Raw genomic sequence first — 72,089 nt, forward strand, 5'->3', positions numbered from 1 at the left:
GTGACACTGTAGGGATGCCTATCAGTCATGGGAGCACCGTGATGCTGAAGTCTTATTTTCTCATTCTTCTCAGCTGGACATCCTTCATACCCCTTAACACAGTGTTAGCTATGTATGAATATACAAGCAGTGCGCTTAGTGTGCAAACTAGAAACCAGATAAAACTCCAGTAGATGGCGCTCAAAAATATCCCAAAGTTGTGTCCCTGCGTGGCTCCAAGAGCACCTTAGTGCCGTGCAGGAGGCTGGGTGCAGGTCGCTCTGCCAGAGGCCTGGGGGGGATTTGGCACACGGGCTGGGCTGGCCCAGCGATGTCAGCGGGACTCTGCTGAGCCCGTCCTGGAGACCATCAGAACTGCAGGCCCCATACACAAGGGTTGGTTCAGCAGGGGCAGGCAGCTGTTGCTCATCTGCAATGGGAAAGGGGGCCATGCATGTCCCAGTTCCCTCCAGTTCCCGCTTAGCACCCTGCTCTGTCATGCACAGCCATCGGCTGTACCTACTGGTCGCTCTCTAGCTCAGTGTGAAGCTAACAGAAAATACACACAAAGTTAATGGATTAAGAGACCAGAGTCCTGTAAAAACGCAGTGAAGTTTTGGAAAAGTGCTGAGATCCAGGGCAGTTGTAGAACAGGATTTGCTGGGTGGGGGAATGACTGTGTGCCAACTGATGTGCAGTTGTGTTGTTTAGTAACAGCCAGTTCTGGTGCCACTTTTAAATTTTGTAGCCGTGACTGGAAAGAGCTTGTTGTATTGCAAACACGACTGAGTAGTAATTCTTCAACAGAAGCACAAATGGTTTTACCACCACCAGGGGGAATGGCTTTTATTGACCATTTTGACCAGAGTGAAAGTTGATACCATCTGATCGAGTGCCTGGTTGGTGGCCCATGGGAAATGATCTAACAGCCAGTTGCCCTGAAGTCCCACAAAGGCACTGCCAGAAGTGCATTAGCAGCAATACACTGTGATTCGTCAGATGCTCCAGGGTGCCCAGCAACACTGTGTGGAGCCCAGATCTCCTGTCATCTGCTTTACACAAAGCAAAACAAAGCCCTTTATCTAGCCAGTGAACAGATCCATCATGAGCAGCAATGGTGAAAGCCTTTCTGAGCTGGTTGCCAATGTGCTTCAGTCCTTCTCTGGAGTACTTACCTCTGCTTTAACATTAGTATGAGCAAAACACACATGTGCACATGGATTTTTCCTGATTTTTTTTTTTTTTTGTCCTGTCCTGAGCTTCAGGCTTGATGCTTTCACTTCTGCCACTTTACAGTACAACTTCACTTTTCTGTGTCTGGAGATAAGTCCTTTAGTCCTGTCTGGCATGATCAAGCAGCCCAGGCTACAGCGAGGAAGAGATGGCTGCTCAGAAAAGCCATCTCAGCCCCACTGATGTCAGCACACAGCAGGGCAGAACTTGAGCAAGTCAGTGAATGTGATGTGAATGCTGTGCCCAATGCTGATGGTTTACATCTTTCATAATACTTGGAGCTGGTGGCAATTTGGGCTATGATGCCTTTATGTCCCAGCTGCTGTGATGGAGGAACTGAATATTTTGTCAAGGGAAGAAAAGCTTATTTTCTTGGTTGTTTGGGTTTTCTTAATTTCAAAAGGCAAATGAAGGTGTTGGTCCTCTTACACTTAATCACTCACCTTGCAAGAGTTGAAACGTTAGCAGTAACTTGACTGTCTTTTTGATCTTTGCACAGGAATGACATTATTCACTTCAGCAGTTTTGCCTTTGGGCAAAAAGGGTAAGGGGTGACAGGATGGTTTGCTTCAAGCCTGGATTTCATTAAACCTAATCTGTACCAGTTTGTTCCAGATCAGTCAACAATTGATCCAGTCATTGGACTTTTTTATGAAAACTATTTATAGGGAAATGACTAAGAGATCAGGATGTTTCTTTACAAATTTATTTTACAAGCTAGAGTGATGGCTGGAAAGCCCTTTGTGTGATAGCAGAGGTCATTCTTTGAAGCACCATCAGTTGGTAGGCAAAGAATGAAATTTTCTTTGTCCCTATGTAGCTAAAACAAAACAGAAGTGGCAACACAGATGGTGATACATAACATACCCTATCAATTCCAGGGGACTAAGCCTAACCACACAGACGGTGTATCTGACCCCAGCACTCTTAACTGAGGAGCTCTTGAGTTACATGATGTGAAGTACAGAGGGATTTCAGCTCTTCCATTACATGGAAGATGAGGAAAAATGATCATGTAGGAGCAGACATCTCACCACAAGAAGCCAGAGCTAGCTTGTGGGATCAGACATTTCTTAACCATCAGACTGCAAAGGGAGTGGGGAGGTTGTGAGCCCTTGGCTTACAAACAAAGTTTCATTTCAGCTGCAGCCCCAACATGCCCGGCCCTTCCAGCAATTATTCTGGCTCTTGGCCATCAGTCTTGGGAATAAGCTTCCTTTGGGGGAGTGCATTTTTATGCTGCAAGCAGTAGAAGTATACATAACACAAGCTATTTGCCCCTACATGTAGTGAAAAAGCATATGTGTGTGTATATATGATCTTCTATCTTTTTTTTTTTTTTTACCAATACAGAACAACTCAAGATATTACAAACTGGACTAGTGACTTTGGGTTTAAAAATAAGATGTCCTTCAGGACAGCACAGCTATCTCCTACAGCTCTGAGATGAGGAGCAAGAGGACTAATAGTCCAGATTAATACTCTGAGTACCTCAGAGAAGAATTGCCATTTGAGAACCTAACCAGATTTTGTCACACATGGTCTGGCAGAGGGGAAAGTGGGAATAAGAAGTCTTCCTATCCTCCTCTCTGCACTCTGCCCAATGTCTGTGAAGGATATGGGGATGCCAACTACCCAGATCGACAAGGGGCTGCTGGGGTAGTCTTGGAGAACACACACACACATGGTTGTGCACCATGTCACAAACTGAACCCAAGTCTCATTAAGGGATGATTTGGGCTTCCCTAATTCACCATTCAATCTCCCAAGAGTTTGTCCTGCTAAATATTGAATTAAACTACCTTTCACAGGGACAATGGTGCAGTATCAGAAGAAAGCTAGCTGCAAACCATTTCAAGCTGATAGCTTAGGTTCCCTCACCCGTGCATTTCCCTTGAGAAGTGGTGAAAGTTGTTCATTGAAACTTTTGTGTTCTTTTGGGGAATCAAAATTCTCAGCTAATTCACATACAGGCATACTTTGTACTTTCTTCTCTTTGTTAAGCAGCCATTGTACTATCCAAAACACAGCAAGAGCACAGGCGAAAGAACAAAGAGCAGCAGGCCACGAGAATGTGACACCATGTCTTCCCATGCAGCTCTGTTGCTGCGGCTCGGCTGGCTGGATGTTATTTTAGTGGCTGTGCATCCCACCCATGCGTTTCTGTGGGCCCAGAAGCCGCGCTCCTGTGACGCCTTGTGAGCTTGAAGCTTATTCATGTTCAGGAATGGGAGGGTCAGGGCCATCGACACACACCAGCATCCTGCTGCCTATTATTTCCTGCCAGTGCTGGCGTCGCACCAAGCCCTAACATGACAGGTGGATGGAGTTCACAAGGAAATAATGTCATGGGCCAGTTTTCCAGGAAAGCTGTTAACTCTATTCACAAACTCGGGCCTTCAGATTGAAAGGGAACGTGGCTGAGAAGAGGTAGTGAAGGGCTGCTCTGGTGTTATTTACTTTTTTTTTTAAACAGATTATTCACTGACATCTCTTGCTGCAGTACAGAAATCTTTACCTCTATATAACACCTACCTCTTCAAGAGCAGACTGTGGCTGAACACCTTATAACTTACAAAACCACGGGGGCACTGCCTCTGCAGATCCCAAATGGCCATTTTAATTTCAGATTGCAAAAGATGGTGAGAAATAAAACTGCCTTTTGCTGAGCTAACTGGTTCCTGGGAAACAGAAAAGAAATATGAGGTGAGATCTAAGACTGATGTTAACCTGGGGATTTCAGACATTTTATAAGAATGAAACTCAGGATACATCCAAGGATGTATCAGAAACAAGACTTACATATTTTTAAAAGTCTCTGTCTTTCAACAAGACACTTGTCTAAAGCTCTACTGTCCCTCCATGACTTTATGTAGTGTCCAACATTTGCTGTTGTGTGTTGTTCTCTTTCTTTCATCTTTTCCTCTCTGTTTTTAAAGTTTAATACTTTCTTTCTCTTACTCTAGAAAGCAAAAAAAAAAAAAGTGGTTTTCCAAAATGCCATGTTTGCCACAAATGCAAATTTTTGGATGCATGAGTTAGGACAATAGGACTCCAACTGGCTGCTCACAAGAGGAAGGATTAGGTCCTTTGTCATGTTAATAGTGACATCAACAACCTGAATAAAAGCCAAAAATTCAAGTTGATTCTGCAGTTTAAGACCATTGTTCTCCCATATGGTTTAGCCTGTAAGATTTAGTCTACACAGAGTTTTGCCAGGATTTATATAATTTTTCACATCACACAGTGCAATCCTTGATATATTAATGTACTTTTATGTATAAAAGCCCTTTACAATTGACAAAGATTTATACTGATATAGTTAAATGTTCTACAAACTAAAGGCATCAGAGGTATTGGAAATACATATGCAAAATGATGTCTGCCAATATTGTTCTGCTCTTCTTATTTTGGAGCGCATTGTAAAAACAAACCTGCTAATAATATGCTAATAATAATATTAAAGGAGCAGTAGCCCTGGACTTTGACTCTGGATAAGCCAAGCTGGGGCAAGAATACAGGATATTCCACAGGACTTGTTCCTGCCCTGGCCCTTCCAGATCCTGATGAGATTCTCACGCCTTTCTTCATTCCATACTCTGAGCCTGGTTCCCATTTTGTAGAGCTGCAGTAATATTGTACATTCATTGTTTGGTAACAGGAGCTCTTCCAAGTGTCCAAGGCAGAGAAACTTAATTCTTGACGCAAGTCCATGAAACTAACCTTTCTCTCTCTTTCTTTTTATTTTTTTTAAACCTGGCAATTTATGGTATTAGAACCTCAGTCACGTACAAAACATGACAGTTAAGTGACTGGGGAATCATAAATTGGGCGTTTTGACTTGAACAAATACTAAGCATTGTCATACCAAACTGATTATTATTTTAAAATACTGTCCCAGGCTATAACTGGCTTTGTGTACAATAGCAATACAGGGTGTAGTTACAGACACAATTTCCTGTGCTTAGGTTTTGAAATTATTATTTAAGATCCCTGTAACATTTGCCCGGTGCACCAGCGCAATTCCCCTATTAGATAATTTTCTATCCTTGTGAGGGCAATTTTGCTTGCGCAATGCTGCCAGAGCTTTCAGGAAGGGAGAGACAAGCAGTTGTGACAATAAATTTGCATCAGCTCCCACCCAACCTCTCCCAGAACCGAAATACCATTTGTCACATTCAAAGCCTTTTCACACCAGAAGGGAAGGTGTTTCTGAACTGGAAAGTCATTGTGATCTCCACAGGGTTGCATCCTCCAGGCTGACTTTTGCCTCTCAGGTTCCCATGAGAAACACCACACAGCAACTGTGGAGTTCCAAATGGCTTTGTCTCAAAGACTTGGTGGATTGCATGACCCAGCATCCAGGCGTGAAACCCCAAATCAATCCAGATTAGGTCACAGCGTTCAAAAGCTGAAGCAGAAATCTTGCTGTTTGTAGCTGACCAGTTGGGGGGTGTTGACCCTTGTAAAAGCACTGTAAATGTACCCTTGTAAAAAACATTTCAGATCTAACAATATCACCAGTTTCTGGAAAAATGAAGGTGCTGAGCCTGCCACACTGTGCTCACATAGCACCTCTCCCAGAATGATTGTTTTTAAGGGCTAAAAAGAATGCTTTGTCCCTGTGTTGGAACCAGGACAATGGGTGCAGGGAGGAGAGCATAGTAATGAAAAGGTAATGTGTAGATTTGTAGGAAATAAAAACATAGACTGTGAGACTTGTGTTGGATGTCATCATCGGTCATTCAGAAAAGATGCTACTACTACTTCAGTTTGTCCCAAAATCAATGCACACAAATCATGGTGGAGAAGTCTGCACCAGTTTCTAAGGCCCTGTGGCAATTTAGTGATGAAACATGAAAACATCCTCAACAGCATGAGGTCTCTGACTAAACTGCTCACAGCCTTTGCCTTGCTCCTGCAGGACACCAGGACCAGGTGCTGGGATCCTTCCCCATAAAGTTACTATTTTGCTTCTCTGAATAAAGGACAAATAAGAGTGAATTCCTGTGCAGGCTTTCACTCACTGCTTGTGCATGTACCTCGTCTCACTAGGATACAGCCGATGTTACTGAGCTCAGCAGTGTGTGCTATGGCAGCCCCATATTACCTAGAGGCCTCTCAACCTGCCAGCTAGGTGGTATTACGGGACACCGTGTTGTATGTGAAGCTTTGCTATGCTTGGGAACCATGCCTAGGGTCACTGCAATGCTGTTTGTCACTGCTTACACGCTGCTTCATGCCTAGATGCCCCACAATGAGCAAGGCAGAGGGTGGTGTGGGCACTCTGCTGTGTCCTTCTACACACAGTGTAAATATAAAAGAAAGCAGAGATAAGTGAAAGGAAATCTCCTCTAGTAGTAGCAGAGAGTCTCTTACTCGCTCTTATTTACCCATCCTGAAAAAACTGCTCCCAAAGCCCCACTGCCTCTGTCCCACTGAGTTTGGCCTTTTCTTTTGACTTGGAGCAGAGCCTCACCTTGTGCCTCTATTTTCCTTCCCCACGCAAGCTTGCCGGTACCACAGCAATGGCGAAGGGAGGACTCATGTACGGGAAAGACTTCTGAAGAGGGCAACGGGCTGCTTCTGCTCTGGGCTCGGCCTGGGAATCAGGGGGCTGAGCTGCTACACGTGTGTAGTGGAAATCACTGCATCTCTACAGCCCCTGCAATTCTCTCCTTGGCAGCCCGCAAAATTCCACTGAGGAAAAAGAAATGGGGAGGGGGAAGAAGAAGTCACAAAAACTATTGTGTTCCCAGGGGAAAAAAAATAAACAGCCCTATTTAGCTTATCCAGCTTTGCTAATGTCAATCACTTTTCTCATTTTAAACAGGAAAGACACCACTTTAGTCCACCTGTTCCATTATTTATCATGCTATGCATTTCCCATGAATTGTCACTCATGCAAAACCTGTACATCGTAAGGGGACACCCTAATATTTTTAATGACCTTAAGCAAAGTGATTGACATTAGACACCAGTGTCAGATGTTCTGGTGACGCAACATGTTCTCCTAGCAGCAGGAAAGCTTCCTGCCATGATTAAGTTAGGGCTATGGAAGTGCTAAAATGTGTTGTCAGCTTTCCTCTGATGCAAGTGATTTTATTATAGGGTCTGGTAACCACGGAGTGTGGCAACGCAAATACTGATTCCAAACATCCCCTCCCATACATATAGCTGGCTCTATTTAAAACACGAAGTGCATTTTGCAAATCCGGGGATAAGTTATGGATGTAACAAGCTTAAACCATGGAGGGCAGAGGAAAAGGAAGCACCTAAGCCAGAGCGCCTGCGTGCTTTCAGCAGGAGAAGCGTAGGGCTCCGGGATGGCCTGCAGAAGGCTCTCCCCTGCAGCACCCGTTGGGCAGGCGTGCTCTGCAGCAGCATCGCCACAGACATGGTGGGTGCCAGAGGCTCCCGAGGGCAAAGAGGAGGCACGCTAGTACAGGCCTCGCTCACTGCAGCAGTGGAAAGCAAAAATCACATCCAGCCCGTTTGAGTCTGGAGAAAGTAAGAGAGAAAAAAAAAGAAAGAGGACTCCATGCAGAGCCTCTGCCTTCTGCCACCCACATACATGCTGGGGTGCAAGTCTGTGACTTGGCTCAGCACCACTTGTCCTTCAAGATATAGATGAAGAAATAATGTTCTGGTTTGCTGGTCTCAATTTGGGACCAGCCCCTCAGTTATTCATTACCTGAGAAAAGCTGGAAGACCTCTAGAACACAAGAGTTACAGAATCAAACATTTCAGACACATATGGGGGACACTTGGCACCTGCTTTTCATAAAGTTTTGAAATCCCAAAGCTCGTTCAGCAAACACTTACTACACAGATGACTTTGCTTCCACAAGCAATTATTAATAGTTGTGTCTAAAACTGACTATGCTAGTAAGTGTCTGCAGAACTGACCATTATGATTTTTCATTAACTGAGTTGTTAATCAAGCTGCAAGAGGGATGGGCTATCAAACCAAAATCCACAGTCTACAGAGATTTTTGGAAGAGATCAGCAGTACATATGTTCATAGTTATTGTCACAGCTGATGTTTTACAAGAACAGAATCACAAAGCAGTCAAAGTTGAAGATATAAGCTATCTTGATAGCAATAAAAAAAAAGATTTTCTAAAGGTCTAGCAGCACTGAATATTATTTTAATGAAATTTACTTTTTAATTTTATAGCAAAATAATCAAAAGTGCTAAACCTGACCACTTTCATTTACAAAAAAAGTCTCATGTTTTAAGCTATAATCATACCTCGTTATTTAGGTTAGACGATATAATTACACATTTCTACCTATTTCTATTCAATAGTAAAACAAAATTAATATTAGTTGGTTTAAAAAAGGGGGAAAGTACCACAGATATTGGGAGGGGAAAGTTACATAAAATATAAGAATCAGCTTATTGAGCAATCTGCAGTGTGTTTGGTTGTTATTGCTTTTTGTTTTTGAGCTACAAATTAAGTCACAGACAATCTGGCCATAAGCTTGTAGTCACTTCAAATGCTGTGACTTCTCCCTTGGTCAAATGTCACAGTGTGTATATTAAGGAGATCTCTGGCATTTCAAGTCAGTTCGAATTATTTTCTTAGTTCTCACAAGTTCCCTTTCCAACATACTCAGCATGTTGAAGAATGCAGTTATGATGATTGCAGTTATGACGACACTGTTTTCTGTGAAGGAAAAGTGTTTTTTCCTCCGTCTTGGAAAGAATCACTACGAAGTCTGCAGTAAGAAAAATATTATGAGCAGTTGCAGAGTTTTTAAGAGTATTTCTTAATCCATTCCATTTTCATTTCAGTTCATTTCCAAAGTTAAATTAAAACCTGCAATCCCTCCTATTGATAAATAGTCAAGTTGACTTACAAAGGTCCTGTCTTCTGTCCAGCCTTCTCTTGGTTGTCTTTAACCAAACAAGGTTCGCTGATTTGCCACAAGCGCGGTCTGGCTCTCCCGCCTCTTTGCTTTCTTGTTTTGCTGCCTGATTTTCCAGCACACTGCACTAGAAGCCAGCAAAAGGAGTCCTGATGACAAGAGGACTAATCCAAACACTGAGATGATCGATCCATGGGAATTGAAGCTGTATGCCACAGCAGTAACCACAATGCCGGCTATGAGGATAACCACACCGAAGGGAATGGTACAGCGGTAACAGGAGAGTTCTGCTCCCCCTGTTGCTGCAGTCAGCTGGCATTCACTGACGAGAGGGATGGTGGTTATCACACAGTCATTGTTATTACTCTTCTCCGTGGTTACAGAATCAGGATGCTTTGGAGCGCCCAGAATCTCTTTAATAGGTTCGTTTGTCATCTTGATTGTCTTGACTTCGTCAGTTCTTAGGCTAGAGCAGGCTCTGCTGAACACACATTGCGCTGTGGAGAGAAGAGCGTGAGTTCAATACGAAACGTTACCGTTATGTGACAAATGGGTGACACAGAAGTGTCCACTCAGGATGGCAAACGAGCAGACACTCTGACCCCACAAGGATTTATGCACAAGCTTAATTGTAACACTACTGATTGTGGAGGATCTGAATCAATTCTTACAGTAGTCATCAGCATGTGCATAAGTGCTAGACAGAACAGAGTCACAGAATCATCTAGGTTGGAAAAGACCTTGAAGATCATCTAGGCCAAAGACAGAGTCACAAAGACAGACACCAATGGTCATGACTAGGTGTGGATGTGGGGGAAATGGGGATGAAGAGAGTTCCCTGCACTCAGCAAACACCAGCTGAAAGCTGGCGAGCCTACTGTTACAGCAACATCAAGGCCAGACTGTCAGCTTGCCATTTAAATTGACTTAATGCAAAAGTAAGAGGTCCCCTATAAGTCTGTGAACTACATCCATGTTGCTATGTAGAAGGGAGATTTACAGTCATATTCACTCATCTTAGTTACAGTAGGTTGTGTTCCTCCTGTCTCCATATTGTCCACACACTCTCAGTCCTACAGGCAGCATGCACAGCTTGATTGCATCTGCATTGTGCGGCAAAATAGCTTTTGGCTCCATGGAGCCCAGTGCTTAACTGGAGTCCACCTGATCAGAGTAGGACGAGCCTGTGGCTCTCCACCGCTACAGGCTGCCCTGACAGACCTCGGCCACCTCACTGGGACTGTGGTGGCATGGGGGCTGCCCTGGGGGCCGCACTGAGCCTCTGACCGTGCTGAGGTTACCACGGCTGTGCTGCCTTGGACCAGGCTGTGCGCTCAGTGCACCCCACCACATACAACAGAGACTGGGACACTGGGGAACCGCCGGGTTTTCCTCCTGTGAGTAGCTCACAGGACTCCTCCACCACAGACTGTGTAGCTTTTGCTCTTATGAGCAGCATGATATGCAGCTCAGAGAACAAGGAAGAGCGTTGGCAATGCAGTAATGCTTTTATCACTTTTATCACCTTTACATCTGTGACTAGGAAGTTAATTGCCAGATACTTGTATTCTCCTTTTCCTTTCCCACCACTCCCACCCTTGTTGCTAAGATATATTCGTCCGTTGTAGAGAGCCCTTGGGTTTGTATCTCAGTGCCTCATATAACTGACTGTGTGTTTTGCAAGAAAGAGGATTTCACTATTTTTAAACACACATGCACAAACAGGCTATACTCTGTATGTAGTCAGAGAGTTTGTATCGGAGTTTCCTTGAACCCTAATGAGAGAAGGAAAGTTCAGATCTGGTTTGACAAAGCTTTGTTCCACTGCTCTAAGGAAGAGTGCTCAGCTCAGTATTATATCTTGCTGTACACAGCTATCTTCAGGCTCAATCCTGCAAGGGGCTAGGCAGCTACCAGACACAGCAGCCTTTCCCTCCCTAGTGACAATGCTGAGCACAACACAACCGAGCGCCCACTGAGGGCACACACTGACAACAAGAGAGGCAACGGGCATGAACTGAAACACAGGAGGTTCTGTCTGAACATCAGGAAACAGTTTTTTACTGTGAGGGTGACTGAGCACTGGAACATGTTGCCCGGGGAGGTTTTGGAGTCTCCATCCTTGGAGATATTCAAAAGCCATCTGGATGCAGCCCTGGGCAGGCTTCTTCAGGTGACCCTGTGAGAGGGACAGGGGCTGGGCCAGATGACCTCCGGAGGCCCCTTCCAGCCACAACCGTCCCACAATTCTGTGTGTTTCTGTGAAGGTACTTGGTATCTCCAAGGACAGGACGGGGATCTGATCAGTGCATATCAGACAAAGCAAATAGATCCATGCTGACACCTCAGACATCCTAGATTCTTTTGCTTTGTCCTTTGAATCATAACACATGATTAAGCACCTTTTATATCAGTTGAAAGAGCCCAGGAAAGCCACGGGGTTGCTCTAGAGCACCATCGATCTGTCCCCACATGGATTGAGCCCAAGTTCTGCATTTTCAATAATGACTGCCTTGGCAGTGAGACTCACACTGGTGCCATTATTTTGCTGTATTACTTATCCATAAAATGCTACATAAGTTCAGCACAACAGGAAAATATGGTCCCCAAATATCACCTTTTTTTGATCTTACTCTTATTCAATTTGTTCAACATTTTATATTATTAAATTTGAGGGAGGAAAAAAAATATTTTTCCATATAAAAGATCTCTTAGTTCCAAATATGTTGTAATAACTATTCAAAAGTCCAAATACTCTAACAGTCACAGAAACAGGGAAACTTCCCAATAACTTGAAAAGACTTGGATTTGGCTCATCATAAACATGATTATTCTGAAAAACTTTAACATTCAATCAAAGTATATTTAATCCTGTCTCTAGAGTCCTTGTGCCTCTGCTTCAGATACATCCCCAACGAGCAATAAATCTCTTAGACGTCTTGTACAGAGATTTATGAAGAAAAGAAGATATATTTATACAGCCAAAACTAACATGAATTTTTTAAAAAAATCTCCTAAACTACCAAAATTAAGTCAATGGCAAAATACCTGGTGACTTCTGAGGAGCATGGTTCTTGCCTGTAATAGGATGTAAGCAGACAGGCATTCATATAAAACAAATAGACAAACCTCTATTGAAATACTGTAAGTTAAATAAACAACAAAACCTATTTGATGTGTGAGTAAAGGTATTCAGCAGTAGAAAATAGGGCAGTAGATCCTCATTGCCAGCAAAGTCACTTCTGACTTATGCCAACAGGTGACTTGGTTCAAGTTTCAGGGTAAGAAATTTAGGCAAAGATACCCGGCAATACCAGCATCCTCTCACTAATCATACTAGAAGTACTGTCTTAAGGAGCTACTTTGACTTGGAGGAAGAATGTGTTTCTGTGGCAATCTGTGGCTAACACTGGATAAAGGGGAGAGGAATATTTTACCCACTAATAAGCTTAAGTTGAGATTTAGTGAAAAAACAAGAAATCCATCGGCACGCACACCTACCAGGTCCATGAGAAATCCATCGTAACAAACCCCTTGGCTCAGTAAGCAGAGGAATACTGCTTCAGATGTCTCATATGTCAATTCAAGGCAGAGTCATGCAGCAGTAAGAGCCGCTCCAGGCTTTGAAGTGTCAGATGTTGCTGAACGATGAACTGGAGGTGACAATATTCTAGCATGGAAGTTTCCTACAAGAAAAGTTGTTGGATATTTATCAGCTTCTTAAGAACAAAACTCCTGCATGGAAAAGCTCCCGCTGTACGCTGACTCCTGCTCCTAACCTAACTGAAGCAGGGGATGTTCTTCCTCTGACTCTCCTAGTGGTTTCTGCCTCTTTTCTTGGCAGCAGCCACCCATTTCTGGCCCTATGTAACATTTTCCTTTGATGATGTGACGTCTTGATGACAAGGGTCACAACCCAGGCAAGTCCTCCAGAAAGAGCTAGGCAGGAAAAGGTAATGCACATGAATTTCTATAGTTAAAAATCTAATTTAAATTCATTTCTATTGCTCACTATGTGAATCACAACTCAGAATACTTGGGTATTTGTCTCTTCTATGTCTCCAGTTTCTTTGAGCAAATCACTTTATCTCCCTGTGCCTTGGTTTTCCTAGCTGTAAACTGACAGTGACAACACACTTCCCACTAAAACCCCCTTTTAAATCTACTCTACTGTAACAAAACCTAAGTAATATAATCCCAAAAACTCCTCTCAGGAAAAAAGCAAAAAAAAGAAAAGGCAAACAAACCAAGTCCAAGAACTCACTGAAATAAACATAAATCCATTATATTTACTATTGTTCATTTCTGTTACTGGATTTTTTAAAACAAGATTCATAACTCAAATAGGGACAGGGCAGAATCTGCAGCAGAGCAGTGTGACAACTCTGCAGAAAGCAGAGCGATGGAAATTGTTATCAACTACAGAAGCAGCTGTGAAATCACCAAGCAGCTGGGTAAAACTTACAAAGCAGCAGAGATCTATGTTGCTAATCTTATTCAACATTCCCTTTCTGTACGTGCATGATTATGGAAGACCACTTCAACACTGAAACAGGAGTCCTAAGTAGGGATGAGAATAAATTCATAAATTTATATAATGATAAACTTTAAGGGCTTTTTCTCTCTTTAAGTTATTTAGACCATGCTAACATTTCACAAACAAATATTTACAGGCACAAACTGCTGCTGTTCTTCTCTAGATGATCCTTGGAATAAGCCTGTGGCATAGCTAAAGTACATTTAGCTAATTATTGAAGTTAGCTAATAATAAGAAAGTCTCCTTACTTATCTCCTTGACTGTATTCTTGTGCACACTACCTAGCAATTAGTTTAACTTTTTGAAAAGCTTGGTGAGAAATGCAGAAAAACCCCCCACACTTTAGATAAATAATCTAGATTATTATATTAAAAGAAAAGCAGACCTCTGAAATTATCTTGCAGTCAACTTCCACTCATATTAAAAGAATGGTTACATTTGTTTGAAAAGCTCTTCCTAGTGCAATTGTGCCCCCTAAGCCACTCTGCTAGCATCATTCTTTGAAACGATTAATTACCCTATCAGTAATTTATTTGTATTTGTCCTTGACTACCTACAGTTTAGGTAATATTTTTTTAAATGAATGCCTTTATCAAAAAAACTGACAGAGCAACTTCTTATAGACAGGATTTCTTCCCTCCTCCTCCTCTCTCACCACAAAGCTGAGAAGCAGAAACACATGAAATCTATGCATTAAGTTTCCAATATTTTAACTCTCAGTCATTTCAAAGTGGTGCTCTCTCAGGAGATTTCCCACATACTGAATTTCTCTGTGCCAGTGCAAAGAGCTGGTATTTCTCAGCCACTACAATCGCTTCCCCTTATTTGCATTTCATTCAGAACCAGTGGGACGCATTTAAGTTTTTTGCCTTCAGGCTCTGGACTCGATTCTCCGTATCTCGCACAGTATTTCAGACACCTTTTTTTGCTTATGCAAAATTCAATAACTCATAATGCTCTTGCTTCACGCTCGGTTTTTCATTAAAGTGACTACGGAAAACAGCATAAGGAGTCCTTCTGTACCGAGAGGAGAGCCAGAGTTCATTTGAAATTCAACAGACTCCAGTAATCCTGAACACAATCCCACAGCTCTTCCCCCTGTGAACACTCCTGGAAGTACAGAACTAGAATTTGTACTTACAAGACTCCAGGATCAGGCCCTGAACTCAGGGGTAGGAGAAGACATTGCAGACATTACACCCATGGTAACTGGCTGAGCCTCGGGATGCCGCTAAGTTTCCACCACCAAGTTTTTAGGTAATACAATGACCAGATTCAAGCCCTCACACCTTTTTCGTATTGCAGATGTAGCGGGAGCGTAGGATGGGAGCCAGCCAAACACCTCCCCAGACAAACTTTGTTATCTGCAAATCGCCAAACTTCCAAACGCGTCTATAAAACGCCACAGGCACCTCGGGTGAAGCACCGCGTGTCACGCCTATCCCCGAACACCTCTGCGGGAGAGACGCGAAGAAGCACGGCCAGCTTTAGGCACGGCCAGCTTTAGGCACGGCCAGCTTTAGGCACGCTCGCTACGGTGCAGCCCCCAGTAACGAGGGGTACAACGCCGCGGGGGCACCGCCGACCTGCGAGGGCGGGAGCAGCTCCGGCTGCGGAGCCCGCGAGCCGTTAAGTGTAATACTTCATCCCCTGGGAGAAACCCCCCGGGGGAGCGGTGCGAGGAGCCGCCTCAGACCCCGCCGGCCGGAGCGGAGAGGCTCCCCGGAGTGCCCGAGCAGCCCCAGCCCGCCCCGCCGGCGCGGGGAGCCGGGCCCCGGGCGCTGCCGCGGCACCAGCGGGACCGGAGCCCCGCGGGCACCGGGAGCCGGCGGGGGCGCGGCCGCCGGGCGGGTCCAGCGGCGCCGAGCCGAGCCGAGCTGAGCTGAGCTGAGCCGTGCCAGACCGTGCTATAGCGCAGCGTGCCGTGCCGTGCCGTGCCTTACCTCCCGACTGCCGGACGGGACTGCGGCGGACACTAGCCCGGAGCAAGCCTAAGAGGGGGATGCAGCTCGCTGCACAAGGGACTGTAAACAAAGTTCTTGGTGAGAGCGAAACAATTAAGGCACCGGAGGAAATTCAGCGGCGGGAGCTGCCGCGGGCGGGGCGGCACTCACCGGGGAAGGTCCCGCTCCGGTTTGGGAGGGCGGCCGGGAGGAAGGCTGTCCTTCAGGGGCCCGGCTGGGCAGGGCGAGCAAGGAGCCTGCCCTGCCCTCCACCGGTTTGCGGCTCCGGGCCGGCGGCGCTGGCGCGGCACGGTTCACATGCCCATTTCAGAGATGCGCACGGTGGGGACTGGCGTGTCCTGCTTCGCCAGGTCGTGGCAAGGCTCTGCATCGCACCCTGCCCGTGTCAGGTCAACCACGGGGCCCGGGAGGGTGTCCCCCAGCCCCCTCTGCGCTCCCGCCCGACGCCGTCCAGGGTGTCCGGCCCCACTGAACCCAGCACGGGGACTCGCTGCCCGGCCCCAGCCCCTCGGGGGTGTCCGAAGTGGCAGTGCTGGGGGCACCGCGAAAGCACAGTCCGTGCTGAAATCCAGATAAACTTCTAGCTGGTGTTTAACTGCTCAGGAATTAAATGAGAAGGAACATAGTTTTGGATGATACCCTTAGAGGATAAAGTTTTATGTATCATCTAGAGATATTTTAACTGGCTTTTCTATGCTTTAATCACTCATTTCAGCGGAACATCAAATACTACAGGGGTTTGGAGCGGATGGGTACGGGTATGTGTTATTTTTTACCGTGATTTCTGTTCTTATCAGACAAAAAGCAGACAAATTTTGCTTTTAAGGCTTGTAAAAGGACATGTTTGAATTTTGTGGTTAAGCTTACCCTAAGTTTATATTTAAAAGGCACTATTTTATCAATGATTGATAAAAGAGCAGTGCACCAGCTGTATTTAATCAGCCACTCTGTCTCTGAAGGCATGCATGTACTTTTGACTCCCTTTCCAGGGTGAAATCCTGGCCTCACAGAAATTAATAGCTAAACTTCCATCAACTTCACAGGGGCCAGGATTTCCCCCGTGCACCATTAAGAACTCCCAGGTGATGGAGATCCTGCCAAGGGTTCATCTCCTCCAGCTGAATCAGCCAGGGGGCTCTGGAAGAGCTCCACAGCTTTATACAAGAAACTGGCATTTTTCCCCCATTTGCTAGAGTTCCCTCCAACTACATCAGCATTTCAGCAGAAATGACAAACAAACAGGATCTGAGGGGAACTGTCATTACAGAGGATCTCTTGGGCCAATAAGTCCAGTCCTTCCTAACACAGTCCACCATGCCATGTAATACCTTTATTAAACTTGACAAGTTCTACCTCAAACCAACTGGGTTTCCTCCTCCTCCTCCGGTTGGATGGCCATGAGCCTTATTCTGCTGCTATCTAAGGACCTCAATCTTGTTTCTAGCTGCACGTATTCATAGGCAATTAGACATGGATAAACAAGTCTTTGGCTGAAACAGATCTTCTTTCTTTCTACCTCTAATGTCGTAAGAGGTAGAAATCAGACTTTTTCAGTCTTTTTTGCAATCATATTTTTTTCAGGTGTGGCCTTACCAGTATTTCTGCATGGAAGTGCAAGTATTTTTCTGTCTTTACCAGAAATACTAGCATTTCGTAATCGTCCCCTGATTGTTCAGTAAATCTGGATTTTTCTCTAGTATTAGTTCCATTTATCACTTCATATCAGAAATTCTTGCTGTTAGCACATATGTGCATGACCTAAACTTCACCCTATTCCTATTACATCAATTCCTCTCTAGTCTTTCCAGTGTAATATTTGGTCCTCCTACGGTGATAGAGAACCTCCCCCCCGTGCTTACACCATCAACAGTTCCACTAGTACATTCTTACTTTTCCATGCCAAGTTTATTACTGAAAGCATTACATAAAATTCTGAAAATATTACATAAAATAACTTCCAATACTGATTTTTGTGGAACTAATCTGAAGTACACATAAACAAGCATTGAAGCTGGGTTTAGAATTCATGTGTTTCTGTACAAATAAATGCCCTAACAATAGGCTGGAAAGTCATTGCTCTTCTAGATCCAGTGCAATTGTAACTCCTTTTTGTGAAGCAGAAAAGCTGTGATGAAAAGCGATGGGAATGACACCTCCCTTGACTGCTGAGATTAGCGGGCTCTCCCCTAGAAGGGTTTGTAGCTCTCAGGCACATAAGGGTCAAATACAACTTGGGCACCAGCCCTCTGGCCTTTTAAAAAAGGGATGCCTGACTACCTCTGCCTTTTAAGGTCCTGCTGTATTCTGAGCATGACTCTCCAAGGATATAAGAAAAGAAGTACCAAACATACCCGAAGCAGCACGTTTGGCACCTGTAGAAATTCAGTGCAAACAGCTGAGGAAACTTCAGGACGGAGCAACAGCTGCAGCGAGGGGTTACAGGTTCACAATTTTGGACTGCCATGCTTAAATACTACATAGTTCCCCTTTAGGACCTGCCCTAAATGACAAAATCTCCTCCCTGTGGCCTTAACACAGCTGCTTCTGAGGAGGTGCAGCCCCAGTGGCTGGGACAATCAGCAAGAAGCCTGTGTGAGTCTGGAACTCATGCAGCCGATTGAGAGAGCAGAGTTTTACTCCTATGTTGAGCAATGCTGTTGCTCTGCTACTAAGACACACTTGCAATACTTCATGGCTTCCTTTGAGTTTCTAACAGTCTCCTGGGCCTTAACAGCGCAGCAAACAGTGACTCATTAATCTGGCAAAGCACAACTATTGTGGATTCCCTATTCAATTAGTTTTTGTTGCCTTTTCCCTAACCCTCCACTGAATTTTCTTTTATTTCATCCCTAAGCCCACACACGGACACAACATGCCAGTTGATTGCATTTGCTGAAACTTTCAGAAAGCACTCTTTCAAGATGGCTAATATGTTGCAAATTGTCCTTATCATGTCATGCAGTGGATGTATTTTGGGATAGGGAATGGAGTCCTTAACAAAGCCAGTTAAACCAGAGAACCAAATAATTTCACATAAAGTGCTGTAGCTCCCCTCTTATTAAAACAGTTTACAGCACAAGGGAGTTCAGCCCTCTTGGTTGATAGCTATGCAAACCACCCACTCTGTGTGTAATCTGGCTCATGAAATGGATGTGCTTGTAATGATAGTGAGAAACCTCTTCGGTGACTAGGAATATAAAAAGGAATTTTCTTTGAACTCCATTAGATCCTACCAGTACTTTGGTCAACATCAGTTATCCTGCTGTGCATTTGAACTTTGTTATTCCCCTACTCGACTTTCACTTAATCTTCCTGCAGTGCTGAAGAAGACAGGACATCTGGAACTGAAAACAATTATTCTTATCTCCTACTGCTTTCATAATTACATGAAGTTCACATTTGAAGAGCTGCATTCCTTATGTGTACATGTGCTTGTAATTAACAGAGGGATGCGCCACACCACCAGCAGCCAAATCCTGAATCTTGCACAAGTCGGTTACAGAACCTCTGAATCTTTAGCCAACATGGCAGCTTTCTGGCTGAGCTGGGAGGAGGCCTGGCAACAAGCACAAGACAATGTAATTTCACTATAATGGTGCTTTTTGTTAGAGACTATTGCAGAAGGATCCAGCAGATTCAGCTGAGATTTAAGTCAGGGTAGGAACGATCTCTTCCCATGGCTCTGCGGAGGGCTCTTTTTTCTACTCGCACTGGGTACCCCAAAGAATTTACAGGGCACAACGACATGAAGAAAAATGCAACGAGCTGAAAAAGTGACTTGTCCAAGCTCACCTAGTGGATGATGTCAAGAGACATTTTGTATGTTGCATCCCTGCTCTGCCACAGATAGGGCATAAAGAGCACACACTGTTCCCTCTTCAGCTGGCCAGCCTAATGAGTATGGAGCAGTTCAGTCAGTTGCAATTGACTTTCCAGCAGTAGAAAGAAAATGATGAGCTTTCAGCTGACCTACACAGGGCATCAGTTGAATTACTTCCTTTAAACCAAGCTTCTTTATAGGCTCTAGACAGCTTGGGAAAATTGGTGAGAAGGGAAAGAAAGTGTTACGGGGAAATCACCACTTGTCAATGGTGTTCAATGGCTGTTGATGCACAGATGGAGAGGTTTATTGCCAGAAGAAGCCTTCAGATTATTTTAGTTGACATCCCGCGTAATACAAAGTATTCAATTTTACATTCAGTCCAAGATCTATACTATGAAACCCAAATTCTCTGCTCATCTGAAGTGTTTTTTCTGAATTTTTCAGAAAATTATCCAATCAAGAGATGGAAAATTTGTCTTGACAATTCATTCAAATATTACTGTCTTCACTATTAAAAAACTATGGTTTATTTCTAATTTTTCTAATTTATGTTAATTTTAAATTTTTTGGCTTTTACCCTGTCTGTCAAGTCTTTCTTTGTCCTACTCCACTACAGTCCTTGGGCCTAAAATTATACACAAGATCTATCTAAAATACTGCAGATAGCTAAAATACCCAAATTTCCCCCTACATAATAAATGACTTTTGTGAAATTAACAGTAAGTCAAGTGTCTGACCTAAAAAAGGGTAGTTAAGAAAGAAAAGAAGGAATTATTGCAATAAGTCCAGTTCTCACTATTCCCACAAAAGAGAACTTTTCATATGTATCATCTGCTTTAGCATGACATGCTAAAAGAAATATTTAGAAATATTCCTACATCCATGTAAATAGGTTAGGAAAGTAGAGGGTGTGGTAGCAAGAACCTTTTGCCAAATAGCCTTGCTTATCTCTTAAATGAGTCATTTTAGGTCATGCAGATAACAGTGTAATCCTTTCTTTCCTACAGGGAAGTTTTAAAATTACCCCTCTTTCCTCAAGGCCAGGTAGGTAGGTTGCACCTCACAATCTCCAGTTTATCTGCACTGGGAGACCATTACTTTCCAGAAAAGCTGTGTCTAAAAGGTGTAAATCAAAAGTAAACATGGCCAAATGAAAGAGATGGGTATTGACAGCCAGAGTCCAGCATATTAAAACTCTTTACCAAAGACAAATAATATTTCATATCACAAGGCAGGAAATCAGCAGAAGTCCAGTTATTCTCTGAATCCTCTTCTATCTGGGGGGAGCTCTGTTGAAACTAGATACTCAGTACAGATATAGTCATCATTTGGGGTTCAATTCAACTCTATGAAGAAGGCCATTACAAGCCAGTGTTTAATGGCCACTTAAGACCTCTTCTAACAGCTCAAAGTGTGCACATCTTGTGCTAGTTCTTTGCAAAAGAGATGATTTACACTCTGGGTGCCCTTTCCTGCCTATATACTTAGGCAGGAATATAAAAAATATAAAATACCTAAAATATATAATGTCTCTGTGGCAGACAGGTTAGATTTTCTGCATATTCTAAAAGTGTTGAAAAAACAGATTTCCCTTTGACTCATATAGGAGAGGAGAATACAGACTGCTTTACACATACAAGTCTGGTGGGAGATGCTATTGTTACTTTTCAGCTTTCTGGATGAAGAATTTGCTTCTTGCAGGCTGCAAAAGTCATGAAACAATTTGTAAGAAAGGCTTTTACATAATGCAGTCAATAAAACAACAGTAGCAGATTATAATTGGCTTGGCTGTGTATACTAGAACTATGCATACTGTATAAATGGCGTGTCAGGACTATTCAGCACTTTTGCAAAGTTTTTGGAATGCACTGAGTAAAATGGAATGACAGTAGTATATAAAAGTCTGCACAGCAGTTGATGGATTTTGATGGATAAAATCCCACATCTTTAGTTCATCTTCAAGAATTTCTCAAAGTGCACCAGTGCCACACAGAGACAGATGTAGGAAAACACAATATAGCTGGTAGCACTCTCTTACATATGGACACCCATATCCAAAACAAACACTGAAAATCATCTGGGCCTGAAAACATCAACATAGCTCTTCATTGCTCTTTTCATTTCTGGCCACATATGATTTTCTGATGGAGGAGTGGTCCAATTTACTGGTTTGATTTCACACTGCTGAATTCAATGGATTACTCAGTGTTGATTTCAGTAGCAGAAAGGTTAGGTGCTAGGGTGGAATTCATGCAAATTATTTCCATTCTAAAAAACAGGTGGGTAATTTAGGTGCATTAATCCCATTGATAGCCCAGATCAGCAAGTTTCCTTGAGGTATCATTTCCCACTGAAAGCAGCAGCAGCTAAATATCTAAGAAATACTAAGTATGTGGGTCAAGTCATAGGCACTTTTGAAACTCCCCCTCATTGCCCTAGAATAGTAACCCTCTATTTTCATTCAGTTAGTATTTAGGTCCCTGATCCATCTGTGGGACTGGATCGTGCTGTATCTAGGCTGTCTTTGGTAGCTGTGCTCAAGCTTGGGTTCATGTTCCCAGAACCAGCTGCCCTGGAGCAGTTGCTCTCCCACTGTCTGTTGGGGCAGAGCTCTAGGAAGTTAGTTCCCGCTGTGTCTGAACTCACCCCAGACTAGAGCCACCCTATCTAATAGTGCAGATATCAGCGGGTTTGGGTTAAAAGTTTAGCTTCTATCCCTAAGCTAAGAGCAATACATGGATATGCAAAAGTGATAAATAATAACACTTACATAAACATACATGAAAATAGAAAATAAACTCTCCTTTCAGAACTGTTTGTGCTTTCTTAGTAATCACCACTCCTTATTTACCAAGAAAAAAGGTCACATAGTAATGCCTTTTTTGAAAGTTTTGGTCCCTAGAGTAGTCTTGTGAGAGAAATCTCTTTTTGCACGAGAGTGCTGGGGGGAGGAGGGAGTGGTCAGGCAGCTGTAGCCAACTTACAACTCTGATGCCATGTAGACAACCATATAATGCAAAACATTTACCGTAAAACAATAGGCAATGTTGAGCTATGATCACTTTAGTCCTTTTGCACAAACAAAGCTCCTCAAGAGATCATGTAAGCCCGCAGGCATGTGTCCTTGCTGCATGTTAACCAGCAACTTTTGACTCAGAACTCCTTTTTCATACTGGGTGAAAATCTACAAACAAGAGCCACAAGTTCTTTCAGTCTCACTTGAGTCCTACTTCAGAGCATGAATGGGATTTAAAAGTGAGATAGAAATCTGATGAAATAGCTGCAAAAGTAAAACTACCGTTTAAAGACATATTTCTGCAAGATAAACTAAATCTGTCTCACCTACAGACCATTGTCTCATATTCCATTTTAAAGACCAGGTCCTCAGCTGAGTGTGCTCCACTAAAGCCAACTTAGCTCAGCCAAGAATTTCCTTGTAAGGGTTCAGCTGTAAGAAATGTATTGTCGTGATGTTTTGGGCTGACTGAAAGCACACCATTGTAATTCACGAAGAACACAAGCAAGCCAGAATATTTTATATGTATTGTATAAATATTATTATTAAAAGGTCATAATACATGTAAGCATCCTACAGAAATAAAAGAACCGGAATGTTTGCCTAGCAGTTTCACTGGGGAGGTGAGAGCAGTTAATGTATGAGCAGAGACTTACCACCATTAGTGACATTATTTTTAAAAGATGCTACAGGTCAAATTTTGGCATTGAATTTAAATGCTCGGGAGAGAGTTGTGAGATACCATCTTGCCTTCTGCCAAAGCGCTCTCTCCAAAAGTTTTCTGGACTGTGCAAGGATAATGCTCAGCCTATATGTCCAACCAGAGTCAGCCAGAAATCCTTATGCTCTGCTTGCAAACCAATTGACTGGAACTGGAAGGGACAGCTGACATAAGTGAACTCTTTGACAAAGAACTCAGTCACTTGGCAGGGAAGCTAGAAAAAGCTGAATTTTGCCAGCCTTGCACAGAGGTTACCACCAAGTACATTGAGCTAGTGTTGTCAGACAGGCTTTTTGTCAGGCAGTAGGTTTGATGACGTCCCATAGCTCAGAGCTGCTCGCATTTTATTCTGAAGACACACTGTTCAGCAGGAAAATCTCAGAGGAATTAGAAGAATAAAGCTGTAATGAAAACAGATTTACAACTCCATGAAAAAAACCTTGCCTTAGCCCCTTACATTTTGATGACCTGAATGCCCTGGCTGTCTGTGCCAGCCTCATACAGCAGCGTGTTGTTATAGGTGGTGTCATTCAGCGCGAGCCTAAGGTGTGAGGTACGTCCCTGGCAGCAGATGCCTCCTGCCCAGCTCAGTCCAGTGACAGTTTTCTGTCCCCTTCCATCCTGTCCAGCCCACCATGGGCCAGCGCTGGCTCCCACCTCCCCTCCACTGACCCTCCGCCAGCCTGGCTGGGCCCCGACCCTGTGTGCCGCTGTCAAACGCACCCACCAACCCGTCGTACAGCGTTCACAGGTTCTTTATATATTCTCCTATGAACAGTCCGTAAGGAAATCTGCTTTTTAAAATGTGAAAACATAAAAATACATGTGCCCTGAGAGGCTGTTCAATCGCTGGCCTTGGGGAACACCCGAAAGGAAAGGCCCTGGCTAGCACACCGAGGGGACCTGGCCCTGCTCTGGCACTAGCCCGATGACACGCACCTTTAAAGGTCGCTCCCCCCCGCCCCGCGAGAGCCTGAGACCCTGTCACGGAACCGAAGAAAGCTCGGAGAAAGCGCGCTGGGCAGAGATGCGCCCACACACGTACCGGCGGGTGTACATCGACGTGCACCCCCGTGCCCCGCTCCCAGCGCCGCTCCGCGGGCGCCCCCACCCCGGGCCGGCGCCCGGGCTGCCCCCCCCCGCCCCGCGGCCCTGTCATGGCGGCGCGGCGGCTCCAGGGCGCGGCGGGGGCCGGGCGGCCGGCGGGGAGGGGCGGCGGCGGCCATTGGCTGGGCCCGGCGCGGCCGCCAATGCCCCGCGCCCGGCCGCCGCCTCCCGCCGCCGCGGAGAATGGAGGCGCCGGCGGTGCGGGGCTTCTCTGAGGAGCAGTTTCGGGCCGCCTGCCGGGAGCTGGACCAGCCGGTGCCGGCCGCGGGGGGGCCCTGGCAGCTCCTGGTGGAGAGCATGGGCGTGAGGATCTACCGGCTGCACAACGAGGTGGGGGGGGGGCTCCCCGAGCCGTGCCCCGGGCCCTCCCCGCCGGGGGGATGGGGGGGGGCAGAGCGGGGCGGGGCGGGGGGCGCCTGGCTGCCGGGGGCAGGGGAGTGCCGGCGGGTCCTCGCCCAGGTCAGGCCGAGATCTGTTGCCCGTCCTGGCGTTACCGGCCTCGGCTCAGTTTCTGCGGGCTCCCCGAAAGCAGCTTTCAGGGTAATGCTATTAACTGCTGATGGAGAAAGCGGCTCTGCCGCGGTGAGCGCCGCGCGTACAAACTGCCGGGGGAACCGGCACACGCGGAGGCTCTGAACGCTTGTTAGCAGCTGATGGCCGGAGAAATTCCGGGTGGAGGGTGCCCTCGGCGACAGGAGCAGTCGGGGATCTAACGGGGTGTCGGCTCCGCGTGTCCCGCATCCCCCCCGAGCCCCCTTGGAGGGGTGCGTGTGGCCAAGGAGAGACCCGTCCCCGCCTGCCGGCTCCCGAGCACTTCCCACGTTAGAGCATCCTCCTGATCTGCAGGGTCCTGCCTCCCTGCCTTCTCCCTCTCTCCAAAACTCCCTTCAAACTGATTTTCCACCTTTCTCCCTCTAAAATCAGGAGGTAGTTCAGAAAAGGTGTCTTGGTTTTGTCTGGGCTAGAGTTAGTTTTCTTTTAGAAGGTGGTATGGTGTATTTTGGATTTAGTGTGGGAATAATGCTGATAACACGCTGATGTTTTAGCTGTCGTTAAGTAGCTTTTATCCTAAGTTAAGGATTTTTTTCCAGTTTCTGTGCTCTGCCAGCAAGCAGGTGCACAAGAAGCTGGGAGAGAGCATGGCCAGAGAGCTGACCTGAACTAGCCAGAGGGCTATCCTGTACCATAGAACATCACGCTCAGTACAGAAACTGGGGGGGTTGGCCGGGAGGGGTGGATCGCTGCCCCGGGACTGACAGGTCAGCAGGTGCTGAGCAATTGTGTTGTGCATCTCTTGGGGTTTTTTTCTCCAGTTTTACTTCTTTCTCTTTTTGTTATATCCCTTTTCATTACAATTATTATTTATTATCATTATGGTTATTATATTTTATTTTGGTTATTAAACTAAACAGTAACCCATGAGTTTTACCTTTTTTCCCAATTCTCCTCCCCGTCCCACTGGGCAGGGAAGAGTGAGCAAGTGACTGCGTGGTGTTAAGTTGCCGTCTGGGCCTAAACCATGATGGGTTAGAATGAAATTCCCCCCTTTTGGGGGGGACTTACTTCTTAAAAGAAGTTCAAAACTTTATGCTTCCAGAACTGACTTGTGAGTGATTAATGTAGTGAGTGTTTATTAAATAATAAATCACAGTAATTTATTATTTAAATATTGACTTTTGAATCCATATAAATATCCTATTTCGTTAGCTCTGTGATCATAGTTACCTCTCCTCAACTCCTTATAAAGCTGGGCTTCGTGCTGTGCTTTGCATGAAAATTTTGGATTTGTATCCTGAAAAATTATTTCAGGCATGGTCATGTTAGGAAAAAATGACAAATAAAGCAAATGTATAGATCTGTGTGAAAGGCAAGACAGGGTAGGGAAAGTCTTTAAAAAAGTAAAAAGTCACTTCATACACCTCAGAATTTTTTGGTGGTAAATATTTACGTCACGGACATGGTAACTGGCAATAGCAAGACAAGCTTATCAATGAGTGTACAGGGCAAAGGCACGCCTGTGGTGTCTGCCAGCTATCTCTGCGGGAATTGGATATGCTGATGAAATGGAGGGTGCTAGGAGCATTGCTTCTGGAGTGGGTGAAATAGAAACTTCAGGTCTGGAGCTCATCACAGACCTGTAAATGCATCACACAGTGAACGAAGGCAAAGTAACTTTGGGAAGTTGAAGGCTGGATTTAGCCAAACTAGTGGGACCAGGTGTCCATGAGACTTGCTTGGATCAGGGCAGCCTGTGTTGCTGTGGCTCTGCTGCTATTGTATAAATTGAAGCTGGCTGGCCGGCAAGTAGCTCAGGCTTCTCCTTCTCATGCTTATATATAGGACTAGTGAGCTGACTAAAAACATTTAGAGGTGTCTTTTTGGGGGGTTTGGTTGGGGTTTTTTTTTGGCATATTGTACATTGACCCTAATTTTGGCTAGATGGATGGACTAGGTAGGATTCAAGGGACCTTTTTGAGTCCAGTCTTCAGATTCTGTTGGGAAATGAGTCTCTTGTTTGTTTTGTTTTTCAGTTGCTTCAAATTACCAAATGAGAAGAAGAACCAAGTCTGGGAGGAGGGTCTTTGCTTAAAGTTGTTACTGGAAAAATTGGCTTTTAACACTTATTGAACTGCAAGTTCACTATAGCAGTGGTAGTCCAGGAAACTGAAGGCAGCAATTATATTTCCTGTTGCCTTCTCTTTCCACCTTCTCTGCCGGCTACACAAATACATCTCCCATGCTTTCCAGCTCTGTGCTCTATTCCAACCCACTGATTGACTCTCCTGCTGATAGGCCTCTGAAAACCTGAAACATTTCACTCTCGTTTTAACTTTTTAATTGTAAATTCCTGTTTTTATTGAATATCTTTTTCTATCTTACCTCCTACAAGATACACTGTTCACTTTTCAGATCATGATTTGTTATATCATATGATTATCAAAATACTACCTTTTAAAGTAGAAGATATGATGTATGCCACAATTTGTCTAGCAGTGGAACAAATGGATTGGTAGAGAAGAACAGCATAATTTCTTGATTTGTCTTGAGCTACAGTATAAGAACTTGAAGGCTACAGATGTAAGAATGACTGAGCTGATGTTGCGAAGCAGTTGAGAGCCTACCTTTGAATGTAAGGTAGAATCCCATGTGTTAAATCAGGAGATTAGGTAGTGCAGCACTTGCACTCTCTATTTAGCGGCTTCTGAATTATGTGACAGTAAATGACATCACTACAGCTCTATTTTAACCTCTGATGGAGGTTCTATCTATAGCAAAAATGCTTTAAAGACCTATATTGTATGCATCTCTTCTGATAATCCTCAAGTGGAAAGTATTACAGGCACTTCCAGCTGCCTGTTAGGTGGAACATAAAAGCTGTAGAAAGAAGCAATACAATGTAGTAGTTTGTGGTCCTAAAGCTTTTACTCTGGAAGTGTGAAACTGTAGTCTGTCCTCACTAAGGTACAAAGCACACAATTCTATGCAGAGTTTTTGAGGCAAGCTCTGATAGCTTAAATGAGAAAATTCTGGATGGCTTCCTTCTATCAAACAGATTAAGAGGAAGCTAAAGGTTGCAAAGAAATGCTGAGTGTGCTGATGAACAGCTAGCTTTGCATGTTGACTGCAGAATTAAAGTTTTGGGTGAGCTTGGTTTGTTACCTCTCAAGATGCAGTTGTAATCAAAGTCCAGGAAAAGAATACAAAGACTTCTGTTCTTCAGTGGAAGAGCAGCCCCATGACGTGGCGAAGTAAGACTTTTTTTCTGAATGACTAGAAGAGTGAGGAGAACTGTGGTTTGCTGTTCTCCTGCCTTATGTGACACTTCATGTAAATATACATACATGCAAGAGAATCCACATAGCATATCTGACTGGTGACCTGGAACAAAATAGTGTTTGAGCTAAACCAACTATTTTTGAAGTACCAATGTTGTGCTTTGGCATATGCTGTTGGGTCTCACATTTCAGATGTGATATTTTCAAAATTAGCTTTTCTTGTGAAAATAAAAATGTTGATGCCTTTTACAAAGATGATATGAGTGCATGGAGCTGTACAGTTCAGGTTTGAAGCTAGTGATTGATGCTTCAGTGAAGCCACAGTGAAGATGGGTAGCTTAAGATTCTTGGTCCCATTATTTATTATCTTCTGGTACATCAAAACTTTGTCTTCTAGGGTTGATTTGTGAAGGGGAGGGGAAGAAGAAAAATCAACCATTTACTAACAGAATATTGTATAGTCTTTCCCTCTCTTTCCTTGGGAATGCTTAAGTTAACTCCTACACTGTATATTTAAAATACTCTCATTGTTTTAATTTAGTCCTGAACAGGTACTAACAATAGTACAAACATTGCTCGATAGGTACAGATGGAGTTTCCATATGTTGAGAGTGACATTAAAAGCATTAACACAGGAGATATCCTGCACCCCACCCCTTCAGTACAGACAGCTTTCAGTAAGAAAATACCTGATAAATATTCAAGGTAGATGTAATAGTGCACTGTATATAAGCATGAACATTGTAAAGCAATCTTGTATCACAGTCTGAAGTATAAGCGTACTTAACTTGCTGGAAAGCTTATTTAAGGTTGTGCACCTCTTGGAAATGGCTGAGATTCATAAGCATGTTATATAGGGTCTGGAGACCTTGTCACGAGAATTTAATGCTTTGGTAAGCTTCAGTGTGGGCAGGATTTAGTTCACACTGACCACTGGAGATGAAAAGGGGTATGTGTGTATGAAGAAACATGCTCCCTTTGGAACTACTTATGAAGTAAAAGAGTACGGGTGTAAGGGAAGGAACAACCATTGTGCAGGGCAGGTCAGCCTGTCTGGATTTAAACTTTCATGAATAGATCAAAAAGTCGAGAGGTTAAAGACTGAATCTTGCATTGTTTTTTGAACACTTGCTTTCGCAGCTCTTGAGCACATTTGTAGTATGTGCCCCACCTAACTTCCTTCAGCTGTTCTCCCTGCTGCTGAGTACTTCCCTTTCCTGTGTGACTTTTCCTCTTCCCATTCTGTTTCCACAGCAATCAGGACTTTATGAATATAAACTCTTCGGTGGTCTTGCTGACTGTCCCCCAAAATTATGTGTGGATGTCTATATGGACTTAAATTTCAGAAAACAATGGGATCAGTATGTTAAAGGTAAGCTCATCTAGGCAGTTCAAAAGCAAGCTTTATGTCCGCATCAACTCTTCCCACTAAAACTTTCTTCAAAGGTATTTTAAAGTTGCTGCATCCAAAGACTTTGGGCCAGACTTAAGTATCTTTTGGGATAAGGTTGCACTCTGCAAATATACAAATAAACACTGCCATGGAACAACTAATATCTCATCACCATATAGCCTTCTTCTGTAATTAATTCTTTCCATGTTGGTTAAAGCATATAATTGGCATCACTTGTTATGCTGGAGCACCTTGTAGCTTCTAGTTGTTGTAATTTCTCAGCTGAATTTTAGTAGATGTTCTGGGGAGAAGTGGAGATGGTACCTTTTGTGTATCTTCACATATTGCAGTCAAGCAGTGCAATCATAGAATACCAGGTTGGAAGGGACCTCAAGGATCATCTGGTCCAACCTTTCTTGGCAAAAGCACGGTCTAGACAAGATGGCCCAGCCCCTGTCCAGCCGAATCTTAAAAGTGCCCAATCTTGGGGAATCCACTACTTCCCTGCGGAGATTATTCCAGTGGCTGATTGTTCTCATCAAAAATTTTCCTCTGGCTTGTACCAGTTTGATGCGTGATGGAATGTCTCTTCCTGAAATCATTGGTTGTTCTTGGCACCTTTTACAATCAGAAATGGGTGTATTGAGAGAATAGTTGGTGACTTTGGGCTTTTACAGAGAAAGGAATAACTAATTAAGTTGTGTTTATTTAATGTTGTCTTTGAAAAAGGGAGTTGAACCTCGATACCCATATGATGTTAAAACATCTAAAGTCAGCAGTGACAAGGCAAGGATTCAGCTGATGTAGGTTTCCAGTAATCCATTTATTTTAAAGATGGGCAACCTTTCCCTTTTAAGCCTGTGCTTAAAATCAGTTCAGGTCAACAAAACTGAAACATGATCAAAGTGTTCTGCTGAACAAAGAACAGTATTAAAAACCAAAGAATTGTTAAATGTTCTTCTTGTTAAGTCTAGGACAGCTCTATGGTGAATGATTACTGGTAATGCCTTCGGCTGTAGCGATACAGAGAACCATATATTTGACTCTTGTCAGTACTTGGCCAAGCTTAAGAAGCTATGTCTTCATTAGTAAGTGTTATTTGTCAAAAGGGGCAATAGCTTTCTTGTAGCAATGGCCACTTTACAATTAATGAAACAAAAAGAGCTGGAATGGGACTCAACATTATTATATTGGATGTAAAAATACTATGTTATCTCGAGTTACTTCAGTGGTCTTTAAGTGCATTAGGGAGAACTGAATCCTTCTTAAACATTTTTTTTTTTTTTAATGCCTTCTTAGAGAAAAGAAAGGAAGTAGTTGGGGGAAGCTACACCCTTAAACTAAAAACTAGATAACGTTGCAGAGCTGGTGTTTATATCCTTGCTGACCATGATATGTTCATCTGTGAAATTATACTTGTGCTGGTACTTCAGGTCCAGCATTTCACTGAAGTTAACTCTTGAAAGGCATAAACATAATGTTAATGCTTTCCTTTTGGCTTAAAAATTGACACAAGTGCACTCATTCTTTAGAACTGTACATATGATGAAATAGGGCTAGCCAACATTTTCAGTGTAAACAATATAAGCTTGTTTTTTTTCTCCTTTCACACTTAGGCAGAAAAACCAGAAAATTTCCATTCACAGCCTTCTTGCTCTTTGTTTCACTGTTTGTATTCCTTGTTGCTCTTACAGCTATGCAATAACGGCAGTCCAAAGAAGAGTTCTCTGCTGAACTGCTGGCTGGCATTGAAATAAAAATGTGACCAGATTAGAAGTAGCTGCCTTTTTAGCTGAAAAGGTAGCGGCTCCTGCACTAAGCGTAAGAGGAGCTAATGTCTGTCCTCTAGTTCTGTTCAGCAAACCCCTTTATGAAGGCCTGAATGGAGGCAGATATGGACAGGATTCCTGGGAGTACTTCAGAGGGTTGTGCTTTGATCTGTTCTTGCCAAGCGTTGCCTGAGGCCTCAGAACTTTTGGTATCAGTCTGCTGCTGTCATTGCATTGGTGTTGGTACCCTGGCTATTTCCAGATCAGGCTCCTGGATAGCTACAAGATGGGCACATCCAGAGGCCTGGTCTGTGCTGAAGCTGCCAATTCAGCAGGGAAACTGTGGCTAAACTGTAGAGCAGTGACTGAGATACAATATGCTTCTGTGGCATGATACAAAACGGTTGGGCCTGAGCAATATTGGAACTTGCTGCTCCTGATTGCAACACCATCCTGACTGAGATCACACTTCCCAACAATGTAATGGTAATAATTGACTGCTAAAGCAGCTAATGCAGCTGTGCCTGTTGTGAATAAAATGGACTTGTGATCTGTTGTAATGCTAAGTGAAATCTGGTTACTGCTTAAAATGCACTGTATCCTGCTTTGATTAGAAGCTGTCCACTAGTATTGATGGACTAAAGTGAATACAGGTAGGACACGACTTACCTGTTGTGTGGGGTTTTTTCTGTGTTTGCAAAGATACAGAGGTAGATAGATGAGTTAGTAGCTAACAATTGCATTGAGATCTTTAATATAGTGTCTTAATCCATTTGAAAAGGGAAAGCTCTGCAGTTAGAAATGAAAGCTAAGCTAATAAACCAATCCTCCAGTGACCTCTGGTGGATAGCGTAATGCTTATTACAGCGCGGATTATTGTGCATCCAATACTGCTCCAACCTGGAGAAGAGGAGAAACTGTTTTCATGGGTGACAGCTGACTTGCAGGACATACTAACAGAAGCCTAGTTTGGAACATGTCACATAGGGAGAGAATCTCCCATCTGTGTCACTCTTCTTGCCTTAGCAATGAGATTATCAGTCAGTTCTAGCCTCATTTTCAAAACTGCTGAAAGGGATGTTGCAGACGGTGTGCATTAGCTCTGAAGGATATATAGCACCTCTAGGCAGAAGTCTGGTCTAAAGGAGAAAAAGACTAGTCTGACTGTTAATGTGAGCCACCTTTCTGGATCTCACCCTTTTTATCTGCACTCATGGAATGACCAGTCCCTGAGCAAACAGGAATTTACCCTGGCTCAGCCCCGTGGCTTGTCAGGTCTATTACCCTGATGATGGCAGTTACTGCCTCAAGGGAAGAAGCCGTACAGTATATAATTTTTCAAACTCAGTTATGTAGTTTAATTTGAGTTAGTGTTTCTCCTTTATGCCATGCTATTACCTGACTGAGTCACTACCATGTTTTAGGGACTATTCTTAGATATTTTTTTCCTATTCAGCTGCCTTCTGATTGAGTTTCCAGGCAGACTGAAGGTGGTGTAATGAAGGCTCATAAAATGCTCAAGGTTCTTGTTCACTGTTGCCTCTATATACTGCTGTGAAATTCCTAATAGCTTTTCCAAACTTCATTAATCCATCATGTAAGACCTCTTCAGGTATTAGAAACCAGTACCCACCCCAGTTCTGTGTTAGCTCGGAATCATTTACAAGGATAATGACATGCTTGTGAAAAAGCATACTGTACTTGTGTCCTAGAATTATACAGAATATGTATAGGTGAGGAAAAAGCTTAGAGATGGAAAGGGTTTGAATGAGCTAACTGTCTGAAAAGGAATTTGACGCTGTCTCCCCCCAGAATTGTTCTTTTGGGGAGGGTTTTGTGGATTGGGTTGTTTGGTTTTGGGGTTTTTTTTCCATCAATGAATTCAACAGCAGCAGAAAAACAGGCCTATTCTTGTGTATTTGGTTCCTCAACAACCCTGCTACGGAACTTTTTTTAATGTCTTCTACTGCTGCAATTTTACATATGTATCAATTTTGACATAAGGTTTGCATGTAAAATGTGTTCATGTCAGAAATCTGAGCAGTTCTTGATGCTGTGTATGGTTCTGTTGCAGTAGAAATTAAAAATATCTAACAATCTTCCTTTTTCAACTGTAGAACTGTATGAGAAAACATATGATGGTGAAAAAGTAATCTACTGGGAAGTGAAGTACCCTTTTCCTCTCTCAAACAGGGATGTATCCTTTCAAGCTTTTTGTTCCTCTTGCAGTTTTTGTCACCTGGTCATCCAAGGATGCCAATGACATGCTGATTCTACTGCTCTGCTGCACTTGGTTTAAAATCTTGCAGTCCTCATGTTACATGAATATGTATAGCATGAAGAAGAGTGTGGGTGCCTCTTCCCACACACAACTGAAGCTCACATAGCTGAATTATTACTCTGCAGGGTTGAATCCCGTAGAAGTGTAAGAACTAACTTGAAGGGGCTGGTATTTGTAATGGAATTCACTTGTCAATTCATCATAAGCCAAACTGACAGTGCTTTGACATGCCTCCTCAACTTGGAATACAGTATGTCTATATTCGTGAATGCCGAGAGATGGATGTTGATGGGCGGAAGATCTGGGTTGTGTTAGCTCAAAGTGTGTCAGTTCCTCAGTGCCCTGAAAAGCCTGGTATTATCAGAGTTAAAAGCTATAAACAAAGTCTGGCAATTGAAAGCGATGGCAAGACTGGATCTAAAGGTAAGAGGTCAAGAAGGTGCGATCACGAGTCATATAGCCAAAGAATGTATGTATTAGCAAAATGCACAAAGAGGGAGACTGGAAATTTTACTAAAAGCAGTTACTATAAGGTGAATGTACTGAGCAGTAGGAATACTTAAAAATGAATGGAACTTTTGGAAACATCCAGTGCAGGGTGCTACTGCTAGGAATTTTTTTATTGAACAGATGGGCTGTGTAATTAAGAATAGACTACTGACCACTTCATTCTGGCTGCTATCCCCCCCCCCCCCCCCCCAGCTCGCACATCTTTTCCTGCCAGCCAGTTCAGTTGGGTAGTCTGATACTAGCAGCAACCTGGTCAGCTCAGCAATGATGCAAGTATCACGTTTGACAGATTTATACATTAAAGGGTTTGCCGAGAGATTGGCTCCTGTCTGAGATTAGTCCTTTAAAGACAACCTTATTTTATAAGACAGGCTGCCTAAAATGGTTTGCAATAGCCTAAATTAATGTTATGGTGCACTCAGCTTCCCAGAGGTTAACTGGCAATGGCTATACTTACTTCACATTCCACTTAAGTACAAGTGGACTTTTTTGTGAAGAATGTAGAGCAGAACTGTTGTACTTGGTGCTTCAGTCATGCACGCTGACAGCTTTTGTCATATTTGTTAGAGCTAGTAGACTATGGCTGGATAACTTTCTGGTAACTTCTCTCTCATCTCTAGTCTATATGTACTATTTTGATAACCCTGGTGGCATGATTCCATCATGGCTGGTCAATTGGGCTGCCAAGGTAAGTAAAGGTTGACAGCGCAGTTGTCTTTGGCTAATCTGTTTCAAACAATGTATTCACTGCATCCATACCTGTCTCCTGCATGTTGTGTAGAATTATTTTTTTGTGAAATGGATGTATTGACCTTTCTAGCTCTTATGTAGACCCATTTTTAGAGTCTCACTGTTGTCTGCTCTCATGGCACTTGTCTTAATTTTAATTTTTTTTTTTTTATTCCTACCAAATTTCTTTGGTTAGTCAACCAGGCAGGTAAATTTGTGCAACAAAAACAACAAATCCATGTTCCAGAGCATATGTGAATAGCCTTAACACAAGCAAACTTCAATAATGCAGTCTGTTCATGGAGGATTAATGGAATGGTCTGCTGCTTTGTACAAGATCTTAGAATTGTCCTGTATTTCTTAGAAGGCTTTGATCTATATAGTGAGAATTTTCATCTTGCTTATAGTTTTTCTTGATTACAGTATGCAAGAATGACTTTTGCACTTTTCTCTTTACAGAGTGGTGTGCCTGCCTTCTTGAAGGATATGCAGAAAGCTTGCCGTAATTATTCTAAGAGCATATAGGTCAAAGATGATCTGAATTGTTTAATTCCTAGAGTTCTGCACTTACAGGGTTGGCTATTATATATTACACTGGATAAAATCTACCTCTAACATTGGAAAGAATTTTATTTTAGTTGGTTTATGCCTTGAATTTTATTAGGTCTTTGTTTCCATCTCCTACTGAAGAGCCAGCCACTGGCAAGTTAACACCAACATCAGCTGCATCCTTTTGAAAGTACTTAAGTTTAGCCTTGTCCCCCATGCTTTGCTTATGCTGATTATCATGTGTCAGCTGAGGAGTTCTGTTGATTGAAATATTACATCCTCGGACAAGAGACAACAACCTTGCTAAGAAAAATGTCTGAAAAATGGACTGAAAATTCTCTGCATGTGTTATGCCTAGATCTGCCTTTGTGGCCTTGCAGGGTGGCTTCCTACTGGAATTAAATAATGGAACTTGCATTGCTTAGGAGGAAACACTTTTGCTACACACCTTTGTCATTCTTAAACTGTCTGCCTGCTCTAAACCTAAAAAATGCTGAGGGCATATAGGTAAATTACTAGAAGTCTGCAGTAGGAACTGGAACTCTGTTACCAAGCTTCCTTGTGATGGCTTTAAGTCCAGATATAAAAGGACTTGTGCCTAAAGCCTTGCATTCACATCTCAATACCCCTGTACAAAAAGTAAAAACCATTAGCTGTGTCCAGCTAGAAAAAAGGAGTAGTCTTCCATGCCTGATTTAAGGGGAACAAGTTATATTATCAGAGTCAGTAGCCTTGTTGATAAAGCATCTTGGATACCAACTTCAGATTGGAAGTAATTTTAAACTGGATGCCTGCAACTGAATGTGAATGAACTTGATGTGAAACTTGTGCTTGCTTGCATTTTAAAATTTCATGCTGATGTAAAGAATGAAATTAATTTTGGATGGTAATCCACTAAAAGCACAACTGAGCAGGAAATTAAATTTCCAGCACCTTTGCAGGAGGCAGGGTGGAGGGGGAGGAGGATGGAGTACATATAAGGTGAGAGGGCCTCAATCTCAGGGATTTAAAATATTCTGCATTGTTACTAAATCTAACCCTGTTACTGAACAAATCTTGTAATGGGGTAGCTTTGTCTTGTTAGAAAAGAAATGGTTGAAGGGATTGCCTTTATACTTTGTGTAAATATTTGTTTCCAATAAACCATTATTCTATCCATGCAGTGCTCTTGTTCTCTCTCTCACGTTTAAGAGTGTCCATGCTGGGCAGGTCACAAAACAGGCTGATATCATAGGCTGTTTTATATTTAAAGGCTTTTGAAAGAATAACTTGGATTCATAACTAAGTAGGATTCCATGTGTTCTGAAGAGCTTGTTGCCAGCAGTTCAGGCATTTTTCAAGTGTCTTTGACTTGGACACCATTACTGAATTGAATATTACAGTGCTAGACAACTTTCAATCCATTTTAAATTTAGCTGTCACATTTTTTTCCAGCAGATGAAGAACAGACATCGAGAAAGAATAGTTCTGAAACATAATTCTCTTTAACTTTCAGTAATTTTTATACACATGCACTTGCTGGAACTGGAGCCAAATTTTTATTTATGTGTACTGAAAATGAATTATGTCCATCATACCAAGAATATGATGGTGTTTTACCCGAGTATATCAAGTCTCAAATTTCTTTTTTTGGCTGTGTTTAAAAAAATTACCTTGAGAATGCAGAAAGCACTTTAGCAGTATGCTAAGTATGTAGGAATTAAAATGTCATAAGCAATCCCAGGAATATCCATTTCTTTTGAACAACGGGTTCTGGACACAAGTTATGTCCTGAAGCAAAACAACAAAGGTGGGACCAGGTAGATTGTTCAAAAAAAGACAGGCAAAACAAACTATTCTAGTCTTGATACAACAGAATTTTAAAAGGGTACTAGCTGAGGATGAATCTTCCTGGAACAATGATGCAAACTAATTGATTTCCTGTTCCTTCTGAACAAAACTGATCTCTGTACCACAGTAGTACACAACCTATCTGTAATTGTAAACCTACCTTCAGACTTACTTTCAGAGTTTACAAGAAAGTGTACCTAGTGAGCAGAGAGATGAATCACGTACAGATGAGGTAATTTTTTTCCACCCTTTTCCTCCAACCAATCTGTAATTTTGTTTAGTCTTTAATGAAGTGAAAGCAGGAGAAAGAGTGAAAGCATTTTATATTCATAAATTCATGATTGCATCTTTGTCATTTTCGTAATTTGTCATCAAGAGATACTATACATTTGTCTGCAGTGGGCTGAAACATTCAAGACAGCATTCAAGCAGCTGAATGGCTCCATTGTCAATCTTGCTGAAAACTTGATTTTCTACAGACCCCACACCAAGAGTATAGAATACAGGGCATTTGCTCACGTATCCTTATTAAAACCTTTGCACAGGCAGTTTCTTGTGCTGTACACAACTTGCCAAATTAAACCACTCTTGATTAAACAGTAGCTACTGAAAACAGCTTTTCCTCTATTTGCAAGCAACTAACCAATGATGTGGGATGAATGTAACGTCAGATCCGTTACATTTAGGTCCCCATGGGCTTTCATAGTGACATAAATATGTAATGACACTTCAGTTTATTTTAGTACGTGTTACTACACCTATCTTGTATTTCTAGGGAAGAAAAAGCAGTTCTAGCTTTGTGTGATGTGGCTTCTTGTCTAAATGGGAGATTATGACCAGAAAGAAAGTGTTGGTATTTTTCAGTCTTTGGATGTAAAGACATTCATAAAGCATTTTAGAGCTTTATTCATGACTGATTAAATATTGATCCTGTAAATTATACATGCATCATGTGACCTTTTCTGGATAGCTTGAACAGAAATTTGCCTGCTGTGAAAGTTGTAAGTCAGTATGCCTTATGGGTTCTGGTGCACAGGGTTAAAACAAATGGAACCCCCCCTTCTTCGTTAACGTAGCACCTGGAAGTTAGCTTTCTCTTTCCACCAGCTTGCGTAAAAATGGAGCTCAAAGTTTGTTCTTTTGGAGTGATCTATTGTAAACATAGGGTTGTTTGAATAAAAAGAATGAAGCATTTCTGTTAGATGATGATTTGAGCCTCTCTTCTATATCCCACCCCCATTAACAGACCAGTAGGTATCACACTCTACAGATTAATAAGGACTAATGAATTTTTCCTAGTAACCAAATAGAACTAGAAAAATGCTGTTGTTTCTGGCAATAAACAGGCATCTGATCCAAAGCACAATAATCAGACTTTCCATAAATTATCATGAGCTTTGGATCTATTCTCTTATAGAACTTTTGTTTTTAAATTATCAGCTCTCACAAAAACCATATTTTTGCATGTTGTTCTTCATGTAAAGCAGTGGTTCTTTTTGGGAAGACTGGTCACCCATCCCCTGTTTCCATAAGAAGTGATGTAACAAAGTGAATATAAACCATTCTTCCACATTGTGTTCTAGTCATTCAACTCCATTCTTCCCATGTGATCTCTCTGTAAAACTACTGTATTTGAGTTGGAAGGTAAAGGAAAGGAAAGATTCTGAGTAACCCAAAGTCAACATAGTGAATGATGTCAGATATGCAATCACTGTAGTGCTGCCTCTCAGAAGATGATGTGTGAAGGGAAACACAAGTTGTCTTTGCTCAGGAAACATCTGGTTGATACTTCATTTCTCAAGCAGGTCATTGGCTGTTTTTATAATTTAGTGGAGCAAAAATGTGGGAAGATACAGGGATAGACTTCTGATAGTCATGCATACTAGTAGACAATGTATCTCACCATCAACACTTCTGCTTTCCATTATGTTTTCTATGTATAAAGAACATTTTCGAATGGGATCTAATGGTATTTAAATCACATTTAGCTGAGAGTAATCTCTTCCTGAGCATGGATTTGCCTTCCTCTAGACAGGTTAGTTCATAACCAAATTTACTGCCCCATTGTAGTCTTCTGATCAGAGGAGACTACTGGACTTTCAGACAGAAAACTTTGTTTTTCACTCATCTCTTAAAGGTTAAAAGACACTGAAAGCTTCTGTAGAAAAACAGAAAGGAAGGTTTACAACAGGAGGTAAGTTGTTATAAATCTAGATGGATTATATGGAAGATAAATACTTTTTGAGGAGCAATAACAAGAACAAATCTCTATAGCAAGATGAGTTTTGCTGAAATTTTTTCATGCCACTGGCTTATAACTGCAGAATTAGGAGGAATCCTGACCAATAAGGTAAATAAAGCTGGTGTTTAAGCATCCTACTAATTCTCTAGAGCTGCCAATTAACATATTAATTAGGATTACATATGAACACATATGCACACATAAAGAGAATGTCATCTTTCTCTGTTAGTTCAATATTCCCTGTTATTCGAGAACTTGACCATAAACGATTATTCTCATCTGGAATCTGAATTACAAAAATATCCTGGAGTCCTGCTGTGAGACAGGAACATTGTAAATGGGAACAGCTCTCCACTGGAAGCCTTCATTTCCAAAGAAGAACTGCATCCTGTGACTAAGTGTTTCAGTGGAACATGCCATAATAAGCAATTATGTTGAAGGGCTTGACTATAGGTATATAATTTTATCCTTGTGAAATATTTCCTGCATCTCAGCTGTGCAACTAGTTAAACTGAAAGCCATTCCTACAGTTTAAGCACGAGTACCTGTAACATTAAGATTTAAGTGAGCTTGCCTTTGTTTGTCCTCACTGGATTTCATGCAGATTTTTAGATTTTTCTAAGGCCTGTTTCATCTCTGGAGGCAGAATAGGGTCTATTATGGGCTTTGTGACACTGGAAGAGTAATTTTTTGCCCCAAGCTTAATTCTCTTATTATTCTTCATCTATGGAAGAAACTCCTGAGAATGAATCATTTTAATAGATTATATTGTTCCTAGAATGACAAGTTTTGGATTGTAGCAGTGCTTCTACAGTATGTAAAGCCAAGGGTTACCTATGTGCTGTACATACTTTCAGTAGATGCCTGCTGTTAAGTTACAAGGCTCACAGCATTTCTGCCTAAGCATATTGTGAAAAGTTTTAAGTCTTTCCATATTTCACCTAGAGTTGTGGGGTTTTTGGCTTTTAATATTCCTAGTGCATATACAGATCTTCCAAAGCAAATTGTGTGTAACTAGCTGTAATAGATGTTTCATATTCAGCTGCAACTTTAAGTTATGGTTTAAGAGTGGGTTTTAAACATTTTTATTAAGACCAGGCTGCTGCTATTCATTTTAAAAGGTAATGCGTTTTCTCAGCATGGAAGTCATATAATTGATTTGTACATCTGAGTGGAGAGCATGATCCCACAAAAAGCCAAAATTGCCTGGCCAACCCATTTATCCTGTGAAAGGCTCATATGATGCTGTTCACCAATTCAAACAAAAACAAACAGTAGGAACATTTCTTCAGCAGGAAATTACTTTGACACTAAAAGGGTCTATTGTCTCAGAGTGTGAGGTGGGTATGTGAAAGAGTACATTGCCTTCCACTGAATTTTTTCTGTAACATGGGAATAAACTGACCCTTGATAACACTTAAGGTGTGGTCCTAGGAACCATGAAGTTGAGAGCATTATCACTGAATAATGAGCTTGATTAATTCACCACAATGACAGGCAGGCATGTCAGTAATTTAGAAAAAGGACTTTAAAATCCATTTGGAGCAAGTTGGAGAATAACAATAAACGAGTAATCTGAGGACCCTTTAAGATCTTTCAGCCTTTAAGACGGGCCTAGAAATATCTGCCAGATCACCAAATGCAATTACAGGCATCATATAATGTAAATCATTCCCTTCCAAAAAGTATGTTTCACAAGTACATGTTTAACCAGTCTTCTCTTTCAGGCTAGTAATTCTGTATGCTTAATATCTTTGCTAGTAAATTTATTGTGAAAATATGACTTGAGAACTAATATTTTGCTCCTCATAATTTTTATGATCAGTAGATATTGGAATATTTTATGAAAGTATAAGAGAAGGTTTTTTTCACCGTGATGATTATCAGCAATGAAATAAGTTGCTCTGAGAGACTGTGAAATCTCCATTTTTGGAGATAGTCAAAGCTCAGCTGGACAAAGCCCTAGGCAATTTATCTGTCCTTGAAATTAGAGCCAACCTCAAATTTCGTGCTGCACTGGGCTGTGGGTTGGACCAGATGATGAGATGATCCCTTATGCCCCTTCTAAGCTGAATTATTACATGATTTTTAATAATAATAAATCCAGGAGATTACAGAGAATCCTTCTGAGACAGCAGCATTATTTTCTTTCCAAATGCTGTTATTTAACAGACCAACTTGAATGAGCTAGGTTCCTATGATATACAACGATTGCACAAGTATATGAAAATCCTATAATCAAGATCTCTATTAGAAACAGGTACATACACGCTTTGACAGCATGCTTGTTGTAGGCTTGCATTATTGCTTTGGAATTTGGTGAGAAATCTGGGAAATTTAAACTAAATCAAATGAAAGCAGACTTTCTGCATCTTTGCTAGTGAAGCTTAATATCATAATAAATACATTATTGAGTGAAACCATGATGACTACTTTTGGAAAAGGACAGCAATAGCAGACAAACTGAGGCTGTTCTGCACACCCAGAAAAAAGTTACTGATGCCAGTTGTTATTGTTCATTTCCTGTCGCATCCAGCAGCTGTAGATTGTATTTGAAAGCTGAGAAAGGCTCAACCGGGCAAGGCTGAGATGTAATAAAAAGAGAAGATGAAATGCAGATTTAGAATATCTAAACATTCCACAATGATCCTCTAGTTTTACCTTAACTATGATGGCACAGTATTTTTAAAGACAGCACACTGAGCCAAATAGCACTCACAAAATTTTATCCTTACATGGTGAGACTCTCTTTTTGTCAGATGGGAATATATACTCAATCATATTTAATTAAAATTAAATTAATATTAAAGGATATCTGGTGTTCATAAGTAGAGTCTTCTTCACCAGACCTGGTGATTATTACCATATTAATTCAATATTTAGCAACAGAAAATTAAGAAATCTTTGTGTTGATTGTATAGTGGGCTTTCCTCTACCAGGTCCAGTGATGGATATTTCCAATCAATGTTTACTGGTGAATACAATGCTCTTTACTGTCACATGCCTTTCCCTTTCCCTTCCCCCTTCAATATTGTGTCAACATTTGGGATGAGCCCAAATCCTAATGTGTGATCCGACCTTCTGACACCTTAGCCCAGTGAGCTACCAACTTAGCCATGCTTCCTGCTCTGGAGAGTAAAGCGCAAACACCACTCTTAAGGATCTTCTTCTACCCACCTATTATTTTAATGTCTGTCAGTCCTTGTGCATTTTACTGTATTATAAAAACCTTGCATGCATTTTCATTCCCAAAATATGTCTGTGGAACTATGTATCTGGATTTATATGGGAATAAGAATTATGCCTTTTGGAATTGGTAACAGTTGAAACTAGGAAAAATGAGGGGGGAAAATACAAACTGGACTGAAAAGACAGTACTGAATATGAAATTACGTTGGTCAGCATTAAGCAGCATTCTGAAAACAGAGTATGATTTTCTTTAAGATGATGTTATGAAGTATATGCACTATATTTTACAATAAAACCTTTCATCAGATTTCCATCTAAAAAAAAGGGCAGTTTTTCAAGTACATTTGTCCCTCTTTTCATTAAGCAAAGACATATTATGAAATTGCAACATTTTTGGCTTGCTGAGACAACTAATCAAAGAACAAAAATGTTTGCTAGAGTCCCGGTAGATATTGTCTTTGTCTTCTGACTTTTAAAACTGCAAACCTGTATTAGTTTAGCACTGTTGCACTAATGGAAACGCCAAGCCCTTAAAGCATTATTCCCTAGATAAGACAGCTTCAACTTTTGCAGTTTCCTGTTTTCTCCTAGTATTTTGAAAGGTAAAAAAAAAAAAATAACCTGCATTGCTCCACCCTTGACTTGCACAGAGGCTCCAATTCAAACACTATTTTGTTTGGGAATAAGAAGTTGTTCATTGCCTACAGTAGCAAACAAGGAGGAAATCAAAAAATGTGCCTTTTTAAACTCTTCAGAATGGCAGTATCAGTAATATGCCTTCAGTATTTCCACCGCAGAGAGATCGAATGAATGAAACATCAGCGAGCTAGGATAGTGCAGTCTATTTTTGGTAGTGAAGCAAGCATCCACAAAGCTCATCTGGTTCACTGGGGATATTAGAGGAAATTGCAAATACTGTAGGCGGCTATTCTGATGTCACATGCTTTTAGGTAGGTTAAAAGGACAAATACTGAGCCTTTCACTTTGTATTACTCTCTGCCAGTTGCTGTTTATCAAGCAAGGTTGTGTTTTTGTCTACATGACCTACATTGTCCTACAAACAACATTTTTTTTCAAGTACTAATGAAGGTAATGTGGTAAAGTACATAAATAAGCAATGTAATAAATCAAATTTTTCACTCAGTTTTAAAACATACTGAAAAGAATATTCATTGCATTAGTCTCAAATGCAAATACAAAATATTTAAGCTTTTCTCACCTCATTTTCCCCACACTTATCAATTTTTTATTATTAAAAATAAAATGAGCTAGAGTGAGATGCAAACAGAGGGATAGCAACAAGGAATATAAATCTTTATGTTTGGGGGGAAAACTGGGACAATGCTCCAGTTGTCATGGAAAATTAAGGAAAACGGTATTTTTACTTTCCTGTTGTGAAATAAATTTAATATTTTTCAACTACTAACAGCCTTTTCCACTGCTGAAAAGCAGCCAGTACTCTGGACAAAACAAAGTGTTAAATCTGCAGAAACAAGTAATTCTCTCTTTCTCTCACAGCTGTATGGCACAAACAGCAGTGGAAAGTCACCCCACACACCACTGTTTCAGAATTTTAACATTGGCTTTGCTCCTTAGTGTTACTTCCCTCTCAGCAGAGTCTTTAGAAGAATCCTGCCTCTTTTCCCCATTGACCTGGATAGATTCTGCTTGTGTTGAAGAGCTGCTGTACAGGACAGCACAGTCCAGGTACAAAAATGTTAATCTCTTCAAACTGTTTAAGAGACTAATAGCCCATCTTGAAGCCAGCAATCTCAAACTAAGGCACCCCAGTCTGCCATATTAATTCAAACACTATTTTGTTTCATTTGTATTGGAAGGCCACAGTTTGGGAGACCAAAGGGGCCTCACAGGGTAGAAATAAGTATAGTTGTTATGATCCTAATTTTTGCTTCAGGAGAGTTACCTAGAGAGCTAACCACATCTGCACAGGAAATAAGATCTTTAGTTAGCAGACAAGACAGCAGATACTGATTACTTGAGGAAGCTGACAAATAAAGCCAGTGTGTTCTGATCCACTGAATGATATTGCTAAATTGGCAGCCTCATTGTCTTACAGAATGACCTCGCATACGCAGTCTGGTGAGTCAACTGGCAGAGCTTGCAAGCACAGGATTACTGACTCTGAAACGTGGCAGAAGGGAAGGAAAACAAAAATACCTATGCACAGAAAGGCATGCATGTGAAGTAAATGAGGGCAAAGCAGCACCTGGAAAAGGGCAGTAAATAGAGCCTAATGGTGAGGAAAGACTACAGGAAACTGGGTACCCAAACACAGTAGAACCAGGAAGGTGTATCAAAGCATTAGGAAAGGGCCACAGGTACAGAGTAACAAACAAGGGCACCACTGGGCACACACTGCTTACTGATCTGTGCAGCCTACAACGTCAGGGGCTTGGGGAAATAGAAGCAATGTGGTCACAGTACCATTTTTTTTTATCTGAGAAGTCACATCAGCATTTGGTTTCCTTTTTCCTGATACTTTCCTGATGTTTCACATGGGGTTGGAAAAAGACCAGAAAAATTTAAAAAAAAAGTGATTTGGTTGAAAAAAATAAGTATTTTGCTAATTCATGCTATTCAGAGGCTAAAGTACAGCTCTAATACTTTTGTCTGTGGAAAAATGGTAGGATGTGGCCATTGCTTGAAGAAAACACTGAGGCAAATTCTGAGTTGGGAGTATCAGTTCCTAGGAAGAACCCCACTCAGGTCTATGTGAGAACTCACTCACTCACATACACAGAGGTAAATTCTGGTGCAGATGTTATACAGAAATTTTACCCTGCAGTTTCACTGTCTGAATGAATCAGAAAACGCAATACCTTCAAAACTGTATTAATGCCCTCCTTACACAAACACACATGTGCATGCGCAAACCACGTATTTCTGTCATCTGCTAGTAAGCATCTTAGAAAATCTGTTTTCTAGCTTAAAACCATGAAGAATGCAAATATGCTTGAAAACCAAGTAAATGGTAGTATTTGGCAACTGGAAGTTTTACGTCTCCCCCCAATCATGAAACTCAGCAAAATTATGAGCTGTCAACCTTGTTCTTAGATATATTAATTACAGTCTGCAACTGCCTGCTGTAAACACAGGGTGAAGTCCTACATTAAGACAGTGGGAGTTTTGCTTTGCCTTCCACCTACCCAGTCTCTTTTCAGTTCCTGTTCACTTCCAGTATGACAAAATAAATTAATTATTTTTATCTTCTGAATTTTTCCTGGTCACCATGTGAACAAGGAAGCACTAAGTTTCATGTTTTCATTTATTACTAATAAAACCACAATGGATTAATTGCCATTTAGTCTTTCAACTTTTAGCTGGTAATATCTTTTGGATTATTAGCCAAAACTACCTAGATTAACATAAAATATTCCTTCTGCTCCTCCCCAGATTCACCAAATACTTTGTATTTCTTTAAGCAAATGACAAATTTGACTGATTTCTGTTTTCCAGTAGCTGTTCTGTATCATCAGTCTGTCCTTGTTAGATCTGATTTATACCTGGATCTTTGCAGATCCCAAAATCTGGAGCTATATCCAGATTTCTGTGATTTCATCTCTTGGTATCTCCACTCAGCCATAAATTCTGAAGTCTTGTCCATCCCACACTCTTCCTTTTTTCAAAAAGTGACACGGCAGTCACCTAGAGGAGTCTGCCCACCAGCCTCTCTGGTATGCTCAGAACCCAAGACATGGATCTTCTAGTATTTCACCTACTTGTCTTCTGCTACAGTGCTTATGTTTACTAAATCCTTACAGTGCATTAGACATTCTTCTAAACCAATCCCACAAGGCAAAATGAACAGTGCGTAGAAACTTGTCACATTTCCCAAATCACTTTCCAATATGCACAGGAGAGATTACAAAAAAGTGTCATTTTGCCCTGCTGAAGTGAATCGCCGATAGTGAGAAAAGGGAAAGAATCTACAAATAAATTCTTCTCAGGAGATAGGTTTCCAATCAGCCTATTAGGGCTGTAAATTATTCTCTTCTACTGAGCAAATTTTATTTTTAAGCATTCTGTTATTTTACCACTTGTAGCAGCGCCCGTGAGGAGTTGCCAGATTTTTTTGCTGACCCCTAGTGGTGACGATTGTATAAAACAGAGTTCCTGGAAATACAGACTCTGGAGTCACTGAGCAGAAGGGCTATTTTTCTCTGAATTTAGCAAGAGTGTTTGACTCTTTCTTTGTAAAATTATGGCTGTGAAACCTCACACAAATTGTGCACAACGACAGGAAATCTTCTTGAAAACTTCTGCAGTTATTTCGTCCCCTTTGCAAGAAACCACTCTGGATGACAAATGAGCTGTTAGATAGTATGACTTTCCCCAGCAGTGCTGCAAAAGGCAGCACCCTAAAATATTTTTTCTCCCTACTGAGCACTCTGTTTTGCAGTCTCATAATGTATGGTACAGCTAAACATTAGGCAGTTTTAAAGAGGCCCATTCTAAAACAAATCAAGAAAACGCAAAATCCCCAGCACTGTACTTGCAATTGACTGCTACTGCTTTCATTTACAAAGGCAGATTACAATGTACATTCAAATTTACATATAATTCATTGTGATCTAAGAATTTTTTAAAAATAATCCAAGTGTTTTATTAAAATTAAGGCTCAAACCAAATCTGCTGAGGTCATGGACGTTTAATGACAGAAATCTTTCAAAGTGTCTGGACTTTTAGAGACAAATCTTTAAAAGGATAGCACTAGCTCGATTAAAAGCTTAGAAATTTTTGCTAATCCCATTTTGGGTTGGAAATCTAGCCTTTAGATTCAGCAGGGATGAATGGCATTATTTGCTCAATTCTATTACTCCCTGTAAGGGTCACTTAATATTTGTGTGCTTCTCTTACACCATCTTTCATAAGAGTTTAATTACTGTGTAGAATATTGATGGTTTCAAGGAACACTGAAAGTCCCCATTGGAACATATTCCTGATGTACATCAAATTGGGATATACAAAAAATTTGGGAAGAGACACTCTCTTTGAGGGTGTTATTCGTAGTAGTAAATCTACTTATGCAAGATACAAAAAAAAAAAAAAAAGCAGGTAATGAAAGAAAAAGTGGGTCAGCAAGTAAATGTAGGAGTAGATTTGGGCTGTTAGCTGCTTTTTTTGTTTGAAATCAACAGGAACAGTGAACTGGAACTGGGCCGTGCTCACCCCCACCCCACCCCATTGGCTTGTAAATACGATTCATTTAACTCAAATCTCCACCAGTAAATGCTAACCCTACACAACAGCATCTATAGTCAAGATACTATTTCTCTAGCTTCATATTATGTGAATGTGTTAATAGTATCTTCATCACAGTCAGAGAAACAGATTAAAATATTGTTTCCTACCTCCTGGGAACTGACAAATACTAATTGCAGCCAGCCATATCTCACAGCTCTGTAGACAGGATAAACATTTTAGCAACATCAGTAGACCACTCATGCTGATCACAGCTGGCAATGAACTAACCAGACTAATAAACACCACTGTGCTATTCTGTATTCTTAGAAAAGGGTTGGTGGGTTTTGTCTTACTAGGGCAAAAACCATATTACAGTTTTCTCTGAACATAGAAATTTCATGAAACTCAGCTTTCTCAGATCAATATTTAGTGTGAAAGGACATGGAATAAGTTTAATTAAATATATAAAAGGCAACTTGCAGATTGGAAGGAGGAATAAAGATTTATTCAAAATCATAGCTGTTGTTACCAAATAAGAATACACTAACACTCCATTATTTTAATGTTATTTAGCTAGCTGTTTAACAAAACCACCTAAATCTTTAAAGCCCAATTCAAAGTCCCTCTGAGCTTTGAATTTAAAGATCAAATCCCCAAGTTATTTTTCTAAGTAACAAATGAAAGATATTATAAAAATCTGCAATGCAGAGCAATGTCTGCTTTCGCCAAAGACTGATCTATTGCCTATTGTCATGACCTGGCATAGAAAATGCCCTCTTATTACTCCCCGAGTCTTCCAAACTCTTCTTTCTGCAAAACTGTTTTTAAACTGAGGTGCTGGCCTGAACTAACCTCTCCTTTAGTGAGATCATTCCAAAGCAACCCGAAACCTTAGCACACTAGGAAAAATATTACTTTGCTTCATTATATAGGCTGTTTGAAACAGCACCATCATGGTGAGGATGTTTTCAAGAGGAGCTGAAGTTAGCATTTTGAAACAAATTCTGATCCTTAAAGTCTTAAAGAATAATAAATACATTTCACAGTAAGTAATCTCAACATCAGAATATTTTTCATGGAGTAAAATATCAACCAACCTGAGCAGGAAGATTAGAGTACGGGTATTTCACTTAGATTTTATAAAAAAACCCCACAGTATCTTAAAAGTAGTCCAAGAAGAATTTTAAGCATTATCTAAAATATCACTCATGGAAGTTTCTTACAGTTTGCAGTTTTTCACTGAGACTTACTGAAGTATAATATTACCAATCAGATTGAAGCCTTTCCTCATGCATGAATAAATGTTGGCTCAAGAGATGTATTCTGGCACTAAGATTTTCATTTGAGGAGAACAGGATCTGGAAAGATCTAGATTATTCTCTCTTGCTCTCTCAAATATGTATAAAAATAACATTATATGTCACTACATAAGTCATGGTAAAAATGTATAAGCGTTTGTTTCGAAAGAGATTTACACTGTAAGGACCCTATTTGTGAAAAGTCAGAAGGAAAAAAGGAACTAGTGTAAAATTAAAGTCACTTACTGGTTCTGTTCATAAAATATCGGTTCTGCCAGAAGGAGCATGGAGTAATGAAGTGCAAAGAACGGGACAGAATCTTCATTAGGTCTGAAATGAAATGAGAGGGTATGACTTAATAGTCAGTTGTAATTGCAGTTAAAACCTGCTTTCATTAATCTTGACATGCTTTCATAAACAGTTAAATATCATTATTTACATTTTAAAGACAGAACACAAGATAAAGTGATCCATTCAGTCAACAGCAGAACAAGAAGTGAAACTCAAGTTTTCTGGAGCAGTCGCTAAAAAACCCTGCAAGACACTTCAACTTCATCATGAAATAAACAGCGTATGGTCAACTCTACACCCCTGCTTTGGGTGATCTCAAGATAGTTCATCCAAGTTCACTCACACAAGCCTTTATTAGTCAAAACTTTGCCTCAGCAAAGAAGTCTGCTTGGTCCGCAGTCAAGAGGTGTTTTGGTGAAAGCAAGAGAAAAAATCCATCTTTCAAGAGGGCTTGGATATTCCTTAAATCATACCTCTGCATCTTTCAAGGGAACACATCTATCATCTCAGTATCAGCACATTACTAACAGAAGCTTCTGCAGAAAAAACATGCGGGTGTTTAACAGTTCAGACTGTTTCACATCTGTTTTGGACAATAAGAACAGAGACTCTTCTACGGTTACGTCAGTTTACACCTGATGAAAAATTTCCATGCAAGACTAACTGAAACTACATTTTTGTACACTGTGCCATTGATACTAATCACAATTATCTAACATTCAGTGCAATTGCATGATGGCAGATTTGGCTAAATGTGATATGCATAAAGCTGTTTGATTTTGCTGGTGTCTGAACTAACAATACCTAGTTTTCTTGGCAGACACATAAAGAGCTTAATTAGCTGCCCTTGCAGGGAAGTATGCTGTATGCAGCATGAGAAATGGGTTTTGTGGTCAGCTTAGATCAACTTCAGACTGTAGACCAAAACAAATTCAGAAAAGAAATGTGGTTCTATTTTGCACTTAGTTTACATTTCCCAACCCACATGACTAATGACACAGTGAGCTGATGATTTCACTGGGAAGTGTAATATGTTACTGCCACCTAGTGCTATGCAGTAGACTCAGCCTCTCAGCCTCTGTCATACAACTGAAATATAATATTTTAATATGACATGTGGGAGCATTAGATAAAAAGATTAAATTCCCTATTAGCTGATCTATGAAGCTTAGGATACAGTTGAGTGACATGGTGACTTTTGGTCTGGCCCTGTGATCTGTCCTGTATTTATATGGAGTAAAATAAGATTGTAGCAATGAAAAAGCTCCAAAATCAGACAAGAGGCATGGTAGAGACTATGCTGAAGAAGTCTAAGTGAAGACTATTATCTTCAGAGACAACATGAGAAGAGTGGAGTTGCTCAATGAACCAATAATCCCTAGCCAGGATAGGGCTGTCTTTCCCTCTATTAAATAAAAAACCAGAACTCTCAGGTGGCCTACAGATGGTTTCCCATCAAGGTTTTCTTAAGATCATATGGTAAAAATTTGTCAATATTTGAGACTAAGGCAATTTCTTGGTCAAAATTTAGATCCTTGACTCATAATGAAAAGAATATAATTAAAGTTTTGCTGTTTGTTTTATGAGACCAACTTCTGGATGCTGATAAGACACTTGGAGGGAAATGATGCTGAACCACAAAAAAAGGCTGCCAAAGGAAAAACATATTTTAACTGTACGGACGCTGAGCACTGTTAGGTGGTATGTGACTAAAATAACTTTAGCTGTCAGCACCGAGTATTTCATGTTTATAATTGTTACTGGTGTGGTAGTAGGAAAGTTGAAATTAAAAAAACCCATTTGTGCAGAAATAGTTCAAAACTTGATCCAAAACTTATCAGAGTCCATGAGACTCTTGAGTTGAATTTTGGGCCAGCATTTAAAAATGTGTAAACAGAACTTCAAGTATGGCTTATAACTAGCATGAACAGTGCAGAGCTAAAATATTTGCGGGAAGAGACTCATGTGAAAGTCTTTTCTGCATTTCTCTCATTTAAAACTCATTATTATTTCTGCAAATAGAGATACTGCTCAGTAACTGGAAAGGTTAGGATAATTATTCACTCAGTTTGGACAGTATTGGAAAAAGTCCCTCAGCTATACTCTCCTTTTTTATAGTATATTCCACAGCATGTTGATAAACTGAATGTAAGCAGTAAGCATGAGCTTCATTCAATACCCACTGAAATCTTTAAAAGTTTTCTATTTACTTCAGCAGTCGTCTGATTAAGCCCTAAATGTAAAATTATGTTTAAATCAAAATCTAAAGTTTTTAAAGGATTCAAAAATTATTTTTTTTAACCATGGCTCAAAGTAAAAATGAAGCACATGACATTCTCTCTCAACTCTTTGTGTTGTATCAAACCTGTAAGTTCTTATTTATGCTTTCCTTTTTACTGAAGCAACTGAACAGTATCTTCATGGTTTGTCCCACCGAGATTAAGTAGTTTAATAAATTCTATAGCATATCAAAAGATGTTATTGTAAATTTGCTTACTTTTATTGACGAAGGATGAAATGTTACACCAGCTGCTGCCAAGTGCTTATGTTTTCATAAGAAGTTTGTGACAGCTTCTTAGTATAATCAATTTTAAATAATTTAGGTAGCTGTCTTCATTTCTCCATTTGGTGAAAGTATATTATAAGAAGTCATTCTTTTCTAATTAATAGAATTACATAGCTTGCAACTGGTGTGGGAGTAATACTTTGGAGTAATTTCTAGGAGAGCACATAGAAAAGCAGACCATTGTGATTCTTTTGTGATAGTTCAACAAGAATAATTTTCTATTTCGAACCACTTCTACCTTGCAATGTGCAAGAACCCTACAAAACATCTAGCAAAATATACTTTGGTTCAACTTCATCCTATAGTGAATGGAATGCTGAAAACTGTAAGATCCAAGTCAAATTTGTAACATTTGTTTCTTGAATTTAATAAAAATACCAAATAGGAGTGCTGCTGAGCTCTGCAACAGCCCTCTGGTGTTATAAGAAGCAGATTACAGATCAGATCTTCATTTCCTTTTGCCCTGCATTGGACTAACATTTAATAACCTTTATAAAACAACAAAAACAGTGGAATGTTGTCATTTTGCACTGTCGAGTGTAAGAACAACCCAGAATCAATCCCAAAGCAGTATGCTTTGTAAAAATAGGAATGTGTCTACTGGTTGGGGCATCCTTTAGTCATTTTTCTACCCAAAAGCCAAAACTGTGGCTTTACCATTCAGCCCACAAGTCATCCTCACTGCTACAACGATTCCAGGAGCTAGTCATTACATCTCTGTTCTATCATCAGTGATGTACCTATAAATGATATTGAGCAAAGGCCTGCAATCTTGGTTGCTTCCTGCCTGGTCCCTCTCCCATCTTTATGTATATTCAAGTCATCATTTAGGCTCCTCTGAGACAATGCTTTCCACTTTCTAGTATCAGTATCAGTTCATGTCTTCTAGCATCTGCCCAAGATGGATGACCAATAACGTAGGCTAGGAATGAGCTTTTTATTACTGGAATTCCTTGTGCAGTGCAAACCTACATAGTCAATAACTCAAACCAGGCATACAAATCTCCTGGCTCAGCAAATAATACATCTCCCCTCAGGCTACCAAAGGGTGAAAAAAACAGCTAAAAACCTGCCCATTAGCTAGTGATTTTCTTTGCAATGTACATTGCAATGTCAAATGTAGTTATTTCCCACCAAAGAGAAACTATTTGCTTTTCCTAAGTTACAATTAAAACAGGTTTGATATGCATTAATAGAAGAGTATTGCTTTCAAGTCAAAAAATTTCCTATTGTTGCAACCACAGCAACAGACTAAGAAACAATAACAGAAGTAGCAATCTTGGGAGGTGTTAATGACAGATCTGGAACTGCTTTTGTTCTGTGAGCTTAATAGGTATGATACAAAAAGAGAGGCTGCTGAAGCATGTAGGAAACAGCCCTCTTCACAAATTAGACTTAGTTAAAATCAGCTTCTAGAAGAGACTGACTACTTTGCAAGATTAAAGGAAAGGCCATTCCATCAAGGAAACAGAAAACAAATCTTCAATTTTTGAATAAACAGCACTATTATACTGATCCATGGGACCTTTTCCTATGTCCTCTTTGCAAAGACAAACATCTTTCTTCTACAATGTGAATGATGTCATATAAACTAGGTAACACAATGATAACTGGAAAAGCTGATCCAAAAGAGGAACATTGGCAGAAATGGATTAAGCTTGAGAAGACAATTAAGCAAGGAATTAACTACAAAAATGAAATTGTTGGTTTAAAGTATGAAAAACGGCCAGAAAAATCATAATTCTAGGCTCAGTAAGTCCTAACAACCAAATATGCAAATATGTCCCTATCTAAGCCTGAAAAAAATGGGGCACATTATGATGGTAGGATGGCTTTTCTTCAGATTATATCAAAATGATAGATGAGAATGATTTGTGGCATGGGAAAGTTTGCTCTTGTCACAAGGGAAAGAGCTACTAAAAAGGCAGCCTCGGATTGTCTCAGGGGTAAAGGTTTTCCTGATTGAGATTATTTATAGAGAATTAGTTTTTATGGTGGGCGTTTTATTATTTTCTTTTTCTCTTGAAAATTCCATCCGTTCCTTGTTATTCATTTCAGATGTTCCACATGAATGAAGCATATCAAGGTGTCCTTTGTTGAAAAAATCCAGCAGCAACTCAGTAAACTCACCATCACTGTAAGTAAATTCAATGATGAGAAAATTACTAACATTTGTCAAAAATGTTTTGTCTTTTGCCTGCTAATCAGCTAAATGCATTGGAATAAATGGCATACTTTAAAGTGAACCGTCCACATCACGGAATGTATATATGATTATGTATGGTGTAATGAATTTCTTTCCAACCAGATCAGAAACACTCGTGAGCAGTCTGCATATTTAAAATATTTCCTGAGTTGTATCTGCCAGGAAGGACATTTTGCATGGGAAACTGATTGCTACTTAGTTTTTATTGTACTTGCAGAACTGGCTTTTTCACAGCGGCTGATTAACATTATTATATTTTACCAGGATTAGTGTACCACACCGTCTTCCATACTATTAGAAGTTCTATTATATTCAGCATGATTATAATACAAATTTCTATTCTCTGGAGTTTTTTATTCTTCTAGATTTCTCATTAGTGATTTAAGGAAAATAATACCCTCCTTGTTTGATTAAAATATGCCATGTTCATGCTTTCATTGATAGAAAAGGATGTTTTAAATCAACCTTTAAAATTGTATCAATCTAAGAATGTCTGTATTTATGAAATCCTAAGCCACTTTAGGATGATGATTAAATGACTTAAAATTCAGATACAAAAACATAAAACCACATGCCATTAAAATTTCAGGACATATTCTTAGGGGACTATACTGATAGATTATTTCCTTGCCCATCTTCCAAACTGTTCTTCAGATCATGCTAACTCTCCTCTGGACCTCTGATACTCTCCTCCCCAGCAGTACTGCAGGAGGTTAACTGGTATACCATATCCCTCAACACACTTTATATCTCCAGCATCACATTGTCCCATGTCCATTTTAAAAATACAGAGGTTTCTAAAGGTAACATATATCCAGGCTGTCAGGGCACATACGAGCTACGGGCAAAGAGTTTTCTGTGTGCAGATCATACGGATGCATCTTCTGTTACAGTGGCAGTGTGGGAGTAAGCATTTTCATGCTGTTTCTCAGCCAGCTCTACAAAAGGGGGGTGAAATGATGACATACCCAGTGGTCACAGAAAAGCTGTTCAGTTGTCTTAGAATCTGTGCTGGGTATGAGAGTCAAGTTATGTTTGCGTTTTTATGCCTATGAATGTTGCTTCTACACAAAAACCCACCTTCATGAGTGACTTTATGTTATTTTTATTTCTCTGTGGCATACAGTACCGTATAAAAACCCACACAGGAAAAAAGTGAATTCTCCCTCTCTCCATCCCTTGCTATTTTAAATAATTTATATGGACCCCTGGCCTCTGTATAATAACAGATGCAGAGAGCCATGAAACTAGACTGTTCAGCACTGAGATTCTAAAATATCATCCTGATGAGTACTGAAGCAACTAGAGGGATTAAAAAAAATGCACAAAACAAAACGATAAAACCAAACAAACTAAAAAAACAACATTATAGTCTTTGAGTCAATCCTACAGCTGGTGTAAATCAGCACTACCTCCTCTGACTCCCATGTAATTCTGACAATATCAGTCACCTGAGACCGGCCCTCTTCATGCAGTAATGTGGAGACTATCATGTTTAAATACAGCCCTAAAAAATGGCAAATCTCTTTTTGTCTGCCCTTCTCCATTTTTAACAGGACAATGAGGAAGGAATGGACTGTTTTCTTACTTTTAAATAAGGAATTTTCCTTCAATCCCCTCTTCTTCTGGAAAAAAAGGAATTGTTAAGGTAGTTTTCATTTCCTTTCTTCTTTTGTATTGAAACATAATTTTCTTTATGAATGAAAATCAGAAAAGATAATTGAAGATGGATCTCTCTCCAGAGAAAATATAATTAGAAAGCAGTTTCTTCAATGAGGAATGATTCAATAAACAACATTCATCCATTTGAGGATGAATCATAGGATCTTTTGGTATAATTAGAATGGGCTCATTTTACAGCCGAGTACCTCATGTCTCTGCCCTCCCATCTTTGGGTATTGTCTTTCAACATACTGTACAACAGCTGCCTAGAAGACACTGAGGCAAAGTTTGAGACATTGCACATATCAATCTTTCCCTTTTGAACCATTTGTAGTTCTGTATCATTGGAAAGAAAGTGCTTCAGATAAGCAAAACTGATTTATGAATCTAATGGGCCAATCCTTGCTTAAGCAATTAACATTCTTCCCGTTTCACATTCCCTTCAGATTTGAATTGTTGAATAAATTCTTGCTTCACATTCTAAATACTGAAGTATATAGTCTCTTGTAGAGAAATGTTTTTATATTTTATTCCAGAAATGACTGGAAGTATGAGTTTGGTCTTTTTATATTGCATGTGAATTGTGCCTTTGATATCTTTCAGATTGCACAATATGCAAATTCTTTTTATATAATTGCAGTAATTGTCAGGAACTGCATACTTCGCAATAAACTGTTGGAGGTGGAAGAAATCTGTTCTTGCAGGGAAGATTTATTCTGAATTTGCCCCTAAGAAAATGGGAAGGATCTGCACGCTTAGCATTAAAGAAATGATTACAGTGATTATGGATTTCTTAGTTATAGAACTCACAGAACAAGAGTGCCTTTAAGAAAGATTTAATGTCTCACTGTGCATTTATTCCTGTATTTGCTGTTCAATTTACTGTATTTAAGATCTTTTCAAATAATAATGTGTGTGTAATGCAAGTGATGGGAAAGAGTGAACTGGTACAAATCAGAACATTTCTACTATTTTAAATGGACCAAGAAAGATTTATTTCAGCTGAAAGTCTGATTAATGAATTCTAACCTGTTCCAGATGTGGATATTCCATCCAATTCTTTTTAATAATTTGCCTGTCTAAAGAGCTTTTCAAAACAAAGTGATCATCAATCAAAACAAAATGATCATCAATTGCTTTATTCAAAATTAGAAATAGCTTCTCTGATGCAGTTTGGCTTGATAAGAGTCTGATGTTTTTACATGTAAAACATACATAATAAAAGAATTATTGGTGGAAAACAACAATAGTATTACATTTGTTGAAGGCTCAGAATGTGTTTAGTACTGCCTAAAGGACTGAAAAAATAGGAAGCGTATTTGTCAGATTCCAACTTTATGGAAACAGAGGAAGTAGAGGATTGTAATAAAGCAGTACATCTCTTACAATGGAAGTTCAACACCAGTGTAGGTCCCACTGATGCTTTAGAGAGGTATCCCTCCCTACTTCATCGCTTACTTTCTTCTGTTAGCTGTATATGAAAGAGTACACGTGACTTTCATGGCAGCAGTTCCATTTCATTTTTTTTCCCTTCCCTACTCACCCAATGACTGCCCTCTGCCTGCAACAGTTGGACCCTCTTAGTTCAGTCCATCTAATTTTTCATTACATCTTTATTGTTTTCTGTCCATGAAGCTGAATTGAAATGGCTGCCAGGGGATTTTAATCTGTTCTGGTGAAGCTTACACTTTTCAAATAGTATACAGCTATATGAGCAGGAGTTCAAAGAATCCAATTGTCCCATAAAAAGATTGTTATGTTTTGTTTTCCATTTTAAAACCAGAACTCAAGGTTATTCAGTGTCAAGTAGACTTCTACACAGAAAGATTAAAGCTCTGAGACTTCACCAAGGCTACAAACAGCTAATGTAGTACTAGCTGGTAAGGGGTTTAACAACTAACATATGAGGGCACCACATCTGATACCAGAGTTTCAATTCCTTTCTTCCAATGTGACTTCAGACAAATACTTTAAGATCTTGATTCCTCATCTGTGAAATTAAAATAATCTCTTGTTCTCTCAGATGGGAGTCACTGTATGAGCCAGTAAGCCTATTCCGTATTTGAGCAATATGAAGCACTAAATAACTAACTAACTGTGCCTCAAGAAGATGAGTTTGTCTGTGTCATAAGTAGCCTGGAAGCCACTCAGCTTTTCTTCATTAATAACAGTAATGGTTCACTGGTTTAGAAATTTGAAATGTATTCAGATCTGTTCCCTGCCCCATGAAACTTCAAGGGTAGGTCTGGCACAAACAAAAGGCTGCTGATACAATGCACTAAGAGATTGCAGGAGCCCCAGATGGTGGGCATTTATCAGAGCTCACCAGTGAAAGGCTTTTTTTGTATGCAGTACATTTGAGCAAGTAGGAAAAACTAATAGCTTTGACTTCAGGAGGCCAGACAGTCTGTAGACAAGCACTGTGCAGATCTCCAGACCGCCCTGCGAAGGCTCCTCAGTTCTTGCCCTCAACACTCCTATTATTCCCTCGCAATTGCTGCCAGTTGGCTTGGTAACCGTGGGCATATTTGAACAGCTGAATTCTTCCCTCAGTTACACTTGGCACCACTACGGACTTCAGGGGAGCTACAGGGTGTAACTGAGGGCAGAACTTGGCTCCTAACATCCACTACAAACCAGGTCAAGGCCACCAAATGCATTTTTATCCTTAACGTTTAAATCCATACTATTAGCAAAAGGAACCTAAAGTATTCACGGTATCACCTTGCCTGAGAAAGCCTAGCTCCTTCATTTGGGCATAAGATTATGTTGTGCATGAAGCTTTGTCAGTGCGCCAGCGAGTGTGGAAAGAAATGTATTTCTTATACCTGAAGTGCAGACTCAGTGTCACTCACACTGCAGTTTACCCATCTATCACACCGGGTTAAGCCAGCTTCCGGAGCTGTACTTGAAACAGTGCTTTGTTTTAACTACATATTTTTATTTCATAAAACAGAGCTAAGTATCCTGAAACTAAAGGAGTATTTTTTCATGCTGCTATAATTTGTGAAATAATGAGACATTTTGGTCTGTTAACTCCTCTTAAGTCTCACCACAATGTTATGCTTTGACTTCATTTGTGGTTGCAAAATATTTACTTTTCTCTTTAGCAGATTATATGAAGCTGTGTATTTTGTCTTGGGAGATATATACATATATTTATATATATATTTAATCTTAGTAGAAGCTGTTAGTAAAACTACCTTTGTGCTCTGATCTGTTTTTGGATCCTCTTTAAAAATATTTACCAGGATATTGTGGATTTATTTGCTGATACTATCTTTTCTCAAAAAAACTTTAGGACATAATAATAATGTTTTTTTTCACTATGCGGGTCATATGCACACAAAGAAGTCTTCACTTATATGAGGAATATATTCCCCAAACAATTATTTAGTAATATTAAACCTTCCCTCATTAGAGATTATTAATACAAGGTGGTATTTCTAAAACTGCCAGAGGGAGTTAGAATCTTAAGCCTCCTAAAAAGTCAGAGTGAGCTTTTACTAGGACAAACTCCACAGTAAAGTAGACAGTACTGTCTAGTTAGGATTTAAACAGCAGGACTCCTGGACTTACTTTCCTTCCTTTTCTACCAATATACACTGGGTTCAGTCACCAAAAACTCATTTAGCCAAACACATTTGTCAACTGAGCTTCTATCCAAGCAAAAATTTGGATAGTGAAGATCCAATCCAAAACTGAACAGCTACAGTGTGCAGGAGACTTCTGATCCTACATCTGAGCCACCTGTAGTTACAGTGCTGCTCATAAAATATGACTGTGAAGTAATTAAAAATTTAATGTAATGCTTGTAAGAGGTTATGATTTCCTTTGAAAAATGAAATGTATATCTAGTCATATCTCTCCCCCCACCCCTTCCATGAGAATTCAAATATGACTTCCTCATTGTCTAAGAATGCCCTTTTACCAAGTTTTTTCTTGTTAATTAGAGTCCATCTCAGCTAGTACCTTTCTCTCTTCATTCCCTATCAGCTTAATGGTTTGATGTCTCCACTGCTGTCATTATCTTGGGGACTTCTCTGTTTTCCCTACAGAGTCCTTAAACTTAGTAGCCACTGAGTCTTGTGGGGCTAAGTTTGGCATCAAAGGATAAAGGAACCTGCAAAGGAATTCACTACACACAAAGACACTAACACTGCATCATTCCCGCAAGCTAAAGGAGTTTTATTTCATCATTCCTGTGGCTCTTACTTAAGTCTGCCCAGACTCTCAGCAGTTTTAAAGATGTATAGCACCTGAATCTGGCAGAGATTTCAAGAGTTGTATCACCAGTGCCAAATACAAAGACAATATAATCCCTCTACTTTCATTCAGCCTCTCCTTTTCCTAAACACAAGTATTTGCATTTGCTCTGTTGACCAAGGGATTCTAGGGGAGGAAAGTCATGTTCTGTTGAGCCTTCCACAGAATTCTCAGATCTTTTACACAGGTGGCTTTGCCCATATATATGGTATTTTGCTTGGTTGTACTGAAATGCAGTTTAATGTTCCCACCATACTAAGTGTTGCAGACTCCTGTCAGTGATCTTAATTTTTCATGACTTGTCAGTCTGTATGTGATCTGCAATTCCTGTCAATTAGCTTACATTTTCTTTATGTCTGACCTGAAACTCTAAACTTGAGAAAAGTAGATTTTCAGAAGTCTTTAGGCACCTAAAGAAAGGCACTTTGTTACATTAAAAAGGGATTTAAAGAAATAAGGTACCTAATTCCTGTTGACTGCCAATGGAAAAGTGCTTAAAATATTTAACGACTTCTAACAGTTTAATTAGCTGCTTGCATGTGTTGTAAAGTCCCTAAGAACACTTTTGAAGATAACAACCTTTGCTTTTAACTTGTGCATTGTTTCCTATTGTGGAAGCAGGGAAAGGACCCAGAAATGAACATAAATTAAATATAATTGAAGTCTCTTTGTATTGGAGAAACAGGATAAAGGAGTCATTTCTTGTACTTCGTACGTGTGGACCTGTGCTGTCTTTTAACCACTCTTCCAGCTATATACAGTGTGCAACTGGGAATCTTTATCTAAATAACTATATTAAGATAAGAATCCTAAAAAAGATATTAAAGCAACTCAAACTGGGTCAAAACTTCACTTTTTTTTTTTTTTTCAGAATTTAGAGATAACATAAATTCCTAACTTTTTTTTTTTTTTTCATTCTTATATAGAATTAGGGCAATTTGGGGGAAGGGAGGAAGAGGGAGGAGTGAAGGGGAATTTCTAATTTTTCCACAAGACAAATCTTGGAAAAAGATGAATTAATTTAGGAAACAACAGATGCATATGGCTTCCAAATGTCTCAGGGTTTTTTGAGCTTCTGAGGAAAAATTCTGTGTTTTGTTGTTGTCTTTGATACCTAGCACTGATCAACTACTTTCTCCTAGTAGAGTCCCAGGATTTCTGAGACTTAGGTTACATAGGAGCCACAAAGGCTTGATTCAGTGAGACAGTCTGACACTGGTCTTGCATGTCTGGACAACAAAATTCAGTTTTACCTAGAAACCTCAAGCTGCTGTTTCTAAATCAAACATTAAAAGCTGCTCTAGAGAATTTCAAAACAAGTACTGAGGTAATATTACAATAACCACGAATATTTTAATCAAACACTTTTGGGTCTAGCCAGGGACGAAATCCTACATAGTAATACATACCTAGTGAAAACATGATCCATGCTCCAAAAATTCTGGGCTAAATTAAGTGAAACTCTACATATTCATCCTCCCTTTCAAAGAGTTAAGCCAAGGCTTTACTTATTCCAGTGATGATTTTCCTGGATGCAAAGAGGAACAGCAGATGCCTATAAAACTTTTATCATATGCATGTTTTGCCACTGTACTCCAGAGGGCAGTATGGTAATACCGATGAGATTTGTCTATCAAGTCAGGAAAGAACCCTTCAAAGTTTCATATTAAAAATAAACATTAAATTATTTAGCAATATTTTTACACAGAGAAGCCATCAAATATACAAAAGCAACATCTGAGGAAATGCTGTTCAGGCTTCATAGGTACCTATATTAAACCAGTTTATATAGAGATGAAGTTTAAATTAAAAATATGAGTCTTCCTATGCAATATTTTAGTTTTATAAAAGGATTGCACAGTCTCAAGCTAAATTCAAACAGAAAACAAAATAAAAATAGCTTTCATGTCTTTAAAAAATAATTATTTTCTGATGATTTTCCTGCTCAGCCTCAATTTGGTTGAGAAAAATGTTAATATATTAACTGCAAGTATAACATATCCTGTATTAAGTACTTTCTTCAAAGTACTTCAGCAATATGTAGGAAAGTGATGCTTGACAGTAACTTTCATAATTTGTAGAAATTATGTCAGAGAAGAAAAAAAAATCCAGCTTCTTAATACCTTACTTCAGGAAACATTATCTGTTTGTGCTTCAAGCTCTTGGTGTTTCTAGATATTGCAGCCTAAGAAATTACTTTCTTTGTTTCTGTGACTTATATTTAAGACAGATCTTAATGAAAATCACAGCTCTTCACAGAAAAAAAAAAAAAATCTGCATCCAAGATGTTCACCCAAAAATTTGAATCAAGTTTCCATCATTACTTTTCTCCAAATAACCATTCTTGGTTATTAGGGCAGTGCAAATCTGAATAGCAGAAAACTGACTAGACAAATCAGGTTATCCAAACTTCTCGATGTGGGAACCGTTTGCCACAATATATTGAGCAATGTGCATAAACAGAGAAAAAAAATCTTTGTTGTGAGAAGTTTATTCAATAGAACAGTGAGAGAAAGGAAGTACTATCTTTATTTTACAACACTTTAAGATTTGAGAAACTAGGTAACATGGCTGGAATCAGTTTGCAACTCTTCAGCCAATAGCTAACCCTCATCTTCTCTACCTCAGTGCTACATCTTAACACAAGACCATGTACTCAACTACCTTCTTTGTGCAAACACATAAATTTAATCCTCAGCTAAGGACAGAACCCCAAAAAATTAAACCAATGGATTCATAAGAATACATGCTAACTGAACCTCCCATTCTACATGATTTTATTGAAGACACTATTTTGTATTCTCTATACCACCACATGTTTACAAGCCAAGCTGTTTTTCTCTCGATACACCAGTTTGGCTGCATAAATAATATCTAGAATTTCTGAAGCCCTGATTTAGCTGTTTAAAATTCTCTTGACTAGAAGTAGGGATGTGTATTACAACCACCCACCTATAGTGAACAAACTCTCAAAGTAAGAATTCCTTCCAGCTCTCTCCAAAATTAAAGCAGAAATTAAATTTTTCTTAGGTACATCTCTGTCTTTCAAGGTGATGAGTACTCCTGAGAGATCAGTTGCAATAACCAAGAATATAGTTGATTCTTATTAATGTGGGGATTGGAGATATGTGCATGTAATTTCCTGCCCATATTTAGTGGCTATGGGTCGCTCCAAGTCCTAGTATGGACTGTCCTAATTTGCAACTCCTGCCTCAAAAGCCCCAATGGAATGGTTAAAATAGTGTAATAATTCACTCGTCCTCCCGTTGTACCAACTCCTTCTTTTGTTTCCTATAATATTTTAACTGCACCTTTACCAGTCATCATTTTTCCCCTCTTCCTCTATCCTACCATACCCACAGAATGAGTAATGGTAACTGTCCGGACAGAGGGCTTCATTTCATCCAGTCCCTACACCAGCAGCCTTATTATTTCACTTCCCTGAGCAATACTAGAGAGGACTTTGCACAGGTTTCACAATTCCCTAAAGGTGATGTGAGCTATGGCTCAAAACATTTCCCAAAGGTCTGAGGGCAAAGGGTTGATTACAATATTTGACTAAATTACGTTATTGGAGCAAAATGTATCCCCTTTATCATGGTATGTTAATCTGGCAAGTAGCCAGGCCCCAATTAGAAGTGTGCATGTGTATACATATAAGTATGTATGTGCCGGAATGCTAAGCAACTGAGAAGCAATAGCCACCGTCACAGTAACAGTAAAAAACTGTTCCTCAAGAATATTATTACATGAAATTACAATAGGATCATATTCCAATTGTTTTAATAAAATGACTACAATATGGGGCATTGTTTAGTCAGGGTTGGCTATAAAATTCTGAAATTAAGCCCTAACCTGTATGTAGTAGAAGGTTTCATATAAATAATGCCAGCAAGACAAATGGGAATCCCAACCATAAAAAAGCTTACGGAGTGTTGCTTTGCTTATTATGGATTTTATCAGGGTTTTGTTGAGTGAAGTAGCAATTAAACTAAATATGCTGTCCCAGAAACCATTTATGACTCTTCTGTCTACACAGAGCAGACTATACTGGAAGAGACCATGACTTGCATTTCAAAACAAGCTTTAGGCTTTCTTTTCGATGGTTGTAAAGAACCTAGTATGGGTCTCTTCACAAGCAATCTGAAAGAGCCAAAAATCTAATGGATGACATTGTTAGAATTTTGGGTCCCATGCCACTTGGGACACACTAGGTGCCTTTCCCAAACAATTCTTGGGTAATTTATGATAACTTCAATAAACCAATATAGTGTTCTTAAAGTCAAAGGAAGTTTTTACATTTGATGAGCTTTGAAACAAGCCTCATAGCCCACAGATATTTTTCATTCTGTAAGTTTTTTTCCAGAGTAGTTTAGACACAAGAAACCTTCCCAAGGAATTCTGGGGAAAGTTATCTTTTCCTGTGAAAGTTTTCGCAAATCAGGATCTTTTGAAGGAAAATTGTGCAGAATCGCTTTTATACTGACGCCTTCCCAGTCCTAAGCAATGCCAGGACTATTCCAACACAGAGGACCTAAAGATGCTGCAACACATTTGCCCACAGTCTTTCCCCAAAAGAAGGATGTATTTAAGGAAGGATCAGTATGGAGAAATCAGTAATTAAAATCTGTAAATAATTAAGCTTAGAGGGAGGTTGGCTAAAGATAGCATCTTGCAAGGGAAAATACATTATGTGCAGTTTGAAAAGACATAGATACTGCCACAGTATGGTTTTGACAGTTCATTAACTTTTATCTGCTAGCCCTGCCCATAGAAACGGGGATTTTTGGCTGAGTTCTGCTTCACTGTTTATCAGTGTCTTGCAGGTCCAGCAAAGCTGCTTTCATTTCCCTTTGTCCACTTGCTTGTTATGAAAATAGATTTTAATAGTCCAGCCAGGAATTTTAATATATGAATCTCAAACTGCATGCAACATTTGCTGTCCGTGTTCACATGTGCACCAGTCTAGGCAGCAATAGCATTGTTTAGCCCTGTAGTAATTAAGTCTCATCCTTCCATGAGCATCTACAATGATTACAGGGGACACGTAGACATAGACAGATGTGGACAGAGACAAATTGTGATAAAAATGTATGGTAAATATGTATTCAACCGACCTCTTTAGTTAAACTACAATAAAAATATTTCCATTACACAATAAAAGTAACAATGTGGATTGTCACAAAACTGACAAGAAAGAATGCTCTTGTAGATATAGTATTCCCTTCAGACTTGACGTCTGTATTCAGCCCCATTCTCATAAATATTTTTTGTTTCACATAGGGAAAAACACCTTTTCTAAGTTATATTTCTCCATGTCTAAAACTCATCCTCTGTCTGTTACACTGAAACATCAAGATGTCTGGGGCAGAGGCTGTGTAATTGCGCTCTTTGTAGAACCTTGTAGCAGCATTGGCTGGTCTCAGCTGAGGCTGCTAAGTGCTGTATGTAAAACAAACATTCTTGAATTTGGTTTGATTTCACTGCCAACACTTTAGGTCAGCCCCTAAGCTGCTTTAATTTTTGATTAAAACACATCAATAATATCCTCTGAATGCCTGTATCTCTGTTGTTTCCAGCTACACACTAATTTTCTTGTCCTCGTTTACAGGACATTTAATTTTCTGGTTGTTATTTGGAGAAATTCCATAGTATTTTTCAGAACTTTTTTCTTGCTGCTGTGGGTATGCTGGCTTTCTCCAAAAGACACCTGCCCTGAAGGTAAATCAGATTCTTTGCCATCTTCTTACTCACTCTCCCCATGATTTCCACAGGATGAGAGCATCCGTCATTAGCCTGTAATTATCTTTAATTCACTGGTACTTTCATTGGACCAGCTGCATGAGGGACTGAAACTGGTGCAATGAGAAGACTGAAGCAGACACATAAAGCAATCATCAGAAGAGTGAAGCTATACCCACTTGCACATAACTGCATGGGCATCACTTAGCCACAATACAATTATGACTCTTGCCCCAAAGAAATTGTGATCCAAGGCACTGATTCTGCAAGTTTTAAGCAAGTGCTTCAGTGACTCAGTGCTGTGTTGCTTATGTTGCCAACCATCACAGATCCTACCAAGAATCTTACCATGTCTGACATCTGCCTAAAATCCCATTTCTGAAAGTCGTAAGTCTGCATGAGAACCTCCACATTCATTTGGGGAAAAAAAAGTTTCTGTCATTGCACAGAAAAAGACTGGAAAACATGACACAGATGTTTCCTTAAGGCTCAGTAAACAGCAAGCAAATTTAAAAATACCTTTTTTTAAAAGTTCTTTGGTTTAAAGATCACATCTTTTAAATCTTAAAGGCCAGCCTGATGATGTTTTAGTTCTTCAGGTTGACAGAATGATCAGTGGGACTATTCACAGACTATAAAGATAAAAATGTGCAAAAGATCTTTGTCAGATCTGGGCCTACAGCCAGCCTCTCACTCCCCAAGAGCATGTCATATGGCACTGCTTCTAAATTTGGCTCAAATTTGTTTTGGTGAGTGCAAAATTTGCCCAGATCCAAAGCTGGTTCTCCATCTACTACCATTTAAAGCTATTCCATCACATGTAGAAACCTCCAAATAAATAAAAATTACAAAGAAGCTTTTATCTGGATGTAGATGTTTATAAGAAAGTAAGCGTGGTGAAAGCAAAACAACATTGGGCAGGGAACCAGAGACCGATACCCGAGCTGTAAGCTACCACAGATCACAGTATTTAGTAAATTCACTAAAAATCTCTTCCTTGGTTTTGCTGCTTGTAGTCAGATAGCCTCCCAGCACTTCTTGTCTGAACTAGAATTTGCCCCCATAAAGCCCCAGGGAATCAAGATAAAAGCAATGGCAGAAACTGAACGGAATAATTTCCTTCCTCCCCAACATTTTCCGTGTAATGCTGGCAGCTAAATCTGCAAAGTAACAGTTCAGCAAAGGAAATCTTTGACAATGACTGCATGTCTCACATTGCAGCCCCTTCCTCCCCCTTTTTAGCTGTTTATGCTAAATCACTTTTTATTTGCCACATGGAAAAAACCTGTGTCCAAGATGAGGATACACTGTGCATGCAGCTTCTTCCTTAACCCTTCCCAAGCTACAGAAAACTCAGAAAAAAGGCTAGAGTTTGCTCATCTCCCAGTAAAAGCACAAAATGTGAAAACCAAAAGACAATACCTGTCAACGCAGCAAAGGGTCCCTTCCCTTAATCTGGTAATACGTACAGAATACCACATGAATAACCCCCTTCCTCTGTCCCTTCCTGATTGATTCTTCCCTCTGTGAGCACCAGTTTTGCTCTGAAGAGGGGAGGGAAAGAAATTACAGCAAAATGAACAGGAACATGTAAGTAAAATATCACCCAGGCCTTGAAAGACATCCTGGACCTGTTACTAGACCAGTCCTTTACCATTAAAGCCCTCTGGAATTTTCTAAGCAAGGACCACCAGATCAGTGAGATGGCAAGCAAAATGGCACTGCTGTTGAACACAAAGGCTAAAGTGGATGAAGCAGAGTTTATAATCAAACCTTCCAGCATGAAGAGAGGGTTTTCTCCTTCCATCTCACCCTTAGCACAACACTGAGGTGCTGCACACCCTGTGGGGCTCAGGTCTTTCCCTGAGGGTCCTCTCCTGCCACCTGAGGGAAAAATCCAGTCACCTGAGGGAAAAATCCTGTCACCTGAGGGAAAGTTCCTCTCCTGCCACCTGAGGGAAGGCTCCTCTCCTGCCACCTGAGGGAAAAATCCAGTTACCTGAGGGAAAACTCCTGTCACCTGAGGGAAAACTCCTGTCACCTGAGGGAAAATTAGTTACCTGAGGGAAGTCTCCCTTTCTGTCAGCTGAGGGAAAGCTTCTCTCCTGTCACTTGAGGCTGCTCTCCTGTCCAGCCCTGCCCTGGAGCTGCATTTACTCTGAGGTGCGCCATTTTGTCACCTGCAAACAGTTCTCCTCCCACCCGCCTTCCAGAAGCTTCCCCAGCCCAGCCTGCCCAGGTCCCCTCAGGGCAGCATGGCTCCTTTCCCGGGAGACTGGAGCAGAGCCTGCTCCTCAGAGGCAGGACCAGGGAAACAGCCTGTCCTCATCCCAGCTTCTTCTCAGCCACTTAACAGAGCACATGCTGGAATGCAAGCAGAAGAAACACTTCTGGAAGGTCACGGTCCCAGTGAGCCTCCTCTGGTGACAGGGTAAGAGCAGAGATACACTCAGGCCTGTTTCAGGGGAGGTTCAGTGTAGCTGGTGAAAGGGAATGTAGTCTCAGAAATAAAGTGCCATTCTGAAGCAGAAAACTCTCAGAAAACAGGGATGAAATTATAAACCCTTGAAATGCAGCAAGTGTGCTCTCCTAGATATTAGCAGGGCCTCAGAAGCCCAAGAGATTTGTTTGGAGCAGCAGCATGTCCTTTGAAGTGTTAATAGTGACAGAGCCAGATTTCAGACATTTTTCTTCTTTACTATACTCTTTTCCCACAGCGCCATAGTCCCTAGGGCTGGAGGGAAATAATCTGATAAAATCCAATCCAGAGTTGGGCTTTTGGGTTGTGGATGTTGGTGAAAAGGTTTGGCTGGCGGCTGAGCTGTGTGGGAAGGTGAGGTGGGAGTCCTGAGACTGCAGCAGACAAGAATTCAGCCCACACAAAATCACGGCTTACATTTTAAGATGCAGTTTTGAACTTCAGCCACTTGATGGCCACATTTAAAAATTTTGTTTCAGATAATGCTAGTGCTGTAGTTGCTGAGATAATGAGCCTAAAATGTATGTGGTCAGAAAACCATCCACACAGCCTCCCATACAGGAGTATGTTTGTGCATGTGTCTGTTTTGATTGTGTAAATATTTATTTCAATACCCCTCTGAAACAACTGTATAATATAACATGGATGAGAGGCAAATGTTTTATACTAGAAGTGGCAATTCAGATTTAACTCTCTGGTCCTGTGGCCTGAGGTGTGGTGGCTCTTTGGCACCCATGGCCTTGGATCCCATAGCACCAGCTTACACTGCAGCTAGGACGTGACTGCTCAGAGGCTTGGAATAAATGTAGCATTGCCTGTATATACTGGTACACAACATAATAATCTAAATATAGAAATATTATTATAATATTATAAGAATACAATAATAGAAATATTATTTCACACAGTTTGTGAAAGAACTAGCTGTGGCATGAGAGAGTGGCTAGCCACTCCATCTCCTAATTTCAATATTGAAAGAAAACACACTAGAATACATTTTGAGATTTGTTAAGTTTTTGATGTATAAAGAAATGTGGAAATCTAATGGTAGTTTCAAGTAGAAAAAGGCAAGACATTTCATGTGGAAAGTGGACACAAAATTGGTATTCTGAAATTTTTCAGATTTAATTATCTCCTAAGCAAAACATTAGATAAGTCAAAATGACTTTTTGGCTTTTGTAAATTTGTGTTTTGAGCCTTTGATTGAACCCTAAGCCATTCTGGCTGAGATTGTGGTCTGAGCCTTTTACCTGAGAAATGCAAACCTGCAGTGGTTTTGACCTTTTTTTATTTTGAAAGTATTGATCTTCAAATGATTCAAGAATATAATCCTAATGGACGCAATATTCTCTTGGAATTTTGTTCTGATGTGGCACATTTAAAAGTTGTGGCACCTGCTGTCATTGCTTGTACTAAAGTTTTTTTGCTACTATCATAACCTCAGGGTTACAGGGGCTCATTGGCAGGATAATGACTGTTACTTCAAACAGCATGGTTCCTTTTAATTGTCTTGAGAGCATTTCTGAGCATTTTATAAAAGGAAAACAAATAAGTTTATTGTTGCCAAAAGATCTTGGGAAACACAAGGAAAAGAAGCTGCGATAGTACTGAATTAAAAAATAATCTTATATGTTCCTACTGAAATTTGACAAGATCTGGACAATCAAAAAAGCATACTTCTTTGGATTACTTTAAAAATTCTTGGTGGCATTTTTAAACATTAGAATGTTTGTTTTAAACTTAACACAAGGGAAAAAAAAAAAAAGCCTGGTTAATATTTTTTCAGCATAAAGTAGTTTCAGCATAAAGAGTTTGGGACAGGATCTGGCTCCAAGATGCAAAGTGTTCAGTTTAGACTCATTGTAATAGGTGAGCTTCTAAGACTGCAGTATAAATTTCTGTCTACACACTCAGTCCATTAAACAATGAAACTAAGTCTATGTCTAATCTCCATCTCATTAATTTGACCTAACTGCATCTCAGGAGGATGACAAATAGTATCCTGTGCTTAGTTTTACGATCCTCAAAACAGTTGACGATAGTGAACAAGATAACAGAGATCCAAGTTTTAATGTGGTTGGGTGACACTAAATTTAAGGCAAGCAAGCAGGTGTTTGATCTGTAGCTGGAACTTTTGGAGCAGTCTTGTACTACACAGCTTAAGTTTCTTCTGGATAACAGCAGTATCATTAAAATTCACGAGGCTCCACAAAATGAAAGACTGAAAGGGAAACTAAGAGTTAATTTGTGCTGTTTCAGAAGCTGATTTTTAGAACTCTGATACACAGCTAGTTCCTCCTCCTGACTCTTCTGTTCAACTCCATGTGTATATGAAATGTGGAGAAGAAGAGCTATTTATTGCTCTTTCTTAATTTCGAATCTCTTTGAAACTGTTTTAAATAAAATCTAAACCAATCTATCTTCACTTTGGCCACCATGAGTTTCATATGGTTCTAGTACTTAATAATGAAGAAAAAAATCATGCTGCAATTATTACTAATCTTTGCTTTCTTCTTTCACTCCCTTTTTCCCTTTCCTCATCCTCCAGTGTGACTGTGGCATTGAATACAGCTGAGACAGAGCTGCTTCCAACCTCTGGTACTTATTTTTGGCTCATTAGTTTTTGGCAAAGAAGGGACACTTAATAGGCCTGACGTTCCTGGCTAGGTGGTGATTGATCAAAAGTCAGCAGAGTCAATGTTGTTATTTTTTCCAAACTCATAGTAATGTTATTCCCTAAGAGCCCACAAAAACAAAGCAATTAGGCTGGCTTGATAGGAATGATGGTGGCTAAACCAGCATCAGAAGTGAAGACAGCAGCTTTCCATGGGATTACCTTTCCCCTACTTATTTTTTAAGTCTGCTGCAGTCTAATTTATAAAATGACAAGGTAATGCATGTTGTATTTAAAGTACATTATCTGGATTATGCCAACTGTGCTCTTCAGGAATGTGACATTGTGAAATGAGATTTCCACACACCTACAGGAATGAGCAGACACTGTATTTATTAGCCTAGTAAAAATACAATCTTATATCAATAACACCCATGCTCTCTCTCCATTTCTTCCTGTTTGTGTTGTGTGTCTGTGTCAGGCTTGTTCTGAGCCAGTGTTGCCAGGTGTACTCGCCAGAGTCTACTCAATTGGAGCTGTGAATACCAGCCAAAAATAGCTAGCACTGATCAGATGCTCCAGCAGAGTTAATAATTCAGAGTCAGTAAGAGTGCATGCAGAATGTACACACAGCTATTGGCTGCTGGAGGCTTGAACTTGTCCGCTGAAGATGAAGTTGTAACTGACATTGGGATGTGGAACACTCGTAGCTGTCTGGACAGGCTGGTTAGTAAGGAACTGGGTGGTAACTTCAAATATTTAGATTCAAATCCTGCCTTAAGGTGTTGATCTACTGGATACTTTTACTTAGTCTGTACCTCTCCTGTGACTTAATTTCTCCATCTCTGAAGTAGAATGATGCTGCTCATGGAATGGAAAGATAAGGTATTCCAAACAAAAGCCAGTATTGCTATTATTGACAGGGAAAATATCCCAGCTGGATTGATTTGGGCTTTCATAATATTGGTATTACACTCCTGAATAAGGTGGTGCTTCTGGCATTCAGTGGATGACATTCACCTTTGCACAAATTCATAGAGGTTGTAGGGGGTAGGTTTAAAAACCTAAAAATAGTAGGTTTATGGGGGACTGTTAGAATTGGTGATATAAATGTACTCCATATACAGGTGCATTTCATTAATTCCCCTTTGAATCTGTGAAGGAATCTCTGTGGGTGTTGATCAGGTCCAGAGTATCTGAGACCTATGAAAACTCTGGCAGAACTTTCTGTCTTCAT

General features: G+C 40.3%; 2 protein-coding genes across 7 annotated transcripts; one reads left to right on the forward strand and one right to left on the reverse strand.

Moving 5' to 3' along the window:
- Positions 1 to 6,861: 6,861 nt before the first annotated feature.
- Positions 6,862 to 24,237, reverse strand: TMEM100 (transmembrane protein 100). Of its 5 annotated transcripts, XM_074847099.1 has the most exons (4): positions 15,568 to 15,686; positions 12,589 to 12,773; positions 9,079 to 9,584; positions 6,862 to 6,912 (listed from the first exon to the last, which is right to left on the reverse strand). In XM_074847099.1, exon 3 carries the CDS (start codon positions 9,520 to 9,522, stop codon positions 9,118 to 9,120), a length of 405 nt encoding a protein of 134 aa, XP_074703200.1. In that variant the 5' UTR covers positions 9,523 to 9,584; positions 12,589 to 12,773; positions 15,568 to 15,686; the 3' UTR covers positions 6,862 to 6,912; positions 9,079 to 9,117. The 5 variants fall into 5 exon arrangements, with proteins under 5 accessions (XP_074703200.1, XP_074703199.1, XP_074703198.1 ...); XM_074847098.1 differs by lacking the exons at positions 6,862 to 6,912; positions 15,568 to 15,686 and adding an exon at positions 24,194 to 24,237 and having other exon boundaries at positions 8,344 to 9,584; XM_074847097.1 differs by lacking the exons at positions 6,862 to 6,912; positions 15,568 to 15,686 and adding an exon at positions 15,739 to 15,844 and having other exon boundaries at positions 8,344 to 9,584.
- A 155-nt stretch (positions 24,238 to 24,392) lies between these two features.
- On the forward strand, positions 24,393 to 36,424 carry PCTP (phosphatidylcholine transfer protein). 2 transcript variants are annotated; one of them, XM_074847024.1, is made up of 6 exons: positions 24,393 to 24,585; positions 29,286 to 29,403; positions 33,311 to 33,390; positions 33,726 to 33,897; positions 34,605 to 34,672; positions 35,173 to 36,424. In XM_074847024.1, exons 1-6 carry the CDS (start codon positions 24,439 to 24,441, stop codon positions 35,236 to 35,238), a joined length of 651 nt encoding a protein of 216 aa, XP_074703125.1. In that variant the 5' UTR covers positions 24,393 to 24,438; the 3' UTR covers positions 35,239 to 36,424. The 2 variants fall into 2 exon arrangements, with proteins under 2 accessions (XP_074703125.1, XP_074703126.1); XM_074847025.1 differs by lacking the exon at positions 34,605 to 34,672.
- The last annotated feature ends 35,665 nt before the right edge of the window (positions 36,425 to 72,089 follow it).

The sequence above is a fragment of the Strix aluco genome, chromosome 21 (assembly GCF_031877795.1).
Source record: "Strix aluco isolate bStrAlu1 chromosome 21, bStrAlu1.hap1, whole genome shotgun sequence".
Lineage (NCBI taxonomy): Eukaryota > Metazoa > Chordata > Aves > Strigiformes > Strigidae > Strix > Strix aluco.

Excerpts from the sequence above, each read along its gene's own strand:
- PCTP (XM_074847024.1), top strand. The coding sequence starts at position 24,439 with ATGGAGGCGCCGGCGGTGCGGGGCTTCTCTGAGGAGCAGTTTCGGGCC. Across the intron at positions 24,586-29,285 it reads TCTACCGGCTGCACAACGAG|CAATCAGGACTTTATGAATA; the intron begins GTGGGGGGGGGG and ends CTGTTTCCACAG. Across the intron at positions 34,673-35,172 it reads TGGTCAATTGGGCTGCCAAG|AGTGGTGTGCCTGCCTTCTT; the intron begins GTAAGTAAAGGT and ends TTCTCTTTACAG.
- TMEM100 (XM_074847099.1), bottom strand. The coding sequence starts at position 9,522 with ATGACAAACGAACCTATTAAAGAGATTCTGGGCGCTCCAAAGCATCCT.